This window comes from Haemorhous mexicanus, chromosome 2 (genome assembly GCF_027477595.1).
Source record: "Haemorhous mexicanus isolate bHaeMex1 chromosome 2, bHaeMex1.pri, whole genome shotgun sequence".
Lineage (NCBI taxonomy): Eukaryota > Metazoa > Chordata > Aves > Passeriformes > Fringillidae > Haemorhous > Haemorhous mexicanus.
The window spans coordinates 73,399,349-73,471,437 of record NC_082342.1 but is presented as its reverse complement, the minus strand read 5'-3'; the positions used below and the strand labels follow the sequence as shown (position 1 = coordinate 73,471,437).

The following is a 72,089-nucleotide window of genomic DNA, read 5'->3' as shown; positions in this document are numbered from 1 at the left end:
CAAACCCACAAGCCTCTGCTGTACTGCTACTACAAAGATGGGACATAAGTCTAGGACTAATCTTCTCTAGGCATAAACTACACTGCAGCTGCTAGAAGCTATGTGGCAAGAAGAAAATACATGTGCTTAGAAGCCTTTTTCTTTGCTAAAACCCACAAAATCCCTATGAAAATAAAGGTTCTGATTCCCTGATTTGGACGCTTTTGTGTACCCCTAAAAGACGTACAGGATTTTCTTTTTCACTCATCTCTTCCTGGTTGTATAAATAGTGCAATACACAATTACAGCAGTCAGAGGCATTAGGGATAAGAAGGTATTTACATCAGAGATGTACATACGAGATTATGAGAGAATGGTAAAGTTTTATCTCTATGTTTAAATAAATATTATGCTTCATCCACACCCAAAGTCTTGAAAGAAAGCTGTTTTAGTGTAAACAATTAACTTCCTGGCCAATCATTCAATTGTTTTGATGACTTGCTGCTGAGAAATTCAGGTTCTGCGCTGTAGACTGCACCTTACAAATTTTGATCAGTCAGATAATCCACCCCAAAATCAGCCAGACACTGCAGTTTATTTGCAGTCATACCACAGCATTTGGCAGGCCTGGTATTTCAGTTGTTCTTATTTGCAGAGGCTATAAAGTGATTTAGTTGCTACCAGGTTTGACAGCAATTAGGAACACAGGCATGAGCGATGGCAGCCTCTGCTGTATATTTCATGAGTGCCCATAGCTCAACCCTTCTGCAAAACATGCCTCAGATCTCAGATTACAGTGGAAAATAAAGTCTCTAGTAGTTAGAGCTGCAGTCAGCTTTCAAAATGTTTACTGAGCACAAGGCAGTGCAAAAGTGATTCCAAACCCAACCAAAGCCCCGGGCTCTGCGATGATAGGAACCGCCCAGGAGGTCAGAGCTGAACTGAGATCCTGCAGCCATGACTATTTTCCAGATGAACTGAAATTCATCATCTTGTGGCAGACAGAAAATGAAAAGTTATCTCCTTGCCCTGCAGGGATCAACCTGCAGCTGCACTTCCCTCACTGCCTTTTCTCTGCAAGGCCCAGCAAGCTATAGATGTGTCAATAAATTCCTTGGGTTTTTTTCATTTTACCTAAGTCTTGAAAATAAACCACTGAAAGAAATTAAAAGGAATTTTTCCAAAGCAAAATGGGACTTGAAGAGCAGTGTCCTTAATGACACTGAAAAAACCCAAACTGTTTTGGGGCACATGAAATGCTCAAGTGGCTGTGCTTCAGCATTATCTGCAAAATTAAGGCAGTGGTGCTTTTATTCGACAGCTAGCATGCTGGATTTCAGAGATACTGGTTCAGGATGTGGAATCCTTAGCAGTCATCTCATGGGAGAGGATCCTGCCTGCCCTGACAAAGCAGCCCTGTTCTGCCAAGCTCTGCTCCTGGAGCTATTCCACTCCTTTGTATAAAGTAATTACTTAAATATACATTGAACAAAGAGAGAGGGAAATTACTTTAAGGCCTATCAGTTAGGGCACTCTGCTGGGAGGTAAAGCAAACCAGTAAATAATTCATTAATGATGCTGCTATTTCAGAGACCTAATAAATTTTTATTGGGTAAGAATAAAGTCATCATCAGGGACTGGGAAAATAGCCCCCAGACACCTTGTCACTTGGGGCTGCTGTTTTGGCATGGCATAACTGTCATGTTTTGAATGGATAGGGATTAAAAAAATCCCCTGCAGGTAGAATGAGAATTGCAGCTTTCCCTGGCAGGTGTTTTAGTGACACAATTTTTGGACAAAAAGAGAAGTGGAGTTTGTTTCATAACCTTGAAAAGGCTCACATCTTAAAAGAAGAGAATTGCAACTAAGGTTTTTAAGGAGCTCAAGTCAGACCACATCTTTAAGAAATTAAATAAACTGCAGAGCTCCTGAACTAATTGTTTTAAACACATCCTCCCTGCTTTATTTGCAGGCTCTAGACTCTGAGAAGGATACCTCTGGGTCCCACAAATGTCTGTCACAGCTCCTTTGCTCGCTGGCACTGCAGCCCAGGAAGAGGTGGAGACAGACAGATGGTCTGAGAGCAATTTAGACACCACAAAAATTAATAATAAGCTCCTACATTTCCTGAAACATAAGAAAGGAAGACAACCAAGATGCTCAACAGTGCCACATCATACTCCCCAAGCCTTGCTGAGGCAGGAAATGGCAAATGCAGCTTAATGAATCAAGTGTCATCAGGAGTAATGACCATGTCTGTCACAGAATTTTATGCCCACAGTATTTTCAGCTTCAAACCACAGCAAAGAAAAGGAGGATGGCTAGCTCCAAAGGTAAGCTAATGTGACACAATGCATGCTGTTGTAGGATTTAGACACTCCTGCTGTAGAAAGTGGTGACACGGTGCCCTGAGGAGAGCTCCTTGTCCCACCTCTTTCCTGGCCATGGAGAAGTCTCCCTCTGACTTCCAGAGCCTGAAAATTTTGCCATCTGTTCTCACTCGAGAAAAATTCCCATTTTATCTTTTCCATTTGTATTAAATTGTTTTTAAACAGGAGAGGCTTAATATGCAGGCTGTGCAATAGTGTATGATACAGTTAATTTCACTTGCCAACTAACTTTAACAACATATGGAGACTGGCCTGAGCTGCCAAGGACATAAATCTATCCTTGCCTCCTGGTTTGTTCACTGAATCTCAATTTTTTATTACTGCACATTCCTCCACAGGACTTCACCAAAACACCTGGTGGGCACCTTCCAGAGGAAAGAATTTCACTCTTCTCAAAGACTTCTCTTCACCTCACCCCCAGAAATAGCCTACCTCCCACCAGTCTCCTTTCCCCCAAATCCAGATTCCCATTGCCATTGATAAAGCACATTCCATTAACAAAAAAAACTGGTTCACGTCTGCCATGTTATATAAACGTCTACAATGTTTCTTTAATGTTGTTTGACTTGTGGGTGACTTCAGAGCTCCTGATGGCATGGAGCATTAGTATCAGCTGGAGCAAAACCAGTGGCAGGCAGGTAGTGTGCCAGCTTCCTCACCATTTTGCCAGCTGACCTCACTCCTGACATGCCAGTTGGCTGCTGCTCCCGCCCCATGCCAAACTATGCCATGGTTTTGAGATGCATACAAATAAACCATCCAACATGCCGAATAAACCAATGTTTGAATTCTAGTTCCAGGATGAAGATATTTACACAAAACTTGAACTCTGTTGCAACCAAATTTAGGCATTTCAAGGACACCGGGTATCACTCTTGTAGCTTTATTTACTTACTGTAGAGAAATAGCAGATGAAATACCGGGGATGCAAACTGTAATGACAATTTTCTACAAGGCAGCAAATGGGCTTACAGAGCAGCTTGCTGGAAAACCATGGAAAAGGGAGTAATGCTGCAGACTTGAAATGGGCTTTTTCCTTTCACTTTCCAAGTACAACTTCAAGACAAACATGGATGGTTTTGTCCTTCTCCTTGCATACAGCATGAAGTGTTGCATTCTTAGGTATGTAGACATGAAAGATGGACTCTGCTCGCAATCAACCTGTGCATCTGGTCTCCCACAAAGTCCGGATGTGAACAGTAAAATGGAACCAAATCCAAGATGTGAAACCCACATCTGCCTCAGGTGAAACCAGATGTTAATTGATGCCTGCTTATTCTCCTCTTTATGTATCCTGTCTCTTTACAACATATGTAATGTACATATTTCATCTTCATTGTAGCAGTATGAATATCTTTCAAGTCTGTCAGAGATGGAGGACTAAGCTGTCATCAGAACAGACTATGAACCCCTTTCTGTTAAAGTAAAAGTTAAGTATTTAAAGTCAACTGGTGGCATTTTCTTTAAAAAGTCTTTGCTAACTGTCTGTGGAAAAAATCTGGCCTGAGTTGCCTGTGGAAGTTAACTCAGCACTATTTTCATAAAAAATACCTGGCCTAGTAACCTTGAGCAATAATTTTTTTTTTTCAGTATTTGCTGGAAGAGCATATCATGAACTGCATTATTCATCATTAACTCCTGCCATATTGTCTTGCATACTATGAACCCATCTGGATTTCAAAGAATGTGCAAAGTTACATCTTTACTTTTTCAATCACTATTATTAATTATTTTGCTTTGAATTTTGGGCTCCTCCCCCAGTTCTAGTTCTTAATCCCATTTTCAGAAATACATTATGCCTAAATAACATCAGCATGCAAAAAGTATTATTTCAGGGAACTGCCTTTTCTTTTTATGGAGTCATTAATCCAGAGTTTGTGTTCGGAGGAAGAATCCCAAACCTGAGAGCATCAGGCAGAGGAGGAGGAGGAAGCAGGGCATGTTATGCCCCATCCAGAGAGAGGCTGGGATCTCTCCTTGCAAAGCATGACACACCAGATCCCAACCCACAGCTTTTTCGGCGCTGGGACGCACCTCACCTTCCACAGGCAGTGAAAGAAAGGCGGCTGTATGGTGCAAACGCGATTTTATCGCTGTGTCAACAACAGCGAGGGCCCCAGCATTCAGCAAGAGATGTTTGCATTGGACCTGAGAAGTTTCTCATCAGCCGGGGCAGACAGCACACACCACCAGTTTCACCACAAGGCCCCTGTTTGTTTTGGTGTTGATACAGCAAGGTGCAGAAATGCCTTGTCCAGCTGCTGTATTTCTCAGGTGGCGAGTTCAGGTCAAGCTCTCACTGACACAGGCCCCATGGAGAGGGGATGGGGAGAAGGAGGTGGCTGCGGGGCAGAGAGCACAAGGAGCTGCCTCCCCTCCACACTGTTTGCCAATGTGGAAAAAAGTCTCACAAATAGGTCACTCATTAAAACTTTATATAGCTGAATTCAGGAAGCCTCTTCTCACTAGAACAATGGCAAAAGGAAAAAAAAACCCAATAAAACAGGTTTTTATAGAGCCTTCTGGGTGGGCACAATCACCAGGGACGAAGACAAAGCCCAGGTGAAGCGTTACCTCCCAGATACCCATCCACTCCCTCAGAGAGCAACTGATTATCCTTTATGCTTGTGCCAACAGCTCTGCCATCCTCTCTGTACCTCATTACAGAAAAACAGATGAGGAAAAACACAACTGAAATATTAAACAAATCACATTTTCTGTGTTTGTTCCTTAACCAAAAACATTGATTGAGATTTAAAAAAAATTCAGAGATAACCTCAGCCCCACAACAAAAAGTATCTCTTCTAAACTCCCCACTCTTCTAGAGCAAGGGGACCACTCACAAATGCAAAGTGAAGATTATGTGCTAATGTTGGCAGGATTTGAGGCCTTACAGCTTGTGAAACTACTCAAAGGGTGGTCTCCCTGTGAATTCAGTAACACACCTTCCTTTCATGATTGTTTGGACCTGATATTTTCAGAGCTCTCTGAAACTGCCTTCCTTTGTGTTGAAACTGCCCTACCAGAAGATGGGACATGGAATGGAGGTAGCAGCATGCAGACACTCCTATGTCACACAGAATGAAAATTAAATATTAACGTGCTCCTTCTGCTTCCTGCCTGGAAGTCCCACAGTCACAATATTTTAACTTATATAGCGGTGGTGAGGGTAACTTTGAGCTTACAAGTGGCGTTAGATTCCCTCATTCTCCATTTTGGATCACTTCTCGTGCCATGTAACAGATTAAAACATTCAGGCTTAACCTGCCAAACCACAAGAAAATCTTGCTTGTTTAGGAGCAACTGACTCAGTTTTCCAGAGCTGACAGAAGGAGTCTCCACTACTTCTTAAATAATATGGAAGTTTTCTCAGGCTTTACCTGATTGAGCTCACAGTAAAGTAAATTTGTGGTGCAGTGAAAATAGGTTTTAAGGTTATGCCCACATTGCTCAATGAAGGAGTCATGGATTGAAAGCAAGCACCAGAGTCCCAGTCTTCTTTACACAGGAGTTGTTAGGTCATTCTCTGGTGCTGTTTTGGACTGCTCTGAGTAAGTTCTCTCCCCTTTGACTGGACTTGGATGCAGTTCAGGCATGAAATTATTCTAGAGGAGGCTCCCAACAGGCAGTATGACTAAGACTGCACCAGGTTGCATTCTCTTTCCTCTTCTACTGTCCCAGTCCCTCAAACACTATCTCAGAAGTCCTAGGACAATTGACCATTATACATATATATATGTGGCATGGATGCAGTCAGTCTGCTGCAGGTCTGTATCTGCACAAATGCAAGCTATTCTGCACCACTGGCCTGGGTGTCAAGGGTACCTTTCTGCAGCTACACTGCACTGAGTGTCTCAGGCTGCCTCTGAAAATCAGTTCAATCCCTGTCAGTGCCAGTCCCTAACCTTTCCCATCTGGAAAGTGTTGTCTAGCAGCTGAACAGCACTCCTGCAGCAGGATTGTTCTTCTTTGTGCCAAGTGTCTAAGTAAAACTCAAAACTGGGGGAGCTCTTGCTGTTACAGAGGAAGGATTCAAGAATCAAATGGAGCTGTAGGCCTCAGAGTGCTTGGGTGACCCCTCAAAATCTCAAAATTACTCAAGTAGCAAATAATCCCAAAACAACACCCAGAAAGATTGTTCATAAACTAAGTAAATGAACTGGGAATGTGAAAATTTTTGACCAGCAGCTTGCTGTGTGGCACTCTTAACACACCTTGCTAGCTCTATCATGGAAACATACAGCCCCCACAAGCCACACCAAAACATAGCCTGGCCGTGGAAACTGGTTTCTTTGGTCTTTGTAAAGAACTCAGCCACTTCAATCACAAAAATTACCAAAATACCGGGGGAAGGAGTCGCACAGCTCAATGGTATGTTTTGTGAAAAAATTTTGAAATCTGTGTACTTGCTTCATCATGTCCTGACAATTCTTGGATCAGAAGGGAGCAGACAGCTGATCCTTATTTGCTTATGAAACAAAGTCTGTAGGAAAACAGGATTTCACAAAGCCCAAACCATTCCATTCGAAACACCACAGAGTGAAGTCTATTGCCAAATACAAGGCTGGATCCGGGAGAAACCCCAGGGACTGGCAACTCTGGAAGTTGTGGTATCCTCAGCCACAGGACAGATGTTCCCGAAGGGCAGGAACACTGAAAACCATGGAAAATTGCACAACTGAATTTCACAGAAAGAAAAGCAATTTCCTATAACTGAGGAACTCTTCAGCAAGTCTCAGTGACACCAAAAGCTATTGTTTTCTTAGGCACATTTTTTGAAAGGTACTGAAAGGTGCAGTTTATAGTCCCAATGTTTTAAATGCTGATTCCATTGACTCCAGTTTGGACATATGGCTTTGAGTGGAAAAAGCATAATTTGAAATTGCAGTTCTTGATCTGGCGACAGAACAATCCCTGGTAAGTAGCTTAGACTAGATGGCAAATGAATGCAAACTTTTAGGCAAATGAAATTAGATTACATGAGTGCTGTGGCAAGTGACCCAGGCACTTAAACCTACAGTTAGTTGGAGACAAGAATCAGGAGACAATACCCAGATGCCACGTATTGAGGAAGAGGCCTTGTGAGAGAGATAATTTCAGGAGCAATTAAGATTATTCACAGCATCCAGTGCCCTGAGTGCTACAATGCTTAAACAAGCTGGCAGGAAATAGTAGAAGACCCACAATCCTTTTTTCAGTGTTGGAAATGTGAGCAATTCATTAGAATTTGAACATTCTCTCACTCCAAATGCCTTCTGCCCTTTGTCACTTGACAGCAGAGCAATTTTCAGGGCTGCTCAGTAACCCAGAGACCTAGGTTACATTTCTCCTCATGGCAGGGCTCCCCTGTCAACAGAGAGCTCAGAGCTCTGGGGTGCTGTGGAAGAAGGCACTGAGCACATCCCTCATCAGCACTTGGTCTGTGGTGACAACACACGGGGATAATCAAGCACTGAGACAACTTCCCATGGTGTGTGGGAAATTGATGTGCTCTGGGGTTTTTAAGATCCATCTGACAAAATCTGAAGCAATGTAGTCTAGTCTGAATTCAGCACCAGTCCTGCTTTGAACAGGAGCTCACACCAGATTACTTCCTGTGGTTCCCTCCCACCTGCATGACTGATTGTGCAGTGAGTATGGAAACTACTGGTCCAAAGGAAGGCAGGAAAGAAAGCTGCCAAACCCTGTAAATTAGCTACAGCACTCAGATAGGATCTGGGATTCTTGAGAAAGGTGACATTTATTTATTATAAATGTAGAGATAATCCTGAAAAAAGAAATTCAAGCCAACCCATTGTACAACCAAACAATACATCTAAACCTGGCTTCATAAAGGAACTTAAATGCATCAATCTGATACTCATTTCTCACTATCATTAAAAAAGAACTGGTTAATGTGGATAGTCAAGATGTGCTGAAGAGAGTGATGCTCATGCCCAACTTGGCCCCAAAGGCAAGTGTTTCAGCCTCACCAAGTGTGTTCCACTTTGCATTACAACCAGCCATGTCAAACCCAAGCTGGCTCCACATGTAAATTTCTGCACCATAATTCCCAGTAGTCCTCATGATACTTGTCATAGTCCAGGAAATTAAAGATAGCTCTGGATGCAGCTAGATCAGTTACAAAGGTCTTATTAGCTCAGGATCAGGGAGATTGGGTTGCTGTGTTAACTTTTCCAAACTCAAACCTAAAGCCAAGCTCTTAGCATGTTTGCTGGGACTAAACAGATCCAAACACAGACTTGAGCACCAAACAAGACCAGGGAGTCAGTCCATAGGATTCACCATGAAGATAAGCTGCCTCTGCATAGCTGAAAGTTAATAGTATGGTATCTATCATTTGAAGTGCGAAACAACTCTGTACTAATCAGGAGTACAAATAATACTGGACTGAATTCTATGCATTTCATAAGCCCCAAATCTGGATTAAATCACATATGTGATTTGTAATATGAGCTGTTTAATGACTCTTGTAATACAGATGGTCTATAATTAGAAGCTCTGAAAGAGATGGGGAGTGGGACTGAGCTAAACACTTACCCAGCATTAACACAGACATGAAAAAAAGGATGAGAAAAAATCCAAGGAAATAAGTATGGAAAAATCACCATTACAATTAACAGTTTAGGGCTGAGATGCAGAAGTAATAAACAGTCTGCTGAAACTTCTAAAGCAAAACAAAAGCAAACTTCACTAGACTTTTTATTTTAAAAAACCCACACACCATCTTTTCTCTTCATAACTTAATTGTATACTGCCCACACATAAAATATAGCAGGTCACTTTATAAGCAGGGACCACAGACAGAGATCAAATTCTATATAAAGTACTTATATAGCACAAACACCATGAGTAAGTCTTTAGAAAAGCCACAGGGAAATAACAAGAAACCAAAAATGCTGTGATAGCATTTATGAAGTTAGTTGTAGGAAACCTTTAAAGGTTATCTAGTCCAACCACTCTGTAATAAGAAAGAGCATCCTCCAACCTGGCCTTCAACATTTCCATATATGATGCATTTACCACCTCCCCAGGCAACTTTTCCAGCAGTTCACCATCCTCATAATAAAAAATTTCTTTCTTAGATCTAGTCTAATTTCAATTTAAAACCATTACGCCATGTCCTATCACAACAGACATTTGCTAAAATAGTTTTATCCCATCTTTCCTGTAGGCCCCCTTTAGGCACTGTAAAGCTGCCATAAGGGGTCCCCAGAGCCTTCTTTTCTCCAGGCTGAACAATCCCAATTCTCTGACTATTTCCTCCTAGGAAAGCTGCTCCATCCCTCTGATCATTTTGGTGTCCTTCCTCTGGAATCACTCCACCAGGTCCATGTCCTCCCTGTGCTGGGACCCCAGAGCTGGATGCAGCACTGCAGGTGGGATCAGAACAGAGCAGAGCAAAGGGGCATGACTTGCATCACACATACTTGTCAGATTTAACATTTACAGCCTGTCTTACAAATTGTACTGGCTTCATGACACCCCATTGAAGAGTCTGATCATGGAGGTAAAAAGAAAACCCCATCAAACCCTTTACCCCAGACATTCCTTAAAACTAACAGCAAGTGCACAAAATTTTAAGTTAATTTTTATCATAGGACAGATACCTCCTCAACTTAAAAAATCATTAGTTTTCTTTGTAGGGAATTTTTATATAATGAATTATATGTGTGCTCACTGTGGGAAGACTCCAAATACCAATTCAACTGTAAGGGCATAATTGGAAGGACACTTTCTTCTGCTGAATTCTTATTAAGGTCAATGATGTGCAAGGCAAGATATTGCAGAACTGAAGATACTTTTTCACAACCAGCAATGGTGAAAAGTAAAAAAGCTGACAGACTTGTTTGGGGGAGTGGAGAGAACACACAATGCCTTTTGCTTGATTTCTTGGGTATACCTCCTTGATCAATTTGATTCTTAAATTCCTGATACTTCATTGCTCTTGAAACTTTCAGATTCACACCTCAAAAATGCATTACCCTCTAAGAACAAACAAAGTGATTCAGTATCTGACAACTGTAACGTTTACCATTTAGATGTGTTCATCCTCCATTCGCATTAAATGTGAAAATCAAAGTTGGAAGTAAAATAACACTGCAACATAAATTATTTAACATGGTACTCAAAAAATTTAACTCATTGAACAATGTGTTATATTAGACACAATTAGTAAGAAGTGTTACCGTTCTGGTCTATGCTACCCCTACAGCTGTTGCTGTTACTGAAAAGACAACATTTCTAGTATGCAGCAGTTTCTCTTTAAAAAGTGCAAGTTTTATGACTAAAATGCTAATTCCTAAGCAGCCTGTCACAAAATTCACTGACTCTTTGCACCAGGTAGTTGTAGAGAGGTCCTGCCAAGATCAGGAACAAGTGTCAATGAATGCATCACACCCACTTCTGAGATTTTAAAGAGCATTCAGGGAGTGAACACCCTAAACTTGTGTAGGTACCACACTAAGCAAAAGGGTAAGGAAGGCACCAGCATCATGTGATTTGTGACAAAATACAAAGTTGAAAATACTGATTTCTTCATTCATATTAATTTCAGTGTTGAAAGAGTTGAGTCCATGACATGTTATAAAGAAAAAATATAAGGATTTCTAGATGGTGGAAAAGAATATCATACATTGGAGAAACAGTAGCCTGGACTCTGCTGTTTCTAGGTAGTTGTGCACATGTTAATCATGTTTTAGCATGATTAGAAATATTTTTTTTTGCCCTAGTAAGAGATATTTACTCTGATATCAGAGGTTTTTCATCTTCTCTTCAAAAGTCTAGGAAGCTATATATTGTCATTTCAAGAGATGAATGTTTTTGCTCAAGTGAACAATGAAAGCAACCATAAAGGAGGGACTAATGCAGAGTATTATGGGAAAACATTCTCAAAAAGTGGAAGAGAGATTAAAAGCTTTCTGATGTTTTGATAACACACAAAAAAAGCCACTTTTCCTCACCTGTTGTCATCATTCAAAGGGAGGGAAGCAGATACAGAAAAAACAGGGTGTTGAAATCATGTTGAAAGGTGTTGCAGGATGAGGACTGTGTCCATACCTTAGGTGAGACAGCCAAGGAAGCTTGGAGGCAATCTCTGCTCTGTAAGGGGACTGAAAGTGTGAGTGACTGATCATTTCTGAAATGTGTTAATAGTCCCACAGGCTACCTGAATCACATTCAAGATGCCAATCTTCCTGTGGTATCTAAGGCAATAGAAGTAGATTACAAAACTAGAAAAATTTCAGTGCCATCTGCTCAAATAAACCAGAACTTTCTCTCCTCACCTCCCTTCTTCAGCTGTTTTATTCCCGAGCTTGAAAGCCTTATTTGCATTCATGCAAAATCTATTTACAGTCAACTTCACTGCGATACTGGAGCTTCTCCCCCATACCCCTAAAACACCAAGCAAAGCTGGCCAGGTGTCTCTAAACCACGGAGCCAGCTGCTCCAAACAAAGCTCACAGGAAATAGCAAGGAAAATATGCAGCATTTGACACATCTGGAATAGATTGCAGAGTCTTTGAAAATACTGTCCCAGTTCCCTTCCTCCTGCTGATGAGATTTCAGGCTTCCAAACTGATGCATCAACTATAGAGGATTAGATAACGTGTACATTTTTAGCTCTGCATATTCTGACCAAATGAGAATTTTTCCAAGGTAGTGCACAAAGTATGTGTATAAAGCTTCCTATAAAATACATAGACCAAACAGAAGTAATTCTACCAGAAGTTGCTACTTAATATGGGAAAATTGATACAGTTGAAAAATAGTGGTAGTTAATTTTGGTAAGCATAGAAAATGAAGAAGTATTGCCTGCTTTGCAAGCTTGCATTAACTCTTTATAAGAAATGTCCTCACAGTTTGCTGCCATGAGATGAAAAGGAGCAGGGAGGATTGGTTAGTACCTATTTTGCCAAGTAATTTGTCTGTAATTCCATGTTGACACAAATACTGCAGTGTGCATTTTTCAACATGGAGTACAAAAAAACCCCAAAAAACATTAAGTCTTAATTAGCAAAACAAAGCAATGCTTTATTATTCGCTTCTTTTTCATCTGGACAATGAATGCAAAAGAACACAGAAACAAATAGAAGTTTAGAAGGAAATCCCAATAGGATATTGAACATAATACTTAACTTTCTTCTTCCATAAAAAGCTGAGAAGTAGAGGTGCCCCTAAAGTTTTAGTCACTAGCAGTTATCTCTGAAAGATTAGGAAAATGAAAATGTTTACATATGTATATTTTAAACATTAATTATAGATACAAAACTCAATACAGCACTAGCTTAACAAAACATAAACCTCACTGTTTTTAACGTTAGTAATAAAAAAACAGAATTGTAATTAAAAAGAAAAATGGAGGAAACTATTTGTACATTTTTCCTCAAAGGTGCAACCAACAGCCAATGTATTTTTGCAACTGAGCTTCCAGTTGTACAAAGGACTGAGAGATGTTGTCTTCTATTTAAAGAAGAATAAATTTCACAAACTTTAAAAGAAACTACACGTGCATGAACTGCAGACAGTACCCCTTAAAGAGATGATATTTATAAGAACGTAATGGCATACCTTAAATGAATAAAGGGAGAGGTAAAACACATTTTCTACTTTCAGAGCTTTAAAAGATTTTTTTTTTCCCTTCATAGATTACTTCCCAAATTACCTTGCATTTAAACTCGTTTGTTCTTATGAAATGGCAATGTATTTATTCTAAACAAGCATTATAAAGTAGTTGTATGATTTTTTTTGAGAAGCACTCAATGTGGATGTTGTATTTATAGTGACCTCAAGAATGCAAACCTCCAAAGTTACATCTACTACTAACTAAACCTTTAATAGCCAATTAACAAAAAATATGTATATAGCTCTAGGATTAAACAAAATTTAGAGAATATGCTGTTACAAAATATATTTTGACATATTTCCTAAGAAGCAATTAAAACAGTCATTTATGCAGAGTTATTTACAGGGGACTTGAAGTGTATCAGTTTTAGCACAAACCAGTATACTGGGTTGAATTCAATAAAATATTGGTGAATATAAGTTTGTGACAAGGAATTTTGGGGTTTAGTAAACTTAAAAATGTTCTATACAATCATTAGATGAATCTAAATTATATAAAAAAACCTGTCTAAACTGGTTAATCTGAATCATTTAATGCATTTCATTGTATTCAGAATTTCAGATCACCAAGTCAGTGGTACACACAAGCTGTGAAACAAGTTACCACTCAAATCTTTCAGATATAACAAGCACAGATTACTGAGTCTGACTGTACCTAATCTACACTTACAGATAGTTTGTTCTTACTTCAATACTATCTTTTTAACAAGCACATATACAAATGTGCTAAAACAAAAGGCAGCAATTATAAATATTTCCTAGAATGACAAGAACTGGTACTTGATCATAAGCCATCCTGTCATTTATTTTTGAAGCCATATTTTCATTAATTTGTCTTCTGGTTTTAGTAGTCTTCTAACTTCTAACTTGGAGGGTTACAGATCATCTGGAAGTTTCACACCAGCATAGGAAAGGAATGTCTGTTCGATGCAGTCTGGAGATAAAGAAAAATTGTACTTCAGTTCATCGCTGTGACTCACCAGAAGCAGCGTTGCTAAGTGACCAGCAAACCTGAACTGCAAGCAAAACAGCAGCCTCCCTACCCCCTTGTCAGGATGGGAGAAAAACCACAACAATTTTCTGTTATTTTGTTATGATTTCAGAAGAAGACCTGAGCATATTTCCAACTGTAGGGGTGTTATTATTTATCAAAACTAATAATGAGTGTAGAGGAGTCACTTTAGAAGAGCTTACTTGTCTATGCAAGAACAAGGACATTTAAATGTGATAGCAATTAATTTGAACTTCTTGTTTCAGTACTTAAGATGCTTCAAAAACATAATATTTATGTGTTCATCTCTCTAAACAACCCACAGACCTTATAAGCCCACAACCCACCCATATCAGTGGTGCTTACAGGTAAAGAAAAAATTCAAAGCCACTGAACTCTGATAGGACAGCTCATTTACTTCAGTAAGTCCTGGGTTAATCAGTGTTTTGTCCCAGCGCAGAATTTTAACTGCAGAAGAGCAAGGAATCCCAGACTGCATTATTCTACACTTTCACTATTCTCTTCAAACTACAGCTCTCAAATACCATTTAGTCCTAACAACTAATTTTAAAAATAGTATTTTTAAACTTTACTGTACTGAAAGCTAATATTTTTTCAGTCACAACTACAAATTTCAGTATTCTGAAGAGGTTACCACAACACTAAGAAAAGAAGCCATATCTAACTGTTGCAAAAAGGCAATGCTGCCATGTCGTAGCTAATTTATATTGGTTGCTAAAAGGCAATACACACCTCAGTTAATTAACTTACTGCATAATTTGGGGGGGAAAAAAGCACATTTAAAAGAAATATGTCACAATTACATTAACAGATTTTTTTTCATAATCAAGTGCATATTGTATAGCGCACATTCATCATTAGCTGTTTTTAAACGTTTATGCTTGTCTTGTATAAAAAGAACAAGCTTTTTTTTTCCCAGTCAAATAGTGTCTCTGTTTTCAGGCTTTGAAAACATGTTGCAGGTTAATTCAAATTGATCCTATGAGCAATCCTGGCGAAAATTTATAAGAGCCTTTTTTTTTTTTTTTTACAGCAAACATAGTTTCTCAGGTAAGTCAAAATAGAGTCTAAGCATTTTTAGGAAAGTGCAGCACAATGAAAATGCTGCAATACTTATTTCTAGGCTTAAATTTATCTTGTCATGCAATTTAAATTAAAAAACGTTAAATGCAAATAAAGACCCCTAGTTTAAGCTACATAGTGAAGTCCAATAAATCCACTTAACGGATAAATAGTATTAAAAAAAAAAAAAGAGTGGATATGTGCCAGACTGATTAGTCAGCTACCTGAAGGATACATAAAGCACATTGTTACATACACAATAATCATACTTGTACATGACTGTCTTAATCCAGTCATGTAAAGAGAGACAGTACTCAACTATTGTTTGCATGTTCAGACCCATGTCAATCAGATTTAATATGCAGGCAGATTAGTGCTTCCTAACTTGCTGACAACAGGTTGACTACAAAAGCCAGTTTTTGCAGCACAAAGGACAGTATCCTGACAGCAGCAGATACTGTTTCTTAGGAAAAACATGTTCCTCCTAATGTTTGTTGCTGAACATTCGTTCCAGGGACTACTGGAGGCAATGAGGATGCATTATTTGCTTTCAAGAAACTTCACACATCCCCAAGCCCATGAAGAATATATATACAGTATTCATGACAGATGCTCAAAAACCATGCAACATCTACTTCATGACAGGAGTTTGATTATCTATTTCTAATATTTCTTTCTTCTTCATTTTCCTGGGAAAGATAACCTCATCACTAAAAATGGCTTACCTTCAGTACAAGAAAAAAAATCTTGTTCTGTGAGCAGCTGCCATGCTTTCAGACATATTTCTGACTTTAAGATAATTAACAAAGCCTCGAAAGAACAGGAGTAGTCCTGGAAGTGTAGAAAATGCACAAAATTAAGTATATTAACACAAATACACACTAGCCCATATTATTCTTATTCACATAATTTTTAAAATCTAGCCTACAAAGTAAATTGAAGTCTTTATCTGTCATTCACAAATTCAACAACTAAGTCAGCTTTCATCTTGTGATTCAAGGATTCGATTTTATGAAAGGTTTTTCACAAATTTTAGTGATTTACACTTCAAATATCATCTGCTAAAAAGACTGCTTTAAAATACTTACAAAGATGAAAAAAAAAACCTGAAACATAAAAGAATCTGTTTTGCAAGTTCTTTTCAAGTAGAACTCTCAAAATAAATTACTAGTGTCTTAGAAGAGTACCTGGTTCACAAAATGTACCTTTAGCAATACGAACAATAAATGTACTGTGAGTCAAAAGAGGGAAAAAAAAGAAAGTCAGGATTGCTCTAGCAAGAAGCCAGTAATGAATTATAGTAGATTAGGACTTGGGATTTAACCATCTATAAAAAAGCCACCAGTCCAAGAGGAGGAAGAACAATTGCCAAAGAAAATTTCTCAACCTACGTCAATATTACAGTTTTTGTCAACTCCAAATTTCAAAATCTTTTAAATTATTTACATTTCATTGCATTTGAAAGAATATTTCAGCTAAGAGGAAAAAGATGTACACAACAGTCACAGAGAAGTTACATTTGCAATTGAAGATATATGCTTATGTGAATATACAGATGTGCATTAAAACTCCAAAGGTTCAAATGAAAATCTAAACTGAGGTTTTTCAAGTTCAGTAAAGGATTTAATTCTTTTCTTTCCTACATGAACTTTTCCTTCCTGCTGTACTGGATGAGCTCTTGATTTTTTCCAGTGATCAATTCCTCTCTAAATGATTTTTGGTTATGATTTTTTTTAACTTTCCTTTTGCTTTGTTAATCCAAAGCTTCTTCAGGACATACATGCAAGCAAAAAAAAAAAAAAAAAAAAACCACCAAAAAAAAGTACTCTGATAACCAGTGGAAGTTCACCTAAGCTGGACACATTCCTGCGACTAAGGTGAATTCTGCATAGAGAAGAAAGCAGTAAGATCTTGACTGCAAGTCTGCTACAAAACTTGCTACCCAAAAGCTAGCAGAGGTAGTCCCCCTTTCAACTGAAAAGAAACTGAAACAGCAAAATGAGGGCAGGCAGCTCTTTAGGTGCTTGACAGAATATTTTCTGCATCATACATGTTGGAAAATCAGTCCAAACTCAACCCATATTTTACGTTTCTCTGTTAAGGGAAGAAAGAAAAACCACCCCACATTCCATTGTGTTCCTCAATAAGAAACACTGGCTAGCATTTAAATTTGAAATTCAGAATTGTGTCTCTCCAATTTTTTCACTGATACATGACAGCTCTTGGGAAGTAGATCACTTTGCTCTTCCGTGACGCGCAAGCAGATTTTTCCAGCTGTTGAAAGAAGGAAAGCGAGCAGAAACAGATCGATGAACACCAGAAGAGAGGAGATGGCAGTAGGTGGGCTGAAGGATGTCAAAGAGCTATGCAAAAGAAAGACTCCAACTCATTCACTTTTGGAGAGATGCTGGACATACTACTTTGTGTGCTCTAACAAAAGGTTATCCAAAACAACGAAACAGGGATCTGGTTGGCAGTGTTCCCGTGACACGATAATCCTCCTCCATGTCCTGCTAAGTAGCTTTTTTAGGTAGACTCCTTCTATGGTGTTCTAGCAATACCATAAAGCTACCACATCATTTTAAAAATTTTGTTGGCATACTTCATGCAAAACATACATAGGACAAGGGAATGCTGACTGCCAGATGCACACTGTATGCCTCAGAGTGCTTTTTATTCCAGCTTGTGATTTAAAGAAAAAATTAAAAATCCTCAAACACTTCAGACCAAAAATAAGGCTTTCCTAAATAAAAGTGAGCTACTTCCTGAATATGTGCAAAATTCTAGTAAAAAGAAAAATGACAGCTTTTTCCATAGACATGCCAGGGTGGGGAAGGGGAAGAACACTATTTTCATCCTAACGAAAAAAGGTGTCAGACCTCAATTTCAGGCACCAAAGGGCTTGGTTTTAATTAAAGACTTATCTGGAGATGTTTGTGCCTGCATAGAGTCATTTCACTTCAATGTCTGCTTGTGCCTGCAAAGAGTTATTTCACCTACTTCAATACAATAACCTCAAACAATATGAAAGCATTCAAGGGACTGATGCTGTGAGCTGTAAAACACTTGCAGGTTTGATGTACATCAAGCAACAAAGTGCACAATAACAGAGCAAGGTGGGCATTAGAGAGTCTGATGAATGCCCTTAAATGCTACTAAGAGGCAGATAGAGAAATTTTTAGGTAATGTTGTTTAAGACTTTTGATATTTCTTGCAAGATAAATAGTGAATCTCAGTGAAGATCTCAGAGTTGGTCTTTTTTCTTAACTTACTCAACGCTTCATTCTAACATGTGCTGTTAGAATCAATTGACTCAAAGGGAAGAGTGCCACCTACTGAACCAGCAACAGTTTACCATGCTTCCAGAGCTGGAAACAGAAATTGAAATGCATAGCAGCATTCACTTCTGTGAAAGAAAATCCTTCCAGATTCCATATCCAAATTACAAAATCCACAGTTGGAGAAAAGTTATAGTGGTTGGGCTTTGGTATACCTTCATTAAAAACAAACACAAGAGCAGAATTTGATGTGCATCAGACTTGAAACACAGGCAGACAGAGCTCTTAAGGGAAAGCTGACATCATGGGACCACTGTGATCAGCAAGCATGAAGCCATTCTCTCATCCTACTGAGCAACTGCTGATGCAGTTTGCATTTCAAAGGACTCAAAAAGGACATTTTATGACCTGTGCACAAGACAGCAGACTCCACCTTCCTGGGTTCAGTCACATTTCTTAAAATTTAATACTTGACATATAGGTTTATACAAGTAAATACTACTTATCATATAAGGCCAAAGTTTCATTACACAGTTCTGCACCCCTAGAACTGTAGAAGCAATTTAAAAAGCACAAGTTACAAGTCTCAGTTTTACACATAATCCCTTATGCAGAACAAAATTTTCTGAGCTGAAGGGTATTTGAATAGTCCACAGTTCACACAATAACACCACTATGGCAACCAATAACCTCATGAATAGTATGGAAATAAAAACAAAACACAAAATTATCAGCAGCTAAGGAAAAGCACATAGCTAAACAAGTTACAAAACTCTTATTTACAACTACATGATTCATCTTTGAGTACTTCCACATCAAAACAGAAATGAATTCAACTGCCACTTACCAAGTACAAGAAATATCCACCAAAGCCAGTACTGTCCATTGAAATATCCAGTAAAATAATCTGAAAACTGAAATTCATAGAGGAGGCTTAGCTGCAGTAAGATAGATGACTAAGACATATTTAATGCGCTATGCAAATAGAGAAAGCATGGAGGAAAGAGCAAGTTAAAATGAATGGATCCAACTAAAATGCAAAACTAGTATATGTACAGCAGCCTAATACACAAATAAAACACTTCTATTGTCAGTTGGTTTGCAGCAAATCAATTAAAAATCCTCTAAAAAACACATGTGTGTACCCATGTAAAATATATATGCATATATGAAAACACCCTTGTATTACTTGCCAGTAATCTGACATTTTTTATTATAATGAGTCACCACTTGTTGATTTTCCCCCTTTTCCCCTCAGTGCCTGCCATCCCAAACACATTACAGCAGCCTGCTGCTTTAGATATTAACACGAAAAGCCACATTAGTTTAATCTTATCAGACAGGGATGTTCTGCTGACCCTACAAAAGGGGAGCTTTTGACCTTCTGTATACCCCCTACTGTTAATCGCTGCCATGAATACCAGCCCCATAAAGACCCCCAACTCATTAAAGTCTTTTCATTTTCAAACCAGCATTCAGTTCCCAGCAGTGAGCTGAACGCAACTAAATGAACCTTGAAGTGCCATTTCAACTGTTCCTGCCAGTGACCACGGCAGACAGTTTTGTCCTCTCTGTGATGTGGGAGGCAGCTGGAGGGCAGGGTGTGATCGTACTGGAGACAGGTATCTGTGCCTTTACCAGACTCCAGACTTCATGCTTCACTGATAAAAAGGCTAATCAAATGTCTCCAAAACCCCCACAAAAAGTAGAAATGGGGAGATGAGTGAAGAGTTGCCAGAAGGAGCAAAATAACCTACTCAGCAGCTCTGCACACTTCCCATACACTTCTACCTTGCTATCATTCATTATGTTTACTGCATCCTGACTTTTGTGCTTGGTGCTTCCCATTTGTCCTTTCTAGGAGATTTCAGTATATCAAACAAGAAGTAATGGGAGGGAAAATAAAAAACCCTGAACAAACAAAAGAACCCCCACAAAAACAACAAAAACAAAGAAACCCAACAAAAAAACCCCAACCAAACAAAAGATACTGGGCCACATATACAACCAGATGAAAATCTAAGACATATAAAGAACTGTAGAGAAAGCTGGCCTTTTTTCTTCAATTAATCCACGTTTGCTCCAGAATAAAGCCAGATTATGTGAACTCTTTGAGCCAGATTATGCGAACTCCTTGAGTATATAAGAGTATACTTATATAAGAGTATGAGTATTCATTTCTATCATCAGTCAAAGGAAAAAATAGCAAGAAACAGAATTGCTAAGCTGAACTAAAGAATTGGTATTTTACATTATCCATATATAAACACAATTCCTAGGATTTTGACAACACATTGACATTGATCCTATCTCACTTGTTAGTCAGTATTCTCAATTTTCTAAACATTATATGTGTGTGCTTATAAATATATATCTACATACACACACACAAACATATCAATATACTTTTCCAATAGTTACAATTTCATTTAATTGGAAAGAAGAGTCACTAAAAACAACAATCAAATACTTGCCCATGTGCTCTCCTCTCCCACTCTCCCTGGGCAGAATTGGCCACAGCTGCAGAACCTCCCCAATAGCAAAATTGTGCTTTTGTTCTGCCTACCCTTCCTTCTCCCCAGTAAAAACTGATACAGATCAAGTATACATTAATTCAGGCTGTTTAGACACTAAAAAGTTTTGTACTACTGATCCTGAGTGAAAAAATGTGACACAAGCCTATGGAAGAGCTTGAAAGAAAAGGACAGAACAATTTGGTGCACACAGGCCTGCCTGTGTATCACCATTAAAATGACTGTCAACACACACCTCACGAGCTTTCTGCTCTTGTCTCTAGGAAGGGAGACAATAGAGGAACATGATGATCTTCATTATGAAATACTCCACCCCTGAGGTCTTGGAATTGGCCAGCTCTAATAATTCTGAATTAGTAATGGATTACATACAATAATTTAATTATAGTTTAGAACACAGTAATTCTGCAAGGAAGTTTAGCATATATTAATTTGTATATTTGTTTTGAGCACATTTTCCAGCAGAGAGGAATAATAAAACTGACATAATGAGCAATTTCTGCCCTCTGTTCAGTATGCCTTAAGGGAAGCTGAAAATATCCCAAACAAACACATAATTGAAAAATTTATGTCTTCTCTCTCCATTAAGATATATTCCATCCCAGCCCCTGATTTCCAACAAATACACCAGAATCACATCTGGTCCAGCAGCATTTCCCTGCTCTGAATGAGCAAAAAGGAAATTAAAAAAAAAGCTCTAAGAAGGATGCCATACATGTCCAGGAAGGACCATGCAATCTTCCAACAATTTTTTTACTATCATGCTAAGTCTAAATCAAATTACTAACACACACACAGAGGAAAAAAAAAATTTAAAAAGGTTATTGATGGTAGAATATGAAAGATATGTAAATTATCCAAGATCTTTTTCTTCATTAAAAGGGACAGGATTTTAAAGGTTGTGTCTCACAAATAAGCCAAATTCAAGTTCAGAAAGCACCATTACATTTCATCTAACATCCACTCAGCTAAGTAACTTGCATTCAGCTACTGTGCCTTTTGGAAAAGTACCTAGTTTTGCAGTGAAAACATCAAGAATCAAGCATTTAAGATTATAAAAATGTGACTAACTTCATATTTAAGTTGGACTTGATCCCATATGTATCTTACAAGGAATAAAAGAATCAAATACAAGGAAGAAATGCTTTCTCATATTCCCTTCCCAACAGGCTAAGACATTTATAAATCTTTTATAAATGACACTATAATACCAGTGATATTTTAGGTACTTGCTCCACTTCTTCTGTAGACTTTTAAATACTTGTACAAGGAATGAGTCATTCAGCATTTATTTTAGTGGCAATGTGAACATGAAATGCTATGTCAGGTAAAAAAAGAAAAAATACGGTTTTCAATTCCCTTATTATATCCTTGAATAAATTGTTATGGGTTTGTTGCACAGAGTCTGTACCATGTGAATCAAGAAACATACCCGTACAATGAGAATCCATTTGATCAGGGAGAGACCAAATCCACAGATTGCACCATACCTTCCAGCTATGGTATTTGTTATACAGAAGGATAAACAAAATCCAATCCAGTTGAAAATAAACGCCACTATAAAATAAAAGAAACAGTAGCTTCTGTTAATCTGTATAGCTAAGCAAACAGACTTAACAGTAATTTCACTTTTAAACTACCAAGGACATGCTTACACAGTCAGTTAATTCTCTTCCGGAAATTCAGGCTTTCAGAGATTGACTTTGAACCCAGACATTCCCCATGGTATAGTCACTTAATGACAAAGCAAATGGTAAACAGGTTGGAACCTACTACTTTACACTAGAGAAAATTCCAACATAAAAGAAAGTATTATACTGCAATAGACATCTAACCAGATTATACTGGACATGGAAAGTAAACTCACAAAATAGACTATAACATACAAGATTTGGATTAAAACAAAGAAGATAAACCCTTTCTACACCTTTATAACAAAAAATATAGTTACATGCACACATGTGTGCATGTATCAAGGCTGCAATGATTAACTTTATCCAGTTTGATCCAAACAGAATTAAAGTATCCACTCTTGCTCCAAAAACTTAGTGTAGAAATGAACATAAGTTGAGAAGCTGATGCTTCATGGGTCTCTTAGATCTATATTCATGCCTTCTCTTTTAGATCTACATTCATAAGACATAAAAAGCTTTGGAAGCTTTACCCAGAAGTTAAAAATATCAATGAACAAAAAGGACATTAAGCATAACTACCACTATTGCTTCAATTAACACTTTTACAAGTGTTTTACACTTGAACAACCCCCAGTTTAACAATTTAAAGTTTCATATCTGCATATGTACTTGGCAATCAGCATCATCATGTGTATTCAGGTTACATGCATTACATCAGAGTGTGAGAATTCACAAGTAGGGGAATGGCCCAGCTTGGAAATCAGTGAGGGCATCCAAAAAGAAAACCACCAAACAGAAGAGCTGGAGGAACTGGTAGAGGAAGGTAACTCAGGAATTCTGGAGAGAACATGACAATGGAAAATTGAAAACATTAGGGAACTCCACAGTAATCACAAGAATCACAGAGGAGGGTAAAGAGGAATGGAAGAGGGGCAGCATGGAACAAAACCCCTGCCAACAAATCCTCAGTGTTTAAAATCCCAAACTTAGCTACATAAAATTCAGACATGAAATTGTCAGAGAAAAAACGAGCCTGTCTCTGCAGTTAAAGTTTGAACAAACAACTAGGAACAGAAAATTGCTCAATCGTTTTCTTTAATTAAAGCATTTTGAAATATTATCTAGAAAAACCTACTATTTTCATACTTCCCTATTACAATTCTTCCAATAAACCACATGAAGATGCAATGATATGCTCACAAATGCAAAATTAAGTCTGGGAAAATTAACTGCAGCAGGATTCCATGAACTTTAAACACACTGAAGTTCCAAAAGTTTTGGAGGGCTTCACATCAAAATAATCATTAAGTACAAGTGGGAAAACATCTTGCATTGGTCAGAGACATAGGTAACATAGTGGCAACAAGAATTCTTACTTCTATACAAATTACTAATCTAAAAGGACCCCAAAAGACAAAATAAAAAAGAAACAAAAAAACCCCTAACTTTGAACAGATGCTGATCCGAACTGGCATATGCAGAGGAAACAAATAAAACCAATCCAACCTCTGCTAAAAAAAAACACTGTCACCCCAACATTTACTTATTTTTCCAAGACACATTTGATAAATTGTTTTGATTTTCCTATTTTAAGCAAACTTTCCAAACCCACCATCTTTTAACAGTAACAGATTTCAAAAGTTCCTTATTCGATGCATTCTCTGATCCTGCCTCAGCATAAGAGCTCACTGCTCTTTCTCCCCGCTACTCAAGCTAGTAAGGGTGACTTTGATCATGGTTAGGTATACCTAAAGACAGGTATCTTAAAAAGGACACAAGATTCACATGTTTCTAATGGTCTATGAGGACTAGAGAAATTCTCAGAATATGTACAATTTTAACAGATATAGATTTTTTTAAATTACCTCAACTCATTTTTAAATGCATTATAAAAATTAGAGATTTCCCAATCATAAATAGAGGAGGGGAAAAAATTAGCTTTCATAATTAAAGAGGAGCACTGACAATTTTACCCTACTTTCAACCTGAACTAAAGGAATAGTCAAAATAGAATGCATAAGTCACTGCATAAGTATTTGTTGGATGTTTAACAAATACTTATTTACTTTGCCCAACTCTTGAAAGTAAAGGCATCAGCATGTTCCAGTGTTCCAATCTTGTTCACAGTAGTGTTTTGTTTCTCTCTAATCAGTCTGCTGTTCCATCAAGTTACATAAGCAGCTAATACAAGCAGAAAAGACAAATCTTACAAAAGTTGTAAACTATGCAAGTTCACACATTCCAATAAAACTGAAGTACATACAGAAGAAAAATCTCATTATTTGTTTTTATCTTCAACCATTTGCTAGAAAACTTGTACAGTCAGGACCTAATCAAAAATCTGTGTCTTCAGCAGCACAAGGAAGATATTACTTCCACCAGTCTAAAACACAGGCAACCTGGGAGATTCTCCCAACACTGCCTGGGTGTTGCATCATTTTAACAAAGAAAGGCAACACTGCCTGGGTGTTGCATCATTTTAACAAACTTAAGAAAGGCAACTAAAGTGTCTACATGTTTTTCATATTTCCCATTACTTCTCTCTTACATCCCATGTTCCACCAGTACTTTGAAAATCATTCTCCTTGTTTCATTCTGGTTACAAAATACAATATTTCTTTCAGAAATGCATCTTCCGAGCAGACTGCAATTCCCTCCAATTGCTTTTCTCTACATCATAATCAGCCTCATTTGCCCATCTGTATATCTATTCCCATCCTGTGCATCCATGTGTATTTTCTGTCAGCCATGCAAGCTCTGAGCTATACAGCTTTCACTGCATCTGGTAAGAGTTACTGCAGTTAATTCCTGTATAATTCCTGTCTCAATTTACTACTGCAATGAAAGTTCTTCATAACTTTCATCCCTATGTTGTCATAGAGAAGCCACAGCACAAGCTCCCCCATCAAGCTGAGAGAGAAAATAGACTAGTGAGGGGAGTGACCAGTAAAAAGAATTATGCACTAATTTCTCTAGAATTACCAACTTCCTTCACTATCTACTAGAGAGAACTAAGTCATTGCACAAGTTCCTTGCTGTAACAAATGCTATCCTCCACTACTTTTTTGCAACCACTTACTTTGTGAAATGTAAATGAAACTGTTCAAGAGATGACCTCATCCATCATACAACATCAGCTTCCATGACATTCCTGCACAATGTACCTGCCATGACACTAATAACGTGCTAACTTAAGGAAAGCCATTCCTAAAGCTGAGGGGGAAAAATCTGGTGAGCTGCTACAACCCCATCACGACCCTAAAAAAGAACTTCTGCTTGCCCATTTTCTACATGCAGCCAGATTCTGTGTGCATCCTGTAGATTCCCACTGCAAATCAAATCACTGTGCAAGAATTGTTTTCTATCCCAAAAGTGATTACATGCCTACTTGAGCCCAACTGTCAATTACTGTCAGCTTTCTGTTAACACATTTCAGACATTTAGACTAAACTCATGCTGCACTGGCATCATGATTTCAGTATCTACTTTTAATACTCTACCACCATTCAGAGAAGTGGGACCAATAAAAGTATGGTTTTTGAATTTTATAATTCCTGAGGTGATCACAAGTGGAAAAAGTCCATATAAGTGTAATTCACATAAGAAAAATATAAGCTTTAGCATTATCTCCTCATGACAATAATCATGTGGGTCATTATGACCCATATAAGAAATGCGTTTTTCGGAGGAGGAGGATTGGACTAAAGGTCTTTTTTAATAAAGAGTGTTTGTGATCCAGTGCAGTCCCTACATTTATGCTGTATTTCTCCTTAACGTTTCCAGTAAAATAACCCCAGCCAAAATACAAAGTACAAGACTTTTGAGATGTACATATTGAAATACAACAGATGAAACAATAATGACAAGCACATTACATTGTGATTTTTCCTTAGCTGCTCCAGCACTTTGCCTGCTGATCTTTTTTACTTAGCTTTCCACAACTACACATTATTCACTTAAGTTTTTAAGTATCATGAAAAGAAGGCAGTAAAACTGATCTGAAGCTTTATGATCCAAATTTTAGCCATTACTCAAGCCTGTAAAAAGATTATAATGGCAACAACATATACAAAAAACAACTAATGCTCAGTTATAGTCTAATCCATAATTTGTTAGTTCATTTACTAGCTATTTTAATATATAGCAAACACCAAAGAGCTTACTACTTTATATCTGGCCTAGACTTACTATGCATACTGCAATAATAAATAAACCTCTTCAGGTCTTCCTGCCACAAGAAATTGTTCTTCCTACTCCTGCATATAATTTGTTCCATTCTTTAACTGGGATATTTATCTTTGTCCATCCTGAAGGTTCACTTACAGACTGATGATCATCACTGGAAGTGTTGGCTGTCAGCTTCCACAGAAAGCAGATAACTTTTTTCCTAAGTGATTAATGTTCAGAAACATTCCTTGGTCATTTATTCCTACCTCTTCATTACTCTTGTTGCTATGTTTTTCTTACTACCCAACTAGAAGCTTCCTCGTTCCAATTGTTATGTATTGTATCGAATGCATACAGAAAAACTATGTAAGTCAAATTGCTTCTACAGTAAGAAAGAAGTTAGGTGACTGTGTATGAAGGTCAGTCAGCCTCCCCTAATAACCAGAGAGAAATAAGAACTCAAAACAGTTTCTCTATCTCCCAACATTTAAAATTTTAATGAAGTAACTTCCCCTCAGCTTCTCTTGCATGACTAAGGGAAACCTGCATAGCATTTGTGACATAGACATACAAAAGTCAGGTTCCTAAAGTTATACAGAGGAAGCCTCCCATGGGAATTTCAACCATGCTTACCACTCCTCAGGAAGTATACATAAGGAGACTGTGCTCACCCTGAGCTTGTGCTACAACTCTGCCTTCCAACTTGGGCCACTTGAAACCCTCAAAGAAGGCATCCCAGCTTGTGTGCAGTTTATTGACTGCTTGAGACAATTAACATGTTTGAAAACTATATGAACATTAATTTACAAAACTTTGGTATGGCTATTTTCTGTTCCAGTATAGCGTCTAGGACACTTTGTACATTTGCATTTCCCTATAAAACCAGGTTTTATTGCTGTGAGTTGTATACAGTGCTTAAATAGCCTAGATATTCAAAAAGGTAAGATTTCTGCATGAGAATTTAAGCTCTGGTTGCATGACTGAACACTCTTCTCCATTTTTATCTCCTTATTAACCTATCTGTGAAGTTCAAATCCATTTTTCCTATGCTGTAGGGACAACCCAAAACTCCCTTACATGGTTTCAAAGAATTCAGAGAAGCTCCACAATTCCTCTTGGGGTCCACAGGAAAAAAGGTTGGTTCTAAAACATTCCTTAAATATAAAGGAAAACCATATAAGCCTTTTATTAACATCCAAAAGGATCTCCTTCAGAAAACATACCAGTATGAGTTTATCAGACATAATTCAAAAGACTTCCACTACAGGCAGATTAAGCATGAAAACCAAGCCCTTTGGTCATGATAGTTACTTGCTCTATCACAATAACAGCTGTGTTCAAATTGGAAAGATACAGCTCAGAAATTCCTCCTTTTGGTTGTGCATACAAAAAAAAAAAAAAAAAAAACTCTGAGAAACTCACTTACTAGCTTCCTCTGGCATTCTAGAAAATTTCTACCATGCTGTACAAGGCACTTAAAAATTCAAAACAGGAAAAAAAAATATGAAGTGGTCTGATAGCAATTTTTTTTCCATTTTGCATGCATAGCAAAATGAACATTCACTTACATATTCATTTCCCTCAAAATAAGAAGCTGACAGACACCAGTCCCAACCATTGGAGAGCAGATTCTTAGCTCACCAACATAATCACAGACTAAGGGCAACACCAATTTCCTGAAACATGATTTTACCATATATTAGAAATGAAATGGATTGGTTTTCAAAGTTTTTTCAGCAAGTTTCTGGATCGAGCCAAAAAATCCACCTCTTCATGCAAAGAACTTCACTTTACTTTAGTGTATATTGTCTTATTCTGTTTCGTCCTGCTAAACAGAACAACACTTAATAGCTTAGATGGGAAACAGGTCTGTAAATGGCATGCACCAGGCTCCTAAAACAACCAAAGCCCCCCAACAAACAGATCTGGCCACCAGATGGCCTGGAGACAGCAATTTTATGCAACGTGGGCAGCTACCACTAGATGGTGGATACATACCACTAAGTTACTGCAATATGCAGGTAAGCTCAGTATAACGTTTATTTTGCTACACTTCACTTGCATAAAATGAAATTAAAGAATTCTAACTTACTCTTATACTTAAAACAAAGCCATCTCCCCCTGTTTCCATCCCCAAGATCTTCCAATGCTGTACTTGACAGTCAGGGAAGAAGTAGGGGAGCATATCTGGAACAAGACAGTTGTTTGCTCTCCTTTCGCTAGAGAGCAGTTCCTGATACAGTTCTCTTACATTTTAACTATGTCAGGGAGTTTATTTGAGGCTTTCTGTGATCTACCACCTCTACTTGCAGCATTTAAAGATATTCCACCCTAGGAAAAAACCAAAAAGATAGCCTTACTGTAAATTTCATTTTAAATGCTGCTCTCCTAAATCTACGTACATCGACTTCCTGGAGACTTATCTCCTTATTGGACAAACGTGCATACACGACCTACATATAAAGTATACCCTCATTATGTTAAGCTCATTTTTAATTTAATTAGACAATTTCCTAAGAAAAACTACTAAAAGCTAACATTTCAGGTCTATTACTATTTACAACTGGTTTTGTGAACTCCTCATACTATGAGCACAAACAGCAAGTAAAGTTTATCAATTTCCCTGTGTAACCAGTATCCATAAATAATCAACACATTCCAATTAACACACACTTGTGTAAATACCTTACAATGTGTACACACTCATTTAATGCATTCCCGTCATAGGCAAGCAAAGTTTGCAAAAAAATAGTCTCAGAACAATCATGAAAAATTATGATCTACAGAGTATTTTTGTCCAATGTGTAAGAGTTCAGCTCTGTGCAGTCAGACTCAGCTAAATATCTATTTGAAGAGAAGGTTGGCAATTTATCCAAGTAGATACTTGCATTCTTGAAGGTGGACACCAGGTTCTGGGAATGCAATTTTGGACATCTGGGACTTCAAGGACTTAAGACATATTAAAGCAAACAATCCCCTTGGCCTCCTAGTGCAGTGCTAATGAAGGCCTGAACCAGAATTTAAAAGGAAGAACAAGTTCACACAATAAAGGATCTAAATAGATTGAATACAAAGTTACAGAACATAGAAAAGGGAGAGGAAAATAAAGCGAAAAAGAAAAATTAAGTCACACACCTCCCTTTGCCCACAAGAATATATTCTTTCTATGCTCCAACTACAGAAAGAGGTCAGACTACAAAACTCGCTTTGCTACTCTATAAATGTCTTTATAGATTTGCTTTGTGAGGCAGACACATATATTTTGATCCCAAGATGCAAACAATACATCATACACCAACATGAAAAAACCTTCTGTGAAAGCATTGTAACCTGCATCTGCAACAGTTAAAGAGATTGGAAAAAAGATTACAGAAGAACTACTACAAAACCTAGGGTTAAAAGACATAATTGAGACTTCAGTGGATAATCAATCAGCTTTAATCATGATGGATTCTCAGCAGAACAGATATATGCTCAACACCAAACTTCCATCCAGGCTGTCAAACATTTATTTCAGAAAGAAAAAAACCCTCAGAAATTCAGAAGAAATAAGCAACTGGTAAAACTAACACAGCTTCCTCGTAGAAACAGCTTCTAGCTGCTAAATTTAACTTTGCTTAATGCAGTACACAAGTTACAAGACATGCACAGTGTACACACAGTACATGACAAAGAGCTGTAGGAGGGCTTGTTGAAATCAGATTACCTGAAAACAATGCATTTTCATATAAACAGAGGTTATTTCAACCTGAAAACGAGTATGGTTGGATTTGTTCCTAAAATCAATCCACAGCTGTTTAATTCACTACACTAACACCAGCAACATTTATACAGCACATCACCTCTCTCAAATTTTTTCTAGTTAAAAATCAATTGCCAGATTTCTCTGATCTGGCCTTTAATTCAAGCTGGTAGTCCAAACAGAAGATGGTAGAATTTCCAGTGCTAGACCTTCAAGCATTTACTATAATTTTGCTTTGTCTCCTTATCTGTGACAGATGCCACCAAAAAAAAGGCAACATATTTGCTGTATCTGGAACAGGAAGTGTTTATATCTGAGCACAGGCAGAAAAATCTGTTCATTACAGTACATTATTGCAATTTATCACAGCTCTCTTTTATATTCCATAGGAAAAAGGTACAATTAAGGTATACCTCAGTAGGTCTGGGATACAAGATAACTTACTGAAAAATGCCAACATGAAGATGCCATCATTGCCCACTCTAAGCTGATCTGCATCACTGAAATCATCCCGTGGTGGATACTCTTCTTCCTGGATTTACAGGTTAGTGATAATTTAGTGAAAAGTTTAGAATAACTACCTATAGGATAAAGTATTAATCATGTTTCTAAAGCTAGAAAAAAATTGACATTCCTGTAACATGTCCACATAAAGGAAGTTTTAAAAAAATTATTTATAAGTATAAAACAAGTTTTATTTGTTGTTTATATTGACAGAGCCCAAATTTTCTGTAGAAGATATGTACATACTGTCTATTCATCTTAAATGAAGCTAAAATTATTCCAGATTAGTACTTTGACAATCAAAACCAACATATATTTTTTTAAGGTAACTATCTTGATATGTAGCCAAACTATTAAATATTTTTTTGAAAAGACATCACACAGTATGCTCTATACTTTTCCTGCTGGAAAGATCTTCTAATAATTTCCTTAATATAAAATGAAAGTTATAGAATAAGTTAGTATCTTAAATTCAAGTGCTGATGCAACAGCACTGCACTAACCAATTTTATAACCCACGGCAAAACATAAGCAAGGCAAAGAACACCTCCAGGGTCACTAGAGGGCGCGAGCACATTACAAGTGTCTAAAAGGCTTCCAAACTCAAAAGGCACAGCACTTGAAGTAAAACAAAAGCAAACAGATGTCAGTCAAAACGATCCAAAGATTTCTCCCATTGAGTCAAAATGTTGGACCTTAAAATACTAAAAGTGAGATCTGCTTTGTTTCTCAGCACTCGATTTTCAACAGAACTTGGCAGGTATTATATATGTAGTTCTAGGCACAGGTGGAACATTGCTCCAGCTGTAGACTGGCAAACACAAAATTTTTCACAATGACAGCACTTCCTAAAGAGCCTGATGAAAACTAACACAAATTAAACACCATTTTTGTACTTAAATGAGTAACATCAAAACAATGCAGCATGATACAAGTTCAATACTGTTGTCAGTAGCAGCAGTAAAATGGTCTAAACAGAAGCACAGGTAACATTCTTTTCCTAATTTTTCCTCCTATTACCATAATGTATTGGAACTGACACCAGAAATTTCCTATAAAACATAAATGAAATCAAGAGAGATCAAGGGAAATTTACTTGGCTGTTTCACCCACAAGCACTTCTTACAGAAATAAAGTTTATGACTAAAAGGGCATTAAACAAGCACAGTGACCTAAAGCTCTGTCACATGTTCATCTTTGTCAACAGAGCAAAATAATTTACCAGGGTATGGCAATTAGGTTAAAAACATCCTTGAATGACTGCTGTACCAACTCAGAGCAGTCAGCTTCACCCTTAGTGATACAGCCATGAAATTCCAGCTGTGCTCTGTATTTCAGATTAATTAACCAAGACACTGTATCAGATAACTTACTTAGAAAACACTGCTATTCACACAGTCAATTCCAATGGAAGCACAAAAAGCCAGTTAAACAAGAATTCTAAGGGGCTATAATTCAACTCCACATAATTTCAGGCATTTGTAAATGGTCATCTTAAGTGACTAAAAAAGCATCAGTTTGTTCTGCTCAGTTTTGGTGCAGATACAAGACTGATGGAGAGGAAGGGAATGGGAAGGAAAGAAGGGCCGAAAAGGCATTAAAAAAAGAGCTGCATTTGAATGTGTTTATCTCTGAAATGCATGCCATAAAACTTCCTTTTTCAAGTAGGACAAAAAAAAGCATCTACAATTTCAATTTCACAAGGTCTACAAAACCCCATACATAATAATTTTGGACTTTTTAAAAACTGTCTGCTGACTATTGTACTTCATACTGGCATTTCCAAAACAATTAGTGAATTATGCTGTGTGAAAAAGTTGCCTCAGACAAAAGAAAATTTTGCTCAATGACAGTAACAAATTTAGTTGAGGCTTCTCTGATGCTTACACATGCGAGAAACACAGGTCAATAAATACAGCTCAGGAACATGACGGCAGATATTTGCAAGAAGTACTGTTGTATTAAGTGTGAACAAGTATTAATTTATCACACTCCATGTCAAAAAGGAAGATGAAACTGAGTTCTCTTTACTGTTTCCAAAAACCAATGTACAAAAATTATGAGTGTTTAAGAAATTAAATACTTAGAATACTAAGAAATTAGATCAGCCTATATCCACATTATTTAGGATTTTGAGGTTTTATGAGCAGTCCTGTAGACAGAAAACACTAATTGACCACTGCTCAAGCCCCACTAACACTGGCTGTCTTTCAATGCTCTTATTTGATCTGGTTGGTGTCAATTACCCTAGTCTTTCTTCAAAATATAATTGCTTTCCACTGTGCATTGAGGAATGAAAATGAAGAACAACTGTCCTCTACGCTGATGTTTAGTGTTAAACAGATTTCTACAAAACACTTCTGTTAGATAGTGACATTTTTATCAATGAGGTCATATATTTAATTTATAGTTTTCTTTTTTAATGAGAAGAATGTAACATGACACACACAAACCTATAGGATATGTAACACTGTTTCAGTATGTCATTGATTCTTGACAAATTTAGCCAAGGAAGATGGACAGCATTTCTCGCTTTCTAAATAAGTTGACATCTGTAGGAACAGAAAGCTTACTGCTCCTGTGACCAGAGAAACATCTGAACAGCAAATTATATTACCAACATAAATGGCATGTCACACAGAGTAATTTCTCTAAACAAAAGAACATCAAATGGTACACAGCATCTATTGAAGTTCAATCTATTAAATCCCCATAAATTACAGTGCTCTCTGTAGTATTCTGCAAGAGGAGGACTGTTTTTTCTCCTCAATGTTTTGTAGCTTTTTTTCAAACTGAAATCTAGCATGGCATATAGGGAGACAACCACCCTAATCAAGTAAGGAGCCACTAAACTGATATAACTTCATAATGCAGTGTTTACAGAGAAAAACTTCTGAGGAAAGGGTCAAATTACTTAACAAACCTCATAAATTATACCTTCAGCATAAAAACCAATAGGGAGAAATTAATAATGGGGAAAAAAGGCACAATTAACCCCAGAAGCATTTGTTTGCCAGCAGGAAAATTCATAGCAAAGTCTAAACTAGAGAGAACTATACCATACCTCTGGACGACTGAGGAATATTTCATCAAACAGACTCCTAGATTCCCTAAACTGGGCGTGCTAAGCATGTAAAAACAGAAAAACATAAGACAAATGCAACTGAAAAGCATTAAGTAAAAGCCATTCATTGCAACATACAAACAAAGTCATCAAACTGTTAGCAGCATTTTTGTCCATTAAAATTGCCATTTCAAAACTGACCTTGAGAATTTGGAAAGAACAAGCCAAGATAACTAATGCTGTCACTACTGATGACACAGGGCTACTACAATTTCTTTGATAAAATGAGATCTCTGGGAGCATTTGAAAGGAACACATGTTTGTACACAATCTATTCCTGTAAAACAAGCTACACAAAGAATTGTAAAATTCTTGAAAGTTTCAGTAAATGTTAAGTTTGGATTTTTTATATTATCTGTTAATACAGGGCCTATGATGAAGTATTTCATAAGATCACAAAGAATCTTCTGAAGTGGCCTACACGATTTGGGGGAAAAAAATATGAAAGCTGTGTAATAAGTGTGCTGCTATTCCATGTAATCTTTTGCTTAATGAGTAGATTTGAACCTTCACTGCACACTTTGGAGTACAACATGATAATGATCAGCTTCACACATTGCTCAAGGAAACACAAGGACATGTAACTTTTCCCAACTGTTCACATTATTGCAGTAAAGAGGCAATATATCCTCACATACAAGGAAGAAACCAGAAGCTTAGAACACAGCAGAGTTCACATTTGTAAGAGCACTAATTTCATAAGGCTGAAAATAAAAACTGAAAAATCTACACGTTACATCATTTGTCTATGTTTTGCAAAGTGTGTAACATGCAGGTCAGATAATGTCTGCAGCTGTCACTTGTGGAAGTGAGAAAACAATTGTTACATAATTAAGTCACTTATCTCTTCTTCTATGGGTATTCAGAGCTAAATCCTTCCCCTGAAGATGGCAAAGCACCACTCAAACTGTAACAAGAGCCTGCTTTCTTACTCCAGCCATCTGCCACATTAAGACAGCCTTATTACACAGTCTTAGTCTACCTCAGTGTAAGTCCAGAGGTATTAAATAAGGTAGGGATTTTGTGGAAGCATCACGTGGTAAGATAATTAAAACAGCAGTAATTAAAACTGCACTGGCACTTAATTTTAATATTATCTACAAAGCTGAAACTCAGCTTCAGCATTTCTTACTTTTTCCCCAAATCCCAACTTCGCAACCTTAATGCTGTTTCTCTTAATACAGCTTGTGTGTGTGCATGCATTTGCTTAAAAAAGAAAAAAAAAAAGATTAAAAAAACAAAAACAGAAGCAAACTGAGCAGAATTACTGATAAACTTGAGCTCTTCAGCAGTCAGCAAGAACGTGACTTTCAGATACACTTCTGATACTTAGTACTGCCATTAAGTCTAGAATCTTTTAGTTCATCTCTGCTTTGGGGGAATGATCGTGTGTTCCTGCTGATTTTTCGTAAGTGAAATTCGTGTGGTGTCAGCACGTAGTTCTTGAATTTCAAGCTCTCTTGTATGTTCTAGCAAAGCAGACTGTGAAAAAGTTTATTTCTTACTTCATCACCGTACCCAACTCTCTTGCCTCTTATCTCCAGATTACTTTTCCCTCCCTGGCCTTTTCTCACACACCAGCTTCAGATCCTTTCCCAGCACTACATTTTGTCCCCACTTGGGTTCCTTTCTCCACCGATCTCAGTTAACCCTTTTCCTTTCTGTCTCTCATTTAAGTCTTTCTACCCTGTCCATACCATGGCCTTCCATTCACCCTTGCCTTTTCTTATTTTGACTTAGACTCTGATCCCTGCTAGAGCTAACTCCCTACTCAATCAAAACCAGACTTCTCTTCCCACAACATGTAAGGTTCAGAGGCTCAGCCATTGTCCTTCTTTCCCCCCACCCACCACTGAAGATAGCTGAATATAGTGGCTTTCCCCTTCCCTCCTAACTGAAGGCTAAGAATAATAAATCTGCTTCAGGGCACAAAAAAATTTGCTATTTCTCAGGTCCAATGTTTTCACCAAAAGCAGTAAAGAGCAGTCATAAGGTGTATCTACTTTTAGTTCTGTAATTCTACTCTGATACAGAACATCCGAGAATGTTCTCTGGGAACAGCACATCTGAAGCCCCATGCCCTCCACAGCTATGAGCAGCCTAAACATTTTCATGCAGGACCATCTCCATCCATTTACAAAACTTGAAGCTGTATTTATCAACTGAGGAAACTAATTTTTAAAAAATTTGTGGTTTGACCAAAAGCAGGCAGACTGCTTGAGGAAGGGCAAAAGATATTTTTGTTACAGTGACCTGAATTTATAAGAAAGAGTAAATAAAAGTTTAAAATGACAAGACTAATAATACTTGCTCTGTTTTGGGGTTTCATTTGTTTCGCCTAGCTTTATTCTGGAAATTGGCTGAACCTCAGGCTGAGTTGTCAAGGGAGATTGCTTGTATGTCTGAAACTTGTGCATCATCGGATTCTAGAATGTGAGAACAAGAATCTTGCAAGAGATGCACATCCTGTCTGCAGTGTCACAGGTACTCGACAAGTTAGAGTTTGGGTTTTTAATGCTCCAAATTTGTAATTTCAGAATAAGGACTTGAATCAGACCAGTATTTCAGCAAAAGTTTTACTTATGTGACAAGCAGTAAGGACAGACTACAAAGAATCCATGCTCCTGCAAGAGCAGATAAAATGTGACAAAGGAGATCATCCCCTCACTACTAAAACTTGGCAAGTCAAATCTCCATGGTTTCCTACTGAATTCAGTCAAACATCTTTGTGCGACACCGTCACTGGTGATGTTACACAAACCTACTTTAACATCAGCTGTGCATACCTTAAAGTGAGTGTCATGCACTGCAAGCACTGTGCAGCAGCCAAGGAAGGGCCTGCCTCCTGCTGAGTGAGTAAAGGTTTTTTTCCCCAGTCACAAGCACACCACAGCCAGTAAGAATTTACATGTATATCAAATGTAATCACATTTGATCTCAAGGAGGATATTTTTAGTGAAAGCATGTAAGCCTTTTTTGGTATAGTATATTATGGTCAATACTACCAAGCAGCAGAATTGACACATTCCAGAACTTCAGAGAAAAGAAGAAACTTGCTTACAAAACTAACATTTATTACTAACTGCAGATACCCATCTTCTATTTTGAAGACTGTATTCTTCATAAGATCAATTCTTACAAAACTAGAGACACTGAATATATGCCTAGTAATTTTTTACCACAACTCATGTAGGGGCTTTAAGTACTTGGAACACTTTGAAGTTATGTACTGAAGTTTCCATAGACCAAACAACAGGAACCTTTCCTTTTAAAAGCTATCTACATGATTTGGGGTCATAACTCTTCCAGACTGTTGAAATTCTCCCTTCCTCTCTAAAGGTCTTTGGTAATTCTTTTGTTTTTATCATCCAAAACAGTACACATTAGTGATAACTCTACAAAGCAACATTAGCAGAGGATACCTAATTAAGCGTTGACAAAATACTGGATAAACTATTAAAACAGGGCAAAATTTGGCTTTTAAAGCTGTTTAGAATGCTATGTATTTCAAAAGACTGAATATAATGTGGTTTTTATAGCATTCACAACTAACTTACACTATCTATATAAATATAAACATACAAATTATTTAAATCATCAGCCTACCATTACTATAGTCATGGGTCATAAAATGGGCCAAATTGTTACAAATAAGTAGCCTATCATGTTTCACAAAACTGAAATACAGCAGAACTGTACCACTTACTCGCTGGGCAACTTCAGCTGCAGCAGCTGCCATGGCTGCAGCTTTGGCCTTCTCCGCTTCATCGTACGTAGGAAGAGAGGTAGCTACACTGTATGGAGGTGGTACAGGATAAAACTCATTGTGTGTGTCTGTTCAAAATAAAGAAGTTACTTATTTTTAAACCAGAAACATGTCAAGAATATTAACTTTCACATGCACATAATTATTTACCTTTAAAGTATATTTTTTACAGAGGCTAAAACTGAGGATATTTGCATTTGAAGTTCTTAAAATCTTTTTAAAAGAAAAACTTTTAACAGTTTGATGGTACTTTGAACTGCTACCCAAGGCAGAAACCTTAATACAGATGCTGGCAAGAAATCAACAAATTCATGAAGAACAAAATCATATTTAGTTAGTTATATCCCGAGGCATTCCAACCAAAAGCTTTTTATCCAATCATACAAAAGATATACACACAAAAATCTTTTTTTAAAAAAGTTTTTAAGTATCAGCATCAATCTGCTACTTCAGTCCAGTAATAGCCATGCTGTACTCTTATTAGTGTGGCCTTGTTGCCAACTCCGGTTGCTCTCTGAAAATCAATTTTTCCAAGATTTCAATTTCAACATATTCTTTTAAAAATTGTTCTTTCCATCAAAATGGACCACAGACTTCATTCTTCTGTGCTGTAACAGTAAGACATGGCCATATAGAATAGAATTATTAACAATATTAATTAAAAGTATTTAAAATACACCATGAGCTTCCTCCTACAGCCAGCAGTAGCTCGTTAAAAGGCTGTTTACGTGATAGAGATTTGTCAGCACAGGTCACACGGTCAGCAGATTTGTCAGCACACCAACACAAGGATGTTATATATAGGAATAATTCCACACAGCTATGTATTACACTTGCAAACACTGTCTCAAAGAACAGGGACAGGAAACTGTTCTTTTAACAAATACTTCAAAAAATTCGGTTGGCAGCTACTCCTAAAATATTTATTTGGCACATGAGAGACACAAATCCATAGGACTTTAACAGGAACTTCGATGTTGCCTGCTGCTAAGTCTCCCATATCCCCAAGAAAAGCCACAATCTCCTAAGAAAGGGAGCAGTGAATAAATGAATAAAGACACCCATTACTCATTTTTCATGAGAGGTTTTATCAGGAGCCTTTCAAGCAACATTTACCTTTTCATGGCAATATTTTCACCAAACCATGTCACACACTAAAGAAGTCTGAAGAGTTTTTTATAAAGAGGCAATGAAACTTGCTAATGAGGTCTAATAATGGAGCACTACTCAAAGACATAGATTAAATGTGGAAATGAACTATAAGCAGACTTAAATAAAACCTATTGAGCTAATTAATGACCATCCATTTCATCTAGCAATTTGGAACAATCAGCATAATTTACAAGAGTGCTTCTTCTGAACAAACCAAAGGGCTGCACATCAAAGGACAGCTTTTTACTGCAATTGTGTTCATGGGAAAAAAAAAAAACTACATGGCAGCATCAGACCACTTTGAACTTTGAAGAGCTGATTCATACATGCTCATCCCTGACAAGCTGCTATTTGAGAAAAATACCTGAGGAGGTTGCAGCTGCTTCCACAGCTATGCTACAGTAAGGAGGAGGGGAAGTATCTGCCTCAGGTAAGGCTGCTGCTGGCTGCGGAGGCTGCGGAGTCTCTGCAGACGTCGAAGGCTGCTCAGCTGCTGAAGACTCTGGGGGGTCATCCTCATTGTGAAGCTTAGGAAAAAAACACACACATTTCAGAGGCATTCAGGGAATACTTCCCATGACAACCTAATACATGCAGAAACATGTTCAAAGAGGGATGAGATTACTCTCATCAACAAAACAAATTATTTATAAAACAGCATGTGACCACGTCAAGTAGTCCAGCTAAATTCTTTTAAGCAATCAGGAAAAGATTATCTTAACAATCTTGCCTTTTTTTTTCCCCAGTGATTTTCAGGGAGTCTTTAAAATCTGGAGTTTTCCATGTTTACTATATGGCAAAATACTATTACATTACTATTTTAATACCACTATATTTTTATTCTTACGTACAGTCATAAAATGTATCAATGTATTTTAAAACACATCAGGTGAGAAATACTATTGTTTATTGTATTTATCTTGAAGAAAAATAATTAAGACACATGTCTACTTCTGTAACTGGGACCATCATTCTCCTGCATCTTGTCAAAGAGCTTCTCCATGCAAATTCTAAGACTTCAAAATATTCTGCTTTTCTTTACACTCTGGAAACAATCCTTTCCCTGCAAAACTTCAAGGTGCTATTTTGGGTTTTTTTTTTTCCCCTTGATTAAGATGCAGTTTTAAAAAGACATGTTCAGTAAAGCATATACAGAAACAAGAATTTGGATAAGGAAGAATGCTGATTAAAACTGTGGAATTCAGATCCAGCTGCTGATATCTTTTAAATCTATATAATCTAAGTATCTTTAATATCTAATAAAAATATCTTGGAGAAGATATTTTTTATTATTTCAGCTAACTTGATAGTTCTAAGAATGTATCAAGCTTTTAAAAAGAAAGAGTACTAGAATTAGAGAAGTGCTAGGTTCCCAGTAGTGTGAACTACAAGATAAGATTCCTAGAAGGCAACAGCTGAAGCACCACATGTAAAAACCAGACCAAAAAATAAGACTGTCAAACATATCTAAAAGAAGAATTCTATAACCTCAAGTTGGTACTTTTTACAAACACCCTACAGCAAAATATTTCAGTAATAAATATTAAGAATATAACTATAATTATTTTCTATTAGGCAAAGTACAATCAGGTTACTGGGAAAAGTGTCTTCTAAGAAGAATGCTAAATTTTTTATTAAGCAGTGTAACACTGACACCAAAATTGTTTTAATATGCAGATTAGATCAAAGTTCACAGAATGGTTGATGTTGAAAGGGACCCCTGAGCCCATCTAGTTCAACCTCTCTATTCAAGGAGAAGCATCTGCAGCTGGATGTAGGAGACTACATCCAAATATCTTTTGAATACCTTCAAGGATAGAGACTACACAGGCTATACAGAAAACATGTTTCCTGGCTCAGTCACCTTCACATTACTAAAAATAAGGGGAAAAAAATAAATTTCCTGATGCTCAGCAGTCACCTTCAATAGAAATGATAGGTGTTTTTGAGGGTTTCTGGCCCTGAGCAATCAGGTCATTTGATGGCTAATCAGTGACCCAGAAGCAGCAGCAATATGAGAAATATTTTTAGCCATTTCAAGTAGTTAAAGCCAAAGAAAACAAAAGCACTTCAAAATAACCTAATGTATTCTGGGATACAGAAAGCAAGTGAGAACACAAACCAGTCAACTCTAAAAAGGTCGAGCAGCTCAGAAAAGCAAGCTGAAAGCTATATATGTTATGGTTCTAAATTAAGTACAATAATTCACAAGAAAAATCTAGTATTGCAATGGATATAGCCAAAATAAACCCATTCTTAAATAAAACTAATTTGATTAACTAAGGTATAAAGAACAAAACACTACTGGTATAGTTCTTACACTAATGGCTGGTACACTCACCCTCATTTGGGAAGTGTGTGTAGTTCTGACTACCTCACCAAAACAACCTGGTCTTTGGCCAGAAGAAAAAGTAAAGCAAACTTAAATGGGTCTTTGTTACTTCCATTCTTTCTCTCCTGCCCTCCTCCTCTTCAATCACTCCAACTTTTTTCCCCTACCTTACCACAGTAAATGCTGTCACTATTCTGAAGATACAGAGATTCACAAACACATCATTGGTCAAAGAGCATTTTACTCCTAAAAAAAACCCAACAAACAAACAAAACCAAACAACTTTGCCATTCCCCAGATATTTAATTTTACAACTTCTACATGCTTTCATGAAAGCTGTTTTACTTCAAATTATCTGTAATATACTAACAGTGGAATAATTTAGTAGATGATGGAGTTAACATTAAGATCAGAGAAGAAAAATGTACATGAGACTTCTTGCCTTCAAAGACAAAGTTAATGAGTCATTCAATGGCTATAGCAACTGCAATTAGGAAATGGAAAAATTCCATCCTAAGTGTTCCATATAATAGAGACACGTTATATCCTTTCATGCTGCTCCAAGTGCCTTTATTTTGTAAGACTTATATTTAGGAATCATATTTCTATTTATCCTCTCTTCTATTATAGCAGTCTCTCAGAAATTCAAAAAAAGCACTAAGGTTATCCTAATGCAGCAACTTAAAAAGAAATCCTCACCCTTTTTATTAAAAAAAAGCAACATCAAAAACAACAACAACCCCACAATAACTGGATTAAGTAGCTTGAGTGTTTACAGCCAGAATAATAAACACAAGTTGTTCCATGAGCACAAACTAGCTTTTGTTAGCTCTTGTTCAAGTGTCCTGTATCCTACTCTCTCCTCAGGGCAGTAACTTCAGTTTCTTTCAGAGGACTACTTCACTGGGTCAAAAAACAAAACAAAACCAAACAAACCCCCCACAACTACAGCAGAACTTGCCCCAGTAAAATGGAAATTTTGCCCACACCAGCAGGGTAGACAGCAGTGATTATATCATTTTGTCCTGTAGCAACTCTGCCTTGTCTTCACAGAGCACTGACTCTCCTCTCTGGAGTCACCAGCTTGTTTGAAACCAGTAGGAATCTGACTACCTTTGAGCCTCCCCCTTCACATTTAATTTTGGCTTCTACTGGAGGTAAATTTAGAAGTTATTTTTGGAGACAGGGGAAGAAGAGGCCTGACACTCTTCATAGGCTTCATTGCCATAGAAACCAAGCTAAAAACACCAAGAAAGGAACAGAAAATGTCTGTTTCAAGGCACTACTTATGCTATGTACTTAAATGTCACCTGAAGCAGCATTTAACATTGAAAGTATATAAATAGTATCCAAGATTTTCTTTTTCCAATAGTAAGAATGTTTCACCAAACATTTAATTAAGGGACTGAGGAGAACACCCAGTTCATTATCTCAGCCCCTCCCATGCCTCCAATGAACCATAATTTGGTAGTAGGCATAGCTGTGATCATGCTCAAAACAATTACCAAGACCTATTAAACCACAGAGAACTGTAAATTAGTACCTCCCCCTATTCCCTCCCTCACATTTTAAAAGTGGGTGACACTGAAATTTTTTTCCTATCTATGATAGGACACGTAAAATTCAAAGATCAACTGAAGAGTAACAGCTGTTCTGCCAACAATGACTCAGTCTCACGGTAGCTACAAAAGGGTGAACAACACAGGAAAACATAATAGTTTCCTTCATATGATTTTTACCCTACACCATCTTCAGTTTGCTTCCCAGAAAAGATCTACAAAACAGTGATTTGCTATTTCATTTCAGAAGAAGTTAAAATCAATGCCAGACCTTTCAGCACCAAAATATTGTATAAAATACAGTTACATTTATTTTCTACTTTTACATTAATAATTTATTTTAAAAAGAAATTATTCTTATACAATGTACACAATTATTCCTTCTACAAATTATTTCCTTAAGTCTGTTATTTTGTATCATTATTTCCAAAGTAATCAGATGCAATATCTGAAGTCAGGTGACAGCTTACAAATAAACGTGACCCACGAGAAAGTGCTTAGAACAGAAGCTTTTACTGAGGGGATGGATTCAGATACTTTAAAAGTTTAGACTTATCAAAATAAAAACTAAAAGTGGAAGATCTCATTATCTACTTAACACTTTTTATCTATCTATAGATAGCAACTTTATCTGACCTACAGATGTTTGCTTTCCTCACTAAACAGAGTTTGCTTCATTTCTGATGAAATTACAAGAGTGGTGATACAAGCAAGTTATTCAATTATGCCATTAAAAAAAAAAAATCGGTGGAAAAGGATATTATAAGATGTCTGTTATCACCTGTACCAAAAATGCATAAGATTAGAATGATGGTCTCTGATAAAGTGAATTGAAGTAGCACAAGCTAATTCTAGTCATAGTGTACTAACACCACTCAATTTGTTACCTTATTTTACATTTCAAAAGTTGCTCTTTACTCCTTTCATAAAAGATTATTATGGAAATCAGTATATTATAAAATTATTGCAACACAACTAATTTCAACAGCATATTGCACATTTTTAAAATCCTTTTTTAATAAACATGTTTTTTTTCACTCTGCTTACATCATTTCTTTACTATAGTAAAAAATTATGCAGGTGATACTGCCATACAAGTTAAAAACAAAACAAAATCTCAAACAACTAGCCAGCTTTCTTGTCCTGTTTCTTGTAATACCTTTATTACTAGCTCATCTTGTCAAAATGTGACTTTTAGGTAAATTTTCACAGTGATGGTTCTGTCTGGGGCACCACAGAGCTACACAAAATTCTCATTAGCAATCATAAATTACAAAGCACTTTTAACATAGCCTTCTTTCTACCTTTCAAATGAAATTACGTTTTCAAAGAAGCTTTGACTCATCCAGTTTTGACCTTACACTGACAAGTTCATGGGTTCTTCCAAACAGCACTAAAACTAATACAATACACAGAAATTCCATGATGTTGGACCTAAAACTTTGCTTCAAATAAAACTGTGGAGACAGCCAAGTAGATCATGTAAGTTCAACCTTTGTATGGAAAACAGTCCATTGATGCACTTTCTTCACAAAAAGAAACACTCCTGGCAACCAAGATTTATCTTTTTCACTTGGTAGAAGATACCTTGGTCTTCTATTATCAATTATTCTGATTATGACAAAAGGTCAACCAAAAATATCCATTTACTGCAGCTTCTAGCATTGAAGGGAAAGGCATGACAGATTTAAGATTGCCAATGTAGCGCACAAAAAACTCTGACATTTCTGCATTAGCTTCATGACATATTCCACTCTGGTACACACATTTATTCCACAGAAATCATAACATTGTAAATATGATAGGTGCAACAGTGAGTTAAAATAAAAGCTATCCTCTTCAAAAAGCTAACAGGGAGATTTTCACATCTGTGTTTCACCTGATGCTTTCATTTGCTGAAAAATTCAAGTCCTTTTACACTTGCCTACTGGTAGTGATTTCTAAGTCTACAATAAACTGCTCTCTACAAATGAGGCATAAAAGCAGAGATATCTTGCTACATAAAAATAACTTCAACAAATACAAGCTGCAAATTTAATGCTTGTTTTGCAACCACATAATGCATTTTTTAGCTTTACTAGTCTAAAAATAAGATTTATCTATAAATAGCAAAATCTTAATCTTGGGATTTTCAAAGCAAAAAAAAAAAAGATCTCGAAGTAAAATTTGATTCTGAACCCATTAGAAAAACACTTCATGATGTTTCTGTTTTCTGAATGCTACCTAATTGTATCAACAGCTCATACTATCAGCTACTCTTTATTTTTAGAAAACACGTAAAACCAATATCATTAAACCATAATCACCAAGAATAGAGTCACAGAATGATCAGTGTTGGAAGGGAGCTTAAAGATAACATAGTTCCAAATTGCCCCACCAGGGACAAGGACACCTTCCACTAGCCCAGGTTGCTCAGAGCCCCCTCCAGCCTGGCCTTAAACACTTCCTCACATGGGGTGCTCACAGCTTCTCCACACAATACATTCCAGCACCTCACACCCTTCACAGGAAACAATTCCTTCCTCTATCTAACACAAACCTACCCTCCTCCATTCTCCCTTGTCCTATGACTGCACCTTGTAAGAAGATCCTGTTTGGTTTTCTTGCACAGCCCCTTTAGGCACTGTAAGGCTGCCATAAGGGCTCCCTGGAGCCTTCTCTTCTCCCGGCTGAACAATCCAAACTCTCACAGCTTTTCCACATACAAGAGTAGCTCCATACCTTTGATCATTTTGGTGTCTCTCCTTTGGACTCGCTCCCACTTGTCCATGTCCTTGCTGTGTTGGGACCCCAGAGCTGGATGCAGGGGTCCGGGTGGGCTCTCACCAGAGCAGAGCAGAGGGGCAGAATTCCCTCCCTGTCCCTGCTGCCCACGGTGCTTTGGCTGCAGCCCAGGACAAGTGTGGAAGTGCCCATGGCTGGGCCATGTCCAGCCTCTCACCCACCAGCACCCCCAAGGCCTTCTCGGCAGGGCTGCTCTCCGTCTGTTCATCCCTCTGCCTGTGTTTGTGCTTGGGATTGCCCCAACGCAGGCACAGGACCTTATACACTGGGCCTTGTTGAAATTCATGATGTTTGCACCCACCCACCTCTCAAGCCTGTCAAGGTCCTTCTGGGTGGCATCCCTTCCCTCCAGCATGTCAACCACACCACACAGTTTGGTGTCATCAGCAAACTTGCTGAAGGCAAGTGCTAAGATCAATCAGCTCTGATTTAGGTCACTACTAGCCACTGAAAAATCAAAACTAAACCAAATAATGTGTAATTAAACTTAGAGAATAATTTTAAGAGCAGAAGAGCTAAATAAATCTTTCTGCAAAACAAATGTTTTCATTTTCTTGTTTATTTGGATAAAAACCATGCCCACAACAGCTTTTTGAAATAAATATTTCACAGTTTTCTAGAATACAAGGATTATTGAGAAAATGGGCCAAACAAACCACATTGTACTTTAACTTACAAGTTTTCTCCACAATATCAGGTTTTTTCCCTCCACAAATAAGGTAGTTTACAACATGCTTTTTTCTTCAAATATGTGTTTTGACACCAATCTCCCATGAACCCATGCAGACCAGCTAGCAGGAGGGCAACTATTTCCAGTTCTGTACCAAATGCATGCTCTGCTGTGATATAGTCCTGGCCACAGCCACAAGCACTCCAGAGAAGTGCTCTAAAGACTGATGAACCTTCAGATTAATAAACACTGAACTACTAAGCAATTAAGCTTATAAGGCATTTCAGTAAAATGCAGAAGTACAAAAATTTTCAGCTACTTTTTGCTTTTATGCATTCAAAACTAAGTGATCAAATCTGATTAGAATTCTTGACTGCACAGAACAGATGCACAAAATTTTCTTTTCCTCACCATCCCATCACTTGGCAAGCATCAGCTATCCAACACCCAGATCTAACAGTACCCCTTCAGGACGACCAAGTGGGTTGTATTTTTGTTTTTGTTTTTTTTTTTAATGAGGCATCTCTGCAGAAAGTTTTCAACAGTAGTTAATATGTCAGAAGGTCAAAGGTGTAAAATCTGCACTAGAAGCAGGAAAGCTGACAGAAGTCCACTGCTGCCATTCCACAGCTGTGTAGAAATACCAAGTGTGTCTGTTAAACAGGGATTAGATACCATGGAAACACAGAACCTCTGGAAGCAAACTCTGACTGAAAAGAATCCAGAGATTTATACTGAATCTTGTTGAAAAATAAGTTGCCAAAAGAATGGCTTTTTCACCACAGTGAACTTCCTTGTGCAAAAATTAACTAATCTGTAGCAAGTGAAAGTGCTTCACATGTATTTAAGCAACCCTTAAATTATCTTAGTATTCTTTTAACTAGGGATATTTAGGCTATTGAATTTTACAAGGTTTTTTTAAAAGAGTCTTATAAATCTGATTTAAAAAAAAAACATAAACCAAATAAAACAATGGTGATCAGGACTTTGGGAAGGAAAAGAAATGTGTATGTAGATAGATCTACACTGATCTATCAATATGTATGTAGATAGATCTACATTGATGTGTCTCTCTGTCCATCCCAACAACTACCTCACATATAACATTTTACATGTATTATAATTCAGATTTAACCAATTAATTACACATTTAGTAGCACAACATACACAGCTGCATTCATTCCCTACTGCTTCTATTGAGATGTATTCCTTCTAATCCCTCCCACTAATAGTAAAAGTAGAGGTATTAGTGAATATGAAAGCATATCTGGTGTGAAGGCATGAACTCTTCTGGAAAAGTAAATATTCTAAAACCAATGATGCTAGAAGTATGGTCTTATTCTTCAAAGTACCTCTATTTCTCTCCTCTTTTCTTGAAGGTTTCTTGTCTACTAAAGAATAATGCCACAATAATTTTGAATATTGGAATTTTTGTATGATCCAAACAGATACATGCTTCATACTCATTGTAAAATTATAAACTGGTCATTGTTTCCTAGGGTTCTCCCTATTACCTAGTTATAGGAATTAACAGAGAAATTTGCCCAAAAACTGATACGTCTAAATACTAAGAACAACAATGGCTGGACCAACATCTTCAAATCTTCACACATTATATTAAAAAAATTATAGGGAAAAAAAAGTTGTTAAAAGCTTACTCTAAAGCTTGTACACAATGAAGTATTGCAACTCCAACTTACTCCAGAAGGTAGAAGCTACTAAAAACATTACCACCTATCATGTAGCCTTCTGTTCGTCAAATAGTTACTTGAGAAGAGCTTGAGGAAACTGGTTTAATTCTATAAACAAAGTATAAAATGAGGGTTTCCTCCTTGAACACTTTCTAGATAGAAGAAACTCAGTAACAAAACAGAAGCATGCTACTGAGACCAGAGGTCAGTCTAAGGGCGTGTTCTGTCTCCAACACAATTATCAGCACATGAGCCTTAATCACTTCTTTGACATTCATTTTCCTCAGATTCCCCAATATGCACAGCAGTTCCACTGCAGCTGCTGAAGTGTATATCTCTGCCTATTCCACTTGCATCTGTTCAGATTTGATGCATGTGAGTTTGTTTTCTTGAATCTGCTGATACAATCTGCCTGTATAATCCTGTGTCTCAAAAAACTGAGTAGGTTTGCTTCTCCTGTGTACTTTCTTTACTAAATCAAACCTCAGTCAACACTCTAAAATTTTAATATTGCACAATTTGGTGAATAACAGCTCCACAACTGCTTTTACCCACTGTCTTGGTGACTCTGCAAGTGTTGGTCACTTCTAATTCCCACCAATTTTAAGAAGTCCGCTTCCCCTTCCTTTCTGTAGCTCCCCTTGTGAGCAACCAAAACAGTGGACTCAACACAAAGGCAGGTCTTGTGTCTCATACAATACCTTCTGTTCATTCTCCCCGTCCTCCCTAATGATGCACAGTGTTGCATCAGGTTTTGTTGGCAGCTGCCTCTAAGCAACAGCTTCAGCAAACCATCAGTCATACGTCATGTCTTTACTCAGAAGCAACTTTATAGAATAAGTACAGAAAGTAGATCCTGGTCACTCTTAAATCACATAGAACATACACAACATGAAAACTGTAAAAGCAGAGGGAAGAGCCTGTAAAAATCAGGAAACATTACCAAGAGCAGACTCAATATTCAACAATTAGTTCCATTTCCATTTTAGCTTACATTCATTTGGGTCGCAAAATTCAACGTTGATTGAAAATGCTGAATATTACTCTAAATGTTATACATATTTCAGTTAAAGTACAATGAGAGAGTTCAAAAACAAAAACTTCTTAAAGACAATGCAGGAGGATGCTAACATGACAAATTTATTTTAAGAGGGAATAACCAAGATGAAGATGACTTTCTTCCTGGAAATGTATTATGGAAACTGAACTGCAGAAGCAGCATACAGTTTCACCTCAAGCCCCCGATTTGAAAGTAGTAGGGAAAAAAGGACTCAATTGTACATCTCCTGTACCATGCATAAGTGTAGTTGAAAATTTTTCAGAAAAAATATGAAAAACTTAAAAAGCCTCAAGATTATCGACAAACCAGAATTATTTTGCATGTGTACTTAAATAAAGCCAGCCTAGCAAAAGAGTCTCCTACTCAACAATATGGCTCAGTAGCCCAAAATGAAATAATTAATTAAATAAAATATAAATCAGACTATATTATTAATCAATAAGAGCAAACTCTATTCTTATTAGCAGGTCAGATATGCTTGACTTTTTCAGTATAACCCATTTTTTTAGTAACAGAAACGGAGTAGTTGAGCTCCTCAACTTACAGAGATAATACAGACAAATTTCAACAGCTTAAAAAAACACACATACAAAACACCAGCCGAACACACTTACTGTGAATTTCAAGAACAGGCTCTTGTGAAAGTATTTTAATTTTGATTTGCAACTCACATACACTTAAAAACATTCAGGGTCATTCCTTTAAAAAAACCCATGTTTAGGTCTCAACAGGTAGTTAGGAATTTTTTAAACACTAATGTTAAAGAGTGCTGACTGAGCATTCCAAAGCAATCCAACAAAATATTTGGCACAAAGGACAATTCTCTGGACCTCTCAATTGCCAGCAAAATAATGCACACACCTGAAAGCAGGCACTTTCCAGCAGGTTGGTTGATTATAAGGCAGCTAAACAAAACAAAGCACACAAGAGGTACACAAGAAAGGAACATAAGCCACACTCTTCAACATCGGCTGTGGCCCAGCACTGCATGGATTTAGTGGCCAGCTCCTTTATTTGAATTATGCACTCATTCTAGAATTTGGAACAGATTTTAAAGAGCAGACAGCTTGTGCAAGTCTTTTTTCCTAACCATTTATTCCATGTATTTAATGCGAGTCAATTTTATGACCACAACTCTGGAGATTCAATTAAGGGCCTTAATGCTTCAGTACATTTCTTGAAAAATACCTTAAGGACTGTTTCTGTTAAATTTCAAGATACAACAATTGATTCATAAGTACTATGATCAAAATGGACAGTTGGCTTCAGTATCAGCCAAGACCCCAAACCCAATTGTTTCATGTTTTACCAAAGGCATCACTTACTCCTCAAAGATGACATGTGTTAATTAAATTAACCATTGCCAAAGCAATGTTTACCCACCATCTTGCACCACTTTAAAAGAACCCTAAATTTCTTTCCTGCAGAAAGGAAAGAACTGCTACTATAAGTACCCTCTTTACAATAACCTCTCCTCAAGGTCCTTCCCTACATAAACTTTTCAGATTAATCAGGGAAAAGCAAAAGCGTGTTCAATAGCTGAATCTACATATACATCTTTACCATGACACGATTCTGACCTCCCCTACAAGAACAATCAGTGAACATTTATAGGATTACTTTCAACAGATAAATATTGCTCAAAGTTAAAATGGACAAACCATGTTTGTGAATATGTTAAATTACCCTGCAATAGTGGGGGGACCAACTTCTTCATTTTTTTTACAAGAAATGCACATTTTAAAATAAAAAGGTGCTGCCAAGCACCTAGTAAGTAAAGAAAAGGAAAGATGGGTTTACAAAGAAAAATAAAGCAATATAAAACTTATTGCAGATATTATTTCGTCTACACCACTCAAACTTCAGAGGACTTTTTTTAAATTGTTCTGTACATTCCAAACACAGCTGGAGGCACAACCATGGATGAGGCTGGGGGACATGACTCAATATCTAATGTTTTGTCTATGGAGTGGTTGAGGAGTAAGTTAGACTATCTCAGTTTTAGGCTAATCTTAGCCCATGATAATGGAAACACTACTTAAGTACTGTAAGTGGAATAAAGAGTTACATGTTAAAATGGAAATTTATTTTTCACTTTCACTGTAAATCAGACATGCTCTGAGAGTGTGGGCTATGCCTGAAACGACTTAAGCACAAACCAGAAAAAGTTAGTCATTCTCATTAAAAAACACAGCTGGTGAAGGGGGTGCCCAATTTACTAAAATCAGCTACTTGTGACAGTTCCTGCCCAGGAATTGGGAGACCTAAGCCTGAAGCAGCTCAAACCCACAGTCTTGGCTCTGCAGTAGTTCAGTTTCAGTAGGAAAAGTTGGCAGTGCCTCTCCAACTTTATAAGTTGCCAATTTTTTTCATTTTTTTTACTCAATCTCTTAGGATTGCTTTTCTTCTTCATTTGAAAATGGCTTCTCTGATTTGAGTGAATTGGTATATGTTCATTCCCCTTTTCAAAACAGCTAAATATCTAGAGGGAGATTTGAGGCTATGAAACTTCAGAAAATTCTGAAATCTACAGCTAAGTTGAACACTGAGGTCCCACAAAGTTAGGTGTCACAACATTACCGGTTGCCACATTTTCCTTGTTTTGTCAACATTGTCACAGGGAAGAAAGTTTCAAAATATGCCTGTAATTAGCCATTTGTCACAAGTAACTAATTTTTCCCGTCTAGAACACTACTACTAACATTTCTATTAATGCAGTGCTTGATTTCTGAGGTTATCCTGATGTGGTCCCTACTACATTTCTCAGATACAAACAAGCTGAGAAAAGGCTTACAGCTTCTCCTTTTTAAAGTACCATAGAAAGAACATCTAGTCTGGCCATAATACAGCTGACTCCTGCTCAGAGACCTGCTATTTGAAGTAATTTTATTCATGTTACTGAACTTTTCTAATATGATTAGAAAACTTACTAGAAGCGACATGCACGCCGCAGCCTGAAGCTGCCTTTTTACATTATGTGACTTCATGTCACTGCAGAGATCAGGTACCTCTTTTTTCAGATTTCATGCATCTTTCAAGAACCTAAAAATCCCCCAGTTTCACAAGATGGGCTCAGCCACACCAAGATCTTGCTGCCACTAGAAAGGACAGTCCTGCTCCCAACCTCTCCTCCACCTTTGCACAGATCCAACCTTAGATTCTGGCCTACCAAGACCTTTGGTGAAAAACATGAGTGGAGCAACCCAAGTACATGTGGCTGGCTTTACTCTTTTTTTTTTTTTTTCCCCTCAGTATGGTAAAAGTTATGAAACTAAGCCAATTTGTGTGCAAAACTGCTTAGGTCATTCTGTACCCACACCAAAAAGAAAGGCAACTGCCCACATAAAACCCCAGAAAGTTACTGTAACCACTGATATTCCTGGCATACCACTGAGCCAGGGTTTCCTCCTATGAATCCACTGCAGAGAAGGGTGTTATGTCTGTGGCCCTCCAAGAGATTCAAAAATCAGATAGTAACAGCAAAAACACAGTTAAACAACCCTGCTTTAAATTTATACAAATAGTATTGTTATCTGTCCAGTACCTCAGCACCTTTACTTAGAAGCAACATACAGAGGGTCTTGAAGTTTATTTCCTTGTCCGTATAAAATGAGAAAGTACTTATAAATTGAAATAAAAAAAGAAAAAAGTAAAATGTAGTCCTTTAAGTATTAACTGCATCCCTACTGTATCGGTGAATGTTTCAACAGTTATAATTTTTCTTGTTTGTAGCAGGAATCTTCCTTAAAAAGTAGCAAAAAATGTTTATGAAAATATTAAAGCTATTCCTTCAAGAGAGAAACTACTGTTTATTAGAGAAATTTGTAACAGGTAAGTGCTACAAAGAAATTAAAAATTCTAAATGGCTAATATTACAGTTCAGAACCAACTAAAAGGCAAGGACAGATCATTGTCTGAAGACATCATTTACCTCATTTCAGGAGAGCCTCATTTGCTTTTCTAAGCCATTAAAAGTCTAATCTAGGTGTTTCATGTACAAAATTCAGTGCAATGAAATATTGTATTTTCTTATGATTGAGGCTCCTACCACTAAAAATAGCTGTGCAACTATCACAAGCGAACAACTATAACACTTATCAGTCAATGCATCTTTCGTCAGTATTTTTCAGTATTAAAAACTTAGTGCTCCAGATGCAGAATTTTATCTTCCAGTTATGACATCACCCCATATCTGTGGAAAGCAACAGAATTTCCCTAAGCTAGCTTGAGCTGTTCAGTAACACCAATTACATAAGAGTTTCCTAAGTCAATAAATACTGTAGAAAATACAGTAGATCTATAGATATAAGCTACCAGTCTTACATCAAAGCCATAGAATTACCTACATTTGGGAGTTTATTTGCTAATCACTATTAGGCTCAGTCCCCGGAAGAGAAAGAAGGAAGAGATTTTTCTTTGTTCACATTTCCTGCAGAGGTTGACTTTCATGAGTGTTACAAAGACAACTTGACTTTGATTACTTTTTAACTAAGTAACACTGGGAGAGTAAAGAGCAACAATAGAGGTAACAGATAAAGAAAATAAAGCCTTATCTTAGTATGTTTTTTGCTATAGTGTTTACAGAACAAATTTTCATCTCTTAGCCCCATTTCTATTAGCAAACACAATTTATACTCATACAAGACTAAGATCCCTTTTAAAAAGCCACAATTTCTTTATCCCTGCATGGTGCCATAGATCAGCAGGCTGCCATCAGAGTCTTGCTTCAACCATCACTTACAAACCCCACCAAAACCAAGTGGTATAGTGGCATGGCAAGTTCAGTAAGGGCTGAACTGACATACCTGCAGAGAGCTGCCTTTGGCCCCACCCAAATCGGTTTGTTACCTTCCCATTTTAGCATTTACCTGTTTAACTCTGACCAAACCCTAAGTCAAAGACTCAAGACTACCTGACCCCAAACTTTAATCAAGAAAGACTGGTTATAATAATTAATGAACAGTACAACTTCTAAGTCCTGCAGCCTTCAATACAATTTCTGTGCCTAAATCACTCACATGCACATGAAGTCTTCCCTCATGACTCAGTTATCTGGAAAGCCACATTTCTAAGTAAAAAAGGCAACCTTGAGCTTTAATGCTTAGCAGCTCTCTCAGTTTTATGTGCTGCAGAAAACAGCTGCATTTCCTCCTCTTTGTTCTAGGACAGATTCACAAAGCATCATTCCAATTACTTTTTCTGCAAACAAGCTGGACTAGAAGCAGACATTTCGGACAAGATAGTAATGCTACTAAAGTCAGATGACAAAGAACTAGAAGGTAAAAACAATCAGGAGAATGACTACTGAAGAATTTTTATTATAATTTTCCTAAATTTGATGCCTTATCCAACAAAGAGCAGAACAGGGGAAGAAATAGAAAAAATACAACAATAAATAAATGATACAGCTGTAACTGACTTTTACCTGCAAGGAATGTCAAATGTAAAATTTAAGACACATTCACCAACAGGAATGCAGTCATTCCTGTGACTAAGAAAAAGAAAAAAGGAAGTAAAGCAAGACAACAAAGGTTGGCTAATTTACTTCTAATGTCATACTCCTGCAGGAAAGCATGACAAATTCTTACCCATCAATTATCTGTCTTTTTGCCCTACGAAGAGAGACAAAACAGGAGGGCCAGAAAGCAATACAAATCACACATGCCCGCGGCAGAGAGTTACGTAATGCTGACGTACTGGCTGCTCTTTGCTCACAACACTTACTTTGCTGCATTTCCAAGTACCAGCTTTTAACAGCTGCCCGGTTTGAACACTTCTAAACTGCTTTGTAAATAAAACGCAGACACACAAAGAGGAACAAGATAGAAAAGGAAGCTTTAGAGCTATTTCTAACAGAGATAAAAATAAGAAAATCAGAGGGTTAGGTTTATGATGAGACATTTTCTGTTTCATAAGAAGTCATACAACTGGCTTTTTGAGCTAAAACTCAAAACTAAATTGCCTGCCAATCTAAAGTCTTTTAATTTAACTTACTTGAAGAAACCACAAACAAAAAGAGAAAGATAGCTCCTTCAACTTCACTGAAGTGCTACTGCCAGGAAACATAAGTCAGAAATTCTTTTGATAATAAGACACACCTAGTAATCTTTCTATTTTGATGAGAACTTGCCCTGAATAGACTCAAACAGATTAGCTAGAAATAAAGGCAGAACAGGTACAAGCAGGGCCAAAAAGTATTTATTATTAATCACAGGAGAAAGGAAAAAAAAAACACAAAACAAATAAAAAAACAGTGAACACAGCAGAACTGGCCAGATTTCACAAAACTAAACTCATAAAACATTTATAAAATGTGGTATTAGCCATACTAAGTCATCTTTTTTTCCTACATTTTGTCTTTTAAAAACTAGGATGCAACCATAAAATCTGCAATAATCTATTGCTCAGTACCTATCATAGCCATTATGTAAGCAAATATATCCCAACACTTAAGATCACATGCTTGAATAATCAGCTGCTAATTAAGTATATCTGCAATTGCCTTGTTCCTTCCTTTCTCTGACCCAAAACAGTAAGTAAACAACATTACAAAAATCTCAGTCTGCAGCAGTCAGATATAACAAAGAAACTAAAACAATATGCTCCTTCCTATGGGGCAGGAATCAGTAAGGCTGTATTCTAAACTCTGGAGAACAGCAGACTGATTTATAACAAATGACTACACAATTTAATGTACATAGCAAACTGAGGAGGCCAACTCATGCAGACAAACATTAAGCTAAGCTGTTTTGGAAGGCCATACCAAATAGTTTTTACCCAAAGCTGGGCATCAGCACCATCACTGGAAGTTCCTAACAAGCATAAGATAAAATATTACAAATTATTTCTTCATGTTCTGGGGTTTTTTTTTTACTTCTTTGAGTAACTAAATTGAAGTTTCCCTTCTACCTGTCTGACCTCTAATAACATATGCTCTTTCAAGGCCTTTTAAAACATGCCCAGGTTACCTCAGGCCTCGAGGAAGATAGTGTTTGTAGGCTCTCAAGAAAATGCTCTGCCAGCATTTTTCTTCTCTGTTGCAGAGAAGAAGGAATGACTTCAGGACTTCTACTGATTTCAAGTTGTGGAAGCACAGCGCCAGAAAAAAAAGCAGCTGGTGACCAACTACCACCCTAAAGGAATACGTCACAGGGTGCGTGGTGTGTTCATCACCTCTATGAAAATCCCTGTATTTAAGTGCCCAAAAGCATACAGAAATTTACAATGCTGTAAGACTATCAAAATAAATCTTCCAAATATAATAAAAGTGTTTCCTATTATTTTTTCTTAAATCATAACCTAGGAACAGTCTGAATATAAATATCACTATTTACATATGCACAGACAGACTGTGATTACTTCTGTGGACAATCCTTTCACTGCTCAAGCTGTAAAACACAAACACTAAGATAAATAACTCAGGATTTAGCTAGAAGATTGCAGTAAAAATTTGTATCACAGAGAGTAATAAAGATTTCAGACTTCCTTATCTTTACATTCATAGCAAAGTTATAAAGTACAAGGAGTTTAAGGATAAAATTTAAACTTCTGAGGAGCCTGACTGCACCTAAGTCATTTTTACACCCAATAATCAGGAAAGCTTACATATTTTGAGTATAATTGACCTTAATCTAATGACTGCAAGATTTATGTAAGTGACATTAAACTATTGACTACGAGAAACAAACAGGACAATCAATTCGGGCAGGATGAAAATCTTTGTATTCTAAATTATTACTTCCGTGGTTAAGTTCAGGAACAAAAGAAAAATTTGTCTCAGTGACCCACAAAGCTGCAGACCGTTCTTGAGAAGAGTCTGTTCGTGCATGTGCATACACACACAAACACACTGAAGGTCAGACTCCTCCCTGCATTTCACACTTCCCTCCCTCCCTCTAATCTTCACACAGGCCTTGCCAGACAGCTAAGGGCTTTTAGAAATCACACGCTTTCAGCGGTTCGCTCCGCGGCGCGTACTAAGCAGAGACCAGGACCCCCTGCCCCTTCCTCCCCCGGCCGCTCCGCACTGGCGCGGCGCGCCCCGCTCTCCTCCTCGGCCGCGCTCTCCCGGGAGCCGCCCGGGAAAACCCGCCGAGCCCGGGCCGGGACCGACAGCCGCGGGACCGGCGGGAGGGGAGAGGGAGGCGGGCAAAGGCGGCTTCCCGAGCAGGCCGGGCAGCGGCCCCCTCCGAGGCCGGGGCGGGGCGGGGGGGGCCGAGGGAGGTAGCCCCCGCCGCCGGAGCAAGGCCCAGCTGTCAGAGCCCCTCCGTGGGACGGGCCACGCTTGGCCCCGGTCCCTGCCAGACCCCCGCGCGTAGGAGCCGAGAAGCGGGGGCGGGGGAAGGGCGTCCCGGTCGCACCGTGCCCCGCCGCGCCGGCCCGAGGGGCGCGGGGAGGCGAGCGGGGCCTCGCGGGGGACGCCGCACTCACCACTTGGTAGCGGCTGACGGGCTGGTGGTGATCCATCCTGGCCGCCCGCCGACACACACGGGCGCGGCCGCGGCTCCTCCGACCTGGCGCCGCGTCGCTCGGTCCGTCCTTCCCTTCTTCCTTCCTTCCTTCCTTCGTTCCCCCGCCCGTTCGCCCGGCGCCGCCGCCGCCCGGCCCGGCCCTGCCCCGCTGCGGCCGCCCCCCGCCCGCCCCCGCGGCGGCGGAGCGGCCCAGGCCCCGCCCCGCCGGGAGCCGCGCTCGCTCGGCCGGGGGGCTCGCTCGGCCTCGGGGCTCACTCGGCCCGGGGCTGGACGGGTTCTCCCTCCGCCCCCGGCCGCTGCCCCGGCCTCGCTCAGCTCGGGGCGCTTCTACCGCGGCTGCCGAGAGCGGATCGTCTTCGTCTTTCGCCGCTCTTCGCTCGGCAGCAGTGTTCTGTGAGGCTGTTAGGTCCCAAGCCCAGGCCTTGCCTGGATATTTATCGCTACTGATCACTGTAGGGCAAGAAGAAGTACAATATGGCACAGAAGACATTCTGGGGACCGGAGAGCGATTTTGAATAGGCATCCACCTAAAGTGATTAAGAATGCTAAGCCCGTTTGCCTGCTGTTCTTGTGAAGGCAAAGCACCGTTCTGTGGCAAGGAAATGTGATTTTCCTGTCCTCTCCTCTCTTCCTCCTAAAACTAAAAATTCTGATGTTTATGACCTCCCGGGGTAAAACCAGTCAAAAACGCCTGCACCCATAAAGGTGTATGGGATGAGGCTGACTCATTTCTAGGTTCCCGATCCGCCAGATGTGTAGCTGTGGCACGCAACAATTTCAAATAGCCGTAGATTCATCTCTTGGCCGCAGCGGAGAGGAGCGTTCGCGTGTGCTGCTCTGTAGCTGATCTGCGAGCCAAATGCCCTCGCAAAGCTGGCTTCTCGCTGTCCCGAATGGCCAGCACGCAGAACCTCCTCCTGCAGCTCAGGACATCGCCTTTCCGTAGCTGCCTGCTGACCTGAGCAGCAGGGTGAGTGTTTCTGTGCAGGCAGTCATTCCTGGTGAGCTGGGTGAAGCGCCAATACATGCGCGTGGGAGGGCAGGGAAGTGGAGAGCGAGCTCCATTATTGGAGTTATGTTTCTAGATGGGGGTGGGAGTGAAGATAGGCAGAATTAAAAGGGAGGAGGAGGTGGAAGCGTGAGACGTTGTGTGTGTGCCTGGGACCTTGCTCGCAGCCCATACCTGGCTAATGCAAGCAATTACTAAAACTGTCCAAATGAAAAGAAAAACATGTTTGGAAAGTTCAGGCCTATTCTGTTGGTTGCATTTGTTTTGTTTCTTGTACAACTGTGTTGCACATCAAAAGCACCAGCAGTTAGGAAACAAAGCTGGTTGCAAATGGATGGGTTTCTATAGGTTAGAACTGAATTAATATTATTTTCCTAACAGGATTTTCTCCTATTCCCTCATTATACATAATAAATGTTTAATTATTCTGTCCTTAAAGGAACAGTTATTTGCAAAGGTCATCTTGATTTTAAGTTTGTACAGAGTATTGCAGTGTGTTTCAGTTACCAAAACCTCTTAATTATATTTCCAGATTTCACGGGACATGGAAATTGGACCATTTGTGTAATTAGTTTAACATCTTCTCTATTGTTAGCAAGAATTATCTCCAAAGGAAACTTTTTCTGAAGTGCTGCATGTGACATCTCAGCTCAGGAAGTTGTCACCTATCTCCATGGCTTTTTAAGTGTTGTGTCTCAGCTCTGTGACACACTCCTAGAAACTCCAACTAGTTTAGAGCTGCCAAATGGAATTTGACACTGCAAATGCTGGAATACAACTGAATAAGCATTTATTAAGATGTAACCTTCAGTTTTGAACCCATTCAATTCATGTCTTTTAAGGGAAGAAAGAACAATAGGCGAGAACCAAAGTGCATTTATTAGGAAAATTGGAAAATATTCCATAGTGCTTGGGAAAAGAGTCAGCAGAGGGAGGAGCAGATTCAGTAGAGATAATACAGTTGTGTGTGGAGAGGGAGTTTCATATTTAGGGACAAATTTTGGATGGATGGTCTAGCTTACATGCAGAAACCAAACTTCTTTTACTTCAGGAATTTAAGTGTAATTATGGGACTTATAACAAAGCAGGCCATGTGACCAGTTTAGGCTTTAAATATGCCTTCTTTTGATTCTTATTCTTTCTGGAACATCAAAATATAAAAACAGATTATGCATTTCTTTCAGATCTGTGTATTTTCAAAATAGTGTTATCTGTATATTTTAGTTTAATTGCCTGATTCCAGAGGTTTTTACCATGGCATAATATTAATCTGTAATGCAAAGAAATTGGCAAGCACTAAGGTTTCTTAAAATCACAGAACCACAGAAAGGTTGGGGTTGGAAGGGACCTCTGGAGGCCATCTGCTCAAGCTGGGATACCTGGAGCAGGCTGTCCAGGACCAGAGGCTTTTTAAATATCTCTGAGAATGGAGTCTCCACAAGTCCTCGGGACAACTTGTCAGTGCTCAGTCACTCTCACAGAAAAAAAAAAAAAAAATCCTGATGTTCAGAGAGAGCCTCCAGTGTTTCTGTGTGGGCCCATTGTCCTGGTTTGGGCACTTAGCGCTGCTGAGAAGAGCCTGGCTCCATCTGTTAAGCAGCTTCCCTTCAGGTATTTATATACATGGATGGGATCCCCCATGAGGCATTCCTGCTTCAGGCTGAAGGGCCCCAGGTGTCAAAGACTTGCTTCACAGGAAAGATGCTCCAGTCCCTTCATCACCATGGTGGCTCTTTGCTGGACTGTCTCCCATGAGTCCATATTTCTTCTGTACTCTCTTGTACAGAATATATATTGAATGTAGGCAATGTGTCTTTTAGAAGTGCTAGGACTTTGTTATTTAGATATATAAATCATGTGGACTGTCCTGTTGACTAAAACCCTTGAATGCTACTTGTAAGAATTACTTTTTTATTTTGACCTTCTTAAACTTTAACAGGCCTGCAATGACAGTAATGGTTAGGACTGTATATTGGATCCTGAAGAATATTGTTTTTCTGTCAAAAAAGAACTATTTAAAGAAACAGAAATAGTGCTCCAAATAGCATGTAAGCAAAATAGTTTCAAATTTACATTTAAAAAGAATTATTGCTTCAGACTTTTTTTTTTAGAAAAAAAGAAACTTAATTGCTGTTAGTCAGCAAACTTACAACAGTTTAAACTTTGTTCCACCATGAAAATGAGCCAAGAAAACATTCTTCTCAGTAACAACAGCTCTTGCAAGCCCAGTTCTGTGAAAAGTTGTCTTGAAGGATGGCATCTGAATTCAGACAAGTCTGAACTTAACTGCACAAAGGCAAGGATTGTTAGAAATTTTAATCTTGTTTTTCATTCATTATTCAATTAATGAACAGCAAATAAAAAAGCACAGTATTTATCTTTACCTTTCTTCACCACTTTCTTCTTCAGTATTTATCTTCATTTCTTCATTCAAATTTTTAAGGTTTCTTATGGAACTTACAGAGTAGGTAGATTTCAGAACTAAGTTAATTTTATCTTAATAAAGATATATAAACCAAATCTTATGTTGGTTAAAATACAAATATTTACATTACATTTATAGTACATAATTTTGTACTATTTTAAGTAAATATAAATTTTACTATAGTAGTTTACTTGCTGTACTGTATAAATAATTTAAAAATTTAAAAATTAGAGCTGTACATACCTTTCCAAAACCTGGGAAACAAAGTAAAATTTCAGGTTTTATAGCTTTGTTTTACACCTTTAGCTTGTGTTTTTAAATGTCTAGTACAGATAATTTCAGTGAGAAATAAATAGTTTTTTCCCAAATGTAAATCTAATGAAATTAATGAACTTAATTTACTCATAAACCGATCCTAAAGCAGGCTGTGAATTTATTGACTGTATTTATTTTCCTCTGTATTTTCAAACTCCTTTTATTGGCTATTTAGTTTTAGTTCTATGCTCCCGGTTATAAAAATTGCACAAAATTTGTGATCTCTGTATGGCCTTAGATAGTTACTTTAACTTTAAGCAGGAAGTTGGCTTAAACAAACCATTGGGACTGAATTTCTTAGAAAGAAACAGCAGGACTTTGGCTTGGTTTTCTTCATGTTTTCTTCTCCTTTTTTTAGGCAACATAAGCAATGCCAGAGCCATCACTAGCAGGAGCACTGGGCTACTTTAAGATTTTGTAGTCCAATGTAGATTTTCAATTACATTGTTATCATCTGTGTTCAGTGTCTATCTACATGGGTACAGTCCTGCAAACCTGGCCTTTGGATATGTCCAAATACCATGCAGATTATATCTAAGCCAGGTTTAAAAGTCATTACTACAACACTGAGCTCAGGCTGGGAAATATCTCAATATTTGCCTTGGTCTAGGACAGATTTTGCCTGCATGGATCTCTTTACTGCTGCAGCTATTTCCTGCTAAGTCACAAAGACAGTTCTGAACTAGCTCAGCTGTATTCTGACAAGCTCCACACAGCTGTGCATTGCTCAGCCATACTTTGTCTAAGCTGGTAGCATGGTTAGATCCCTACCTCTCTGTTGTCTCTTTTACAGCCTGCAATAATTACCTTTGCTGACTACAAGCACAGTTAAAGCAGGACACCACAGAAGTGAAGGAACACCATCTTTTAAAAAGGCTTCAGACAAGTTCAGGGAGCCAATGCTCACATTAGCAGCAGTACAGCTTCTTCAGTACAGCTCAATGGTTTTGCAAGGAGAAAAAAAAAAGCATAATGAGCTGCCACTGCAAGATGATTACTTAGCCAGTTCTGTGCAGTAAGCTATGAGTCTAGAGGAAATGGTACAGAGTCCATAAATAAAGGCTGAGGCAGTGTGTGCTTGTCTCTCAGAGTGGATTCTTCTTAAAAGTCGTATTTCCATATAATGTGACACATTAAGAATGAAGAATGAATGCAAAGGCTGCTGGTGTTTCAGACAGGTGACAGAGGGCCTAACTATGAGAAAAAAGGACTTGCCAAGTCCCACCTTTCTGGAGAGGCACACATACATGAGAGAAGTCTGTTTAAAGTAGGAGAATCACAGGAATAGACACATGAGTGTGTGCCAGTTTGAAGTTGTTCTCTTTAAACTCTGTTCTCTTTAAAACTAGATTCTCTCTTTAAAAATGTGAGTTTATAACTATTTTTTAAAATCTCTTGTAATAAAGTATAATAATTTTAATATTTGTGTGTGATGAACCTTGATGGTGGACACTACCTAAACATACCACAAATGTCAAAAGCTGAGAAGTAAATAGAATTTTCTAAAATTTATATGGCCTAGCTTTTCAGTGTGTTTCCAGCTACAGATCTGATGTTAAAAACCCGATGTTGATGGTTGCCAACATGTGCTATTATGTAAATACACAATGTTTAACAAACAAAAAAAAAATCCCCCTACGGCTTTGAAGTTTTCATTTAACATGAGGTTGAAGGGAATGTGCAAAAGTCAGTCAGAGTTGATAAAACCAATGACAGTAAATTTGAAATACAGAATAAAGAAAGTAAATGTACACCAAACTGGGAAGGAATGTGGGAAATACGTGAGAAAATACCTCTAGCTGGAAACCAATGAACAAAAAAGCAATTCCCAAACCCTTGAAATCTGTTGGGGATAAAATGGAGGAAAGGGTAGAAAATACAGACATCTGTAGGCTTAGTGCATCAGAGTCAATACAGATGCATGCTACAAGAAGAAATCCAATGCTGTTATGAAGTCTTATTTGGACAAGATATTTCTGTTCTGATCTTGGCAATACTAGTCATTTTTGTAACATCAATATATGGCATGATTAAGTAGAGAACCGTTTTAGCATGTATTCTGTAGGAAAAAGATTATTCAAACATTTGTTAATCCAGTTATCTGAAAGCTACTTTGATATTAAATTGGCTGTATGCAAAACAAAATCCAATCAGTTAAGGACTTGATGTTATCTGAAAATAATTCTTTTATACAACTAGAAGAGGAAAGACTAAGCAATAAATACCCAACCAACTCCATGCTCTTGTAGTGCCAACATTGCTGTAAGTATTAGCATAGTCTCTGTCCTAAAGGAACAGAAGGAAGCTGGACATATATTCACAATCATTTACTGCTAGATCAGTAAGTCTGAAGTGTTGGCATTTCTCCTAATGCTTACAACACAATATAAAGATCTATTTGAAAAAGCTATAAGATGAAAATGGTCTCTTCAGTTATCCAGATGATGCTGATCATTCAAATGAGATGTGCTGTGACACTGCCCTGCACAGTACTGTTAGTGGGTTTTTCTAAATAACTTTCAGTCTGTTCATCACTGTCTATGTTCCCCATATATACAGCTCTTGAGCCAGCTTTGTGCCCAAATTGATTTTCTTCTACATAAAATACAGCTCTGCATAAATTATAAACCTCTTTTATTATGAACTCCCCCCTTTTTTTCTGTGTTTGTAATGCAACTGCATTAAAAACCACACAGTGGTTTCAGAGCTGTTGAGCTGTTAAAGTGGCTCCTTGTAATGCCAGCTTAGTCTTCTTTGAACATAAGGCAGAATACAAACAGAACTAGAGCAGAATATAACAGAAATGTTGTTAACCACCAGATCATCAACCAGACCTAGCCAGCAAGTGCTAACTCAGCCTTAATTCTGGCTAAGGCCCCATGCCTCGAGTTTCCTATTGAGTAAGCATTCTGTTTCTTTGACTCTTCAAATGACTTTCAGAGGATTTCTGATGTACATAGATTTTACCTATTAGCTAGCCACATAAGCTTAGGTAACATGTGAATATGACCACTTACCTCAACAGATAACTTCTTAAATATGGAGAAAAATATCCTTTTTCACTGTTCCAGCATGCTGACAGTGAAAGAACATTGTGTCCCATTGTCAGAATACACTCTACCATTTCAGATACAGTTGCCTAAATTTTATTCAGTCACTGCTCAGGAACTAGTAATATGCAAACACATAAAAGTTGCTCAGGTCTTTTGCATATTCTTGTTTTGAGAAGTATGTAGCTCTCTGGAAAAAATGCCTCCTTTGGTGAATCTGAGTGGAAGTGTCCATCAACATCTGATTTGACCCAGGGCTGCAGTGGTAAAAAGGAAAAATAAATGTTGAGAAATAATCTTCAGTGGAGATTTCCACTGAAGCTAGCTTTTGTTCCATTGTGTGGTATGTGTAGGTAGCTTCAGGCATGATATTTCAGCATTCCTGTCAGTTTGGAGACAAAGAAACAGCACTATTCTTGAAAGTCTTAAATGCTGCTGCTAATATGCAGAAGGGCTCTAAACCAAGCAGCTCAGTAAGGGTCTGATCCTGCACATGCTAATTGAAAGGAGGAGCACTTATCTTGAAATATTTTTCAGCTGTGTTGCCCTGATTTATTCTACTACAGAGCAGTGAGCTCACCTAAATTTAGATGTTTCTGTCACAGATGTCTGCACTGGATCCAGATATCTGGGTATTTTTTATAGTGAATGGAGGAAAAAAAGCACTTTCATTATGCTATTCATTTCATTCTAAGATACATACTTTTGGTCACTGGGCACCACTGAAAAATGTGTGGCCACCTTTTCTTCATTCCCTCCCTGCAGGGTGGGAATTCCCTCCCACATGGGTGGGATTCCACTCAGCCTTTCTTCTCCCTGCCTAACTCTCTCAGCCTCCTCAAAGAGCCAACATAGTTATAGTTCTGGAGTCCATAGTTATAAACAAGGAATGGTCAGGGATATGAATGCTGGAGCTGCCTTACCTGCAGTGGCATATCACCACTGGAGTAACAGGATCCAGAAGGATACAGGGGGAAGAATATCCAGAGAGGAGGAAGAAGGGCAAAAGTCAGGACCACAAGCCTGCATTTTGGGAGCTCAGACTCCAACTTCAGAGAACTTTTTGGAATAGTCCCATAGGATATGACCCTTGACTCTAGATAGAAGAAGGTCCCAGGAGAGCTGGTTTAAATTCCAATATCACCTCCTTCAAGCTTAAGAAAGCTCCACCCCAACAAGGAAGAGATCAAAAGTAGCAAGAATCCTGCATGGATGAGCAAGGAGCTCCTAAACTAATTCAGGTATAAAAAAGAAGTGCATGAGATGAGGGAAATGACAGATGACCCACAGGGTGTGCAGAATATATCTTTAATAAGGGTATGTTTTTCAAAAAAATAGCAGAAAGTACTTTATTTCAATGTTGAATCTATTTTATTTTATTTTATTGTACCTTATTTTATTGTATTTGGATATATGATTTGATTATCCCTTTTTACCTGAAAAGTTGAGGGAAAGGATGTTTAGGGGCCAATTTTTTCTCACCACAAAATAGGGGAGGAAAGATGAAAGAGGCAAGGGATATTCAAGAATTTGAATAGGAGATAAGTTTCCCGTGCTTCTGGAAATGTGTTCACATGCCAGCCATATTCTCTTGGAGATGAGAACCTTGTGGGCACCAACCACCATGCCAGTTCTGTAATGTGGCCAAAGCAGAAATTTAAAAAAACAGACCAAAAACCAGGTACATATCTCAGAAAAGAGAATGAGTGACTGGAGATTAGGACAATGGCATGTTCCAGCCACAAGTCTGTAAGTACACTGAGTAACAATTAAATGAGGTTATTTCCATGTAATTTGGAAAGCTCTTCAGTGAGATCTTCCAGAAGTGCTGGGTCATATGCTGACAATACTGCTATTAAGATGGTGGGAACTGAAAAGGGAAACCTCTGTAAAATCTGCAGGCAATATTGAGTCTCAGAAAGAAGAGTAGGCACCAGAGAAGGAGAAAAAGGTGAAAAATAATTTGCAAAAACCTTTGGAAACTTGGAAACCACCAAATAGGAGAAACCATATTGTCTAAGATGCTGGCTGATACTTTGAGAGAGTTTGACTAGAACTAAGAAATAGTCCTTTGCTCCCAATACTTAGAGATGTAAGACTACTTTCCTAAGTCCAGTTTCCCTTGACCATATCCCAACTCCATTCGAGGGACATACTCAGGCATGCATTATACCAAATTCCCTAGCCTTTGGTATTTAACATACCATGTTTCAATTGAAACAAAGCCAGGACTTGTGAGCTGAATGGGACCCATAGTGTTTTACAGCATATTTTTCTGGTATTTCCAACTGGAATTGTGCCAGAATCCCAGTAAAAGTGAATCTACATGTACCAGCTGTAGTTAGAACTCAGGAAGTGCTACAGGAACAGGACTTCTACTCAGGTGTCAACAAGTAACACAGAATTTTTAACTCAGCACACAAATGTCCACTTGGCAGGATATGCTGGTCTCAACTACTTTCACTCTGTGACAGACATCCCAGTCATGCAGGAAATGTGGCATTTGTTTGGCTCATTGGGACATCAGACTTGATAGAAAACTTGGTTCCAAATGTGGAATATGCCAGTTGTTCTGATGTATGAGCTCTTGCTGAGGTAAAGGTCTGAGATAAGACCATGGTATTTGCATATCAAAGTTTTGCCAAGCATGTGCCCTTCAGGATGACTGTTAGAAACATTAGTTTATCTGAGCACTATCAGAGCTAGGTAAAGTAAATGTTAATAATTCACTGTCCTTGAAGATCAAGAGATACATCATGTCCTAATCAGAGTCATAGCTCTGAGTATTCATCACCAGGATTCCAAACTTTTTCAGGACATTATAGGAAGGACTGGGTGCCTCAAATGGAGGCATTTGCTCAGAGTGAACTGAGTTATCTGTCCAGATCCTTCAGCCTTACAGCCCAGCACATGCAGTACCAGTATGAGTAGCAGGCTTCAGGCTCTGCGTGTTTTAAGCTGACAACACAATTATTAAGACATATTAGGATTCATGTGGACTAGCCTTGACCTGCCTGAAGGTTGAGGTTAGTTTGTTTAGCTGTAACAGCTATTGTCTGATAACCAGCTGACAGTTACTTGATTTGTTTCAGCCTTTACTTAGCTTTGTATGGCTGAATGGTATAAGGCTTATTACAATATATATTTTATAAACATACATGTAAATGCAGCATGTAATTTTTCTTTCTATAGTGATCTATGATAATGCTACAATAAAAATACAGGGTAGAGATGTACAGGCATTGGATGATAACTGCAGCCTTAACAGTGGAGACACAGGTTGATAACAGACGCCTCTAGTTGTAAACAACTTGGGAGCAGAGAGTTACTGGCTGCCAAAGGAATACTACCTTGGCAGATGGGTAAAACAATTTAGGGGGGACAAAAAGAGGAAAAAACAGGTATCTGATATATGTTAAAACACACTGTACATAGTAGATTTTTCTGTAATGGGGAACTGTGAACCAATGAGTAAGAAGCAAGCAAATCATGTTAGGAAGTACATGATTATGACACTAAGAAGACCCAAGAGTGAGGAGGAGAAAACCATCAACATCATATTTTCAGTAAAGAGAAGTAAGAAACACTTCATATGACATCTCTTCCATGGATGTCTTGCCATGACACACCCAGACCCCCCAGACAGAAGCCATCAACCTTAGGACAGGATCTCTGTGTCACCAGAGAAACACTGGAAGTGTGAGCATAATACCAGAGAAAGGGACAACTACCATAAAGTTTAAGTATTTTGATTTTCACTCTATGATTACAGGGATTAGCCATAATGTTTGCATAATTGGAATTAAAATGGATAGTATCATTATATTCAGGCCAATAAAAATTTGTTGGTTAGACTATCGAGACAGGAATTGGACTAGCAGTAAATTCCCAGTTCTGCATAAAATGTAAGTGACCCACATAAACTGCATAAGTTGTATTGCACCAAGTTGGTGACCAAAGCTGTAAGTTAAATGCAACAAATCAGTATTAATTTTGTGGAGGACCTAGTTTGTGGGCCTAGATTCTTAAAACTTGATGTAGCTACCAACTCTATTGATTTGGTATCCACAAACTGTAATGGGAGGTGCGGTGTCAAGCTCATATACAGGCATCTAGTTATGTCCTGTGTGCTGTCAAAAAGATACTGAATGTGTGTTTTGACATTCTCATTGTACAAGTGAAGAGATGCCAGGTGCAAGCAGTCAGTTCATACAGGCTAAATACAACAATCAGAGTCACAGAATCATGTGGCTTACATGGGACATGCAAAGGTCAGCTAGGGCAATTCTGCACAAAGCAGGCCCAGTAAGGGCAGGTTGCTAAGACCTTACCCAGCCAAATTTTGACTATCTCCCAGGATGGAGAACCTGTTTCAACTGTAAAACATTAATTCTGTTCTCTCAGTTGGTTATAAGAAGGGCTTCTCTGGTAACTTTAGACAAAGATTAATGAAACACTGAGGAACTCTATGTAAAATTAGTCAAATGTGTAATTGTGGATTGGTGTCATGGAGATGATGATGGTCTAAATATTTCTTGTCTGACTCAGTCTAGTTATAATACTTTTATACAACCTCAATTTTCTTCCTTCTTCAGCAGTTTTAGAGATACAGTTATAACTCTGAGCAAGCACTCACAAGGAGGAAAGTTCCTCTTATATAAACTCCTCATATATTTTTTAGCAAAAGAAACCAAAGGACACAAAAAATTGGAATCATACCAAGTCATGAATATTTTTAGTACCAGATGTCTGAATGAACTAGAAGACCCTTAATTCCATCTGAACCAGATGTCCATAAGACCAGAGCTAAGAGGGGAAAAAATACGGCTTTTCAGGCCTTCCCCCCCATCCCCCCCCCCAAAAGAAAGGTACAGCTTAAATAGGAAATATTCTTTTCAAGGGAGTTTAGGGATCTGTCATGTAATTAACACCTTCTAGTTCTGAGAAGGCTGCTTATCGCCAGGGTACAAAGTTTGGATTTAACAAATGACAAAGCAGTATGGATCTTTGCTGTAACTTGTTACTCTGCTGTTTCTAAACATTATGCCTGACATATGTTAGTGAAAAGTATAGTGATTCATATACCAGAGAGAATAACAGTGATGCAATTGAGGAAATCGCTGCCAGTATCCTCTATTTTTCAAGATAAAGAGGCTATTTTGTCCAAATCTGGCTGGCAAATTAATATATCAAATAGATCAAGTTGCTAATTCATTTCACTAGTAATACTCTTGCCACTAAAAGCACATAATTATATTTAGTGCTTCTATTTGTAAACCCCATTAGAATTGGCTTATGTGATCATCATCTCACAGCCTGGCTATAAGAGCTCATAAATCTGAAAAATTTAGATTAAATACTTCTATCAGGGAAAAAAATACTGTCTGTACAGAAACAAATGACTAAGGCAAAAATGGCAATGAGTCAGTCCATGGATGACCCCAGTAGTTAGTAACTGGCTTACTTCCCAACAGCATGAGTAGGGAAAAAACCAAACCACTGTGTGGTGATTAGGCTTCTTTCATTCTTCGTATTTTCAGTAAAGAAATGGACACAAACACAATCCCCATGGACATTGCTAACTAGAATATGTTTTAAATACTGCACTATGTACACCACAGGTGGAATATTCATAGCCAAGTGCTCCAACTTGATTCTTCAGAAAAATAAGTAACAGTATGTTGACTTTGTATTGAATGTCATCCAGAGTTCAAGATTTGGAGTACCTGCTTCCAAACTGTGACGTATTTATGTCCCCGATAACCAGGAAAAGCTGCAGATCTTAAACAACTCACTGTTTGCACAAAATGAAGCGTGCAAGAATGACTGTAATGATTGCTTCTGACTTTTGAATAGTTTCTTTATTATTCAATATCTCCTGTAGATGCTAAAATCTGCTGCAATTTCCTCTTCTTTTTGCTTCAAGGTTCAAGGTGCAATCTAATTTTCTTTCATGGTAACACATAGTCAGTGGTACAAACTAACTCATTTCCCATTATGAGAGCAAAATAGAAGCAGCATCTAATGTGCAGCCCCTCAGAACCAGTTAACCCCCCAAGAGGGTGGCAATGGATACATAAAGACATAAATTTAAGTTATTTGTTGTTTTAGGAAAGCATATAGAATTAGTTTACAAAGGTCACATGAGGATCTTAAATGTCTGTCATGATTTAAAGACAAATAAACACATGCAGTTGACAACAATGAGAGTTTAAGGTTATTTCTGAATTGCAGGTAAATGTAGTGAAATTCCTGTTGCTGTAAACCTTGCTATAGAAAATTCATAAATGCACAGGAATGAATTCTTCCTGAAGAACCATTTCCTTCCTGTAAATTTCTATGGAACAAAAGCAGATTTCCTGCAAAAAACACTCATTCACCTGAATGAGAGCAAAACTGGATACTTATAAAGGAAAAATGATAAAGACAAGGTTACTCTAGCAGCTAACTGTAAGGGAAACTAGGTTTTCCCTGGCTACCTCAGAGAGCTACTACATTGTCTGGCATTCCCCTGAAGCAGTGTCCTTGTCTGTACAGAGGCTGTAAGAAAGGTCTTGCATTGCACTTTATCAGAGGGAGGCACAAATGCTGACAGTGTTGTGCCAAAGTACACATTGGTATTTGATTTTTTAAAAATGGCATTGTGTCCACAGCTAAAGAACAAATACAATTTTAGATTTTCCTGTATATTAGTACAGAAAAAACCATGTTGTCACTTCAGCAAAGTATGAATAATTGATTCAGGGAGTCATTACAATTTATTTAAAAATAAGTCTAGAATAAAATAATACTGCCTTTTGCACCAACAGTTAGTACCACAATAGTAGAACTTCCTATGTTTAAAATAAGCAAGGCTAAACTAAACATCCTAGAAAGTGAGGGCCAGATACTTTGCATGTCCTTAACTGCTTTCATATGCTCAAAATAAGGAAATAACTTCAAAAACATGATTCATAAATGCCAACAAAATAAACTCACGTGTTATCAAACTGCTGTATTGCTCCAAAACCATTATTTTTTTAAGATATTATTTTCTGGAACAGAGTTGCTTTCCCATGGAACAGAACACAGACTACTGGATTTTAAAAAAGCATAGCCGTGAAATAACTTGTGGCAGTGATTAGATTTGCCCCAGTTCCTGGGAAAGGAAGGCTGGATGACTACAATTATTTCCTTTCATTGTCTCCCTTTGCTTAGTTGTGCTACACAAGTTACCAAATCAACTGGAAATGCTAGATTAAAAACAGACAAACAAACAAACAAACAAAGAAACAAGCTACTCCCACTCCCACCATTTTCCCATCATTTGAGGCTCTATGTGAGACTCATCTGAAATTCCCTGGGATAATCAAGACATCCTTATAGTCCTGACCAAACCTAGGAGATACCTCAGAAACCAGAGAGACTTTGAAATAGCAACTGAAAGTTAAAGCAACTGAACAACTTTGTATTTTTTTCTGTCTGATTATTTTCCTTTTCCCCACTCTGCTCAGTAAACCCACACAGCAGCCTCATTTGAAATTAAGATATTCACAATAGCAATTCATTTTTTAAAAATTTATAATATTATATTTCTGAAATAATTTTTTTAAACTTCTTGAACTTTGAAAACAGAGAGACTGGTTTAAATTTTCACAGAAACAAATCATTAGTAAGTGAAACAGAAACATGCTGACAATAAAGACACAGCAGATAAGTAAAATATTGTATAAATCTATAACTACATCCATTAACAATGAGCTACTATTATAAG

The 72,089-nt window shown here is 37.9% G+C and overlaps 1 protein-coding gene across 2 annotated transcripts; it reads right to left on the bottom strand.

Annotated features, from left to right (window-relative positions):
* Positions 1-12,377: 12,377 nt before the first annotated feature.
* On the bottom strand, positions 12,378-57,678 carry NDFIP2 (Nedd4 family interacting protein 2). 2 transcript variants are annotated; one of them, XM_059839203.1, is made up of 9 exons: positions 57,497-57,678; positions 39,335-39,497; positions 37,759-37,886; positions 33,993-34,052; positions 30,869-30,956; positions 22,314-22,438; positions 19,195-19,261; positions 15,795-15,900; positions 12,378-13,929 (listed from the first exon to the last, which is right to left on the bottom strand). In XM_059839203.1, exons 1-8 carry the CDS (start codon positions 57,530-57,532, stop codon positions 15,797-15,799), a joined length of 771 nt encoding a protein of 256 aa, XP_059695186.1. In that variant the 5' UTR covers positions 57,533-57,678; the 3' UTR covers positions 12,378-13,929; positions 15,795-15,796. The 2 variants fall into 2 exon arrangements, with proteins under 2 accessions (XP_059695186.1, XP_059695187.1); XM_059839204.1 differs by lacking the exon at positions 33,993-34,052.
* Positions 57,679-72,089: the final 14,411 nt, after the last annotated feature.

Bases quoted from the DNA above. Each gene is read 5' to 3' on its own strand.
- NDFIP2 (XM_059839203.1), bottom strand. From the start codon at position 57,532: ATGGATCACCACCAGCCCGTCAGCCGCTACCAAGTG. The intron at 37,887-39,334 runs GTATTTTTCTCA...TATTTTGAACAG, and splicing joins AGCAGCTGCAACCTCCTCAG to ACACACACAATGAGTTTTAT. The intron at 34,053-37,758 runs GTAAGTGGTACA...TTACATGCTTAG, and splicing joins CAGCTGAAGTTGCCCAGCGA to CACGCCCAGTTTAGGGAATC.